This window comes from Urocitellus parryii, unplaced genomic scaffold (genome assembly GCF_045843805.1).
Source record: "Urocitellus parryii isolate mUroPar1 unplaced genomic scaffold, mUroPar1.hap1 Scaffold_71, whole genome shotgun sequence".
NCBI classification, from domain to species: domain Eukaryota; kingdom Metazoa; phylum Chordata; class Mammalia; order Rodentia; family Sciuridae; genus Urocitellus; species Urocitellus parryii.
This window is the reverse complement of record NW_027554142.1, coordinates 1,026,933-1,087,880: the sequence shown is the minus strand read 5'-3', so window position 1 is coordinate 1,087,880 and position 60,948 is coordinate 1,026,933. Positions and strand designations below refer to the sequence as shown.

Below are 60,948 nucleotides of genomic sequence, written 5' to 3'. Positions count from 1 at the left end.
GTAGAGGAACCGCAGCTAGCTCGACTGTTTAGCAGATATGAAATTCTGTGATTTTCTTGTGTTGTTATTGATGTACTTGTTCAAATTCCTGTTGAGAATGCACATTTGTTTTGAAACCAAACCTGTCTTTCTTGCCTACATTTCAGTCATAACTAAGACATGGTCCGTTTTACTATATGAAACAGCCACTCACCACAGACCCTGTTGATGTTATACCACAGAATGAATGGAATGATTTCTACTGCTGGGTTTGTCACTGGGAAGGCCAAGTCCTTTGCTGTGAGCTCTGTCCCTGGGTTTATCACGCTAAGTGTCTGAGACTGACATAGGAACCAGAGGGGGACTGGTTTTGTTCTGAATGTGAGGTTAGTTCCCAACGAATGAATACATTACCTGCTTCGTTTCCTCTCTCTTCTCTTCCTTTGACTTACAAACTTTCTAATAATCCAGATAAGGGGAAAAAAAGATATTTCTTGCCTCCCACCAGCTCTGTCCTGGCCACCTCCCTTTTGGTCCAGCATCTGCCCCTGGCTGTGGTCCTGCAGCTCTTGGAGAAATGATCACATGGAATATTGTCTAGGTTCTTCTTCAGTCTTTGAATCATTTCGACATCTGCTACTACCTTTCTTCTTCTAGAATGCATGTCTTACACGATAACTTTTGAACCGTTAACAGTTCACATGGTCTGAAATACTCTTGTACAGCTTCTCTTGGGTGTGCCCTGCTGCATCATGAGGTCAGCAACCACCGCCAACCTGGGATGCCCAGTTTGGGCCCTGTGTTCTGGGTGGTGGCTGTGCCATCTGAGTCTTTCTTTCATACAACAAATATTTCTAACAGAGATGGGATAGTGCTCTGAAAAGTAGGCATGGATCACTTTCCTTTTAACAGAAAAGGACAAAAGTGAAAATAAAGTTAGAAATAATGAGTTTGAAGAAAGGTGCAAATTGAAGATGGGGAGTAGGGAGTTCAGGAGCCGCAGGGCGTTCTATTTTAAATGTCCAGGCCTGGAAGGCCCCCCTGAGATTTGAGAAGTACCTGATGGAGGTGGGCCCTGCTGCCGTCTGAGGGAACCTTCTGGGCAAAGGTGCGGCCTGGGCAGAGCAGGGGGACAGTGAAGGCAGCGTAGACTTCGTGGGTAGCCAAGAGCTGCTTGAAGCTAACCAGTCCCTGGACTTACAGGGTTCTGAGGAGGCATCTGTTCTTGACCACTCTGGGACTAGGAGGCTCTTTCAAATGCTAAAAAGAAGAGAATCATCTGAAAGTCATTTGGTGTAGAATGTCTCTTGGATCCCAAGGCACGTTGGCCTAAGATTGCACATGAAGACGTGTCTGGGGAGCCCTGGAGGGGCTGCCTGGATGTTTTCTGTGGAAAACAAAACAAGTCACAGATAGTGTCCCTGCAGCTACTTCTGTGCAGGGAAAGGAGGAAAATAGAAAATATGTGAAAAGCAATCAGGCATCGAGTTGGTCTGGTGAAGACCGTGGGATGGCACTCTGCCTCCGAAATGGCTGGAAGGTGGCTGCTGGTTCCCTTGGTCACTCTTCCACGGAGACAGAGATGGGCTGGGTGTAGCCCACCCATGCCCGCCTGTGTTTGGAGCCATATCTTGTTCTGCTACACCTAGAGTGAGACCTGGACCCTCCACCAGTGTTCTTTGGTCCTAAGCGACTGTTCCCACTTGTTTCATCCCATTGCAGAACAGGTAGTGGTCCTCTAAGAGGAAGACACTTCTGGCATCTCTTTGTCTAGCAAAAGGATTTTATCCTCATTCTCCAGCTGATTTACCCTGGCCTCAGGGTGAGCTTCCGTTCCTCAGTTCCTATGCAACAAAGGCTTCATAAGGGCTTCATATAGCACTTCCAGGCAGTGCCAGTCGGGAAGTAGGAGCAGGGGGTGAGGGAGTGAGGGACAGTTGGGCATGTAACCCGAGTGTTCTCCTTGGGTGGAGCCCACCAACAAACTGCAATTCAGACAATCAGGATTTCTGCGTGCACGGTCCACAGCCTGATATTCTTCCAGGGTTGCCTGGTAAGGTTGGCGCTGGCAAGACTTGCTATTCAGGCTCTGGTAGCCCAGGGATGAGATGCGTGCATCATGCAGCCTTTCTAACTTCCTAGTGACCCTTGGGTGGTCCTTCTCCTCAACAACCAACCAGACACATCTAAGAGTTCCCAAAGAACTGAAGAGTAGAAACAGTCCAAATTATCCAAGAAAAATTATCCACGCTCCTTTCACAGATGGCTGAGGAACATTGCATGACTTAAGAGCAGATGCTATTTTTGTTGTTGCTGGGACATGGGCCTTCTGAATCCCCAAGATATGATATCACAGTCCCATTGTAGAATCCACTTTCCATCATTTCTCTCTGTCTCTTCTTTGATGGGACTTTCCCATGTGAAATGACATCTCTTGCCTGTGTGGACAGACAGGTAGATTCTGCCCTTTGGAAATGTGCCCATGAATCCCAAGTGAGTTCACATCAGTGCTGATGAACAATGGAGTCCTATTAATTATTAGTCCACTCCCACCCCCATGTTCTTCCTGCAGGGAGCCCTGTCTCTTGCCATCAGACAGTGCTGGGCCATGTTCCTGCACAATATCTCTGAGTCTCAAGGGGCTCGAGATAAGCAGCTGATGACAGATCATCTTGGGAGGAGATCCCCCCCCAAATGCATCGGTGACCTTCCCATTCACATCCCCTCCTTGAGAACCAAGGTTGGGATAAGGATGCTTTTCCAGATTCCCATCTCCCCCAACCCCCCCCAGATCCTGTCGCCTGTCTGAGCTGGAGACACTTCCTTGTAAGGTAGTCAGTGGGCTGGTTGCTTTCTAATGTCTTCCCACAGATCCAGTATATTTTGGTCTGGTAGATTGGAGTCCTTGCCAAGGGAAACAGCTATTCACATTTAGATGGGAATCTCTTTTTATGTGTATGTTAAAAAAAAGAAAAGAAAAGAAAAAAGTAGAAGGAGAAAAACCTGTAGCTCTGTGATTTTCTTTTTTCTAACCAGATGTGTGTGTATGATTTTTGACTCGTAGAAGATTACAGTAGCAGAGTGCATTGAGACCCAGAGCAAAGCCACGACAATGCTCACCATTGAACACCTCTCCTACCTGCTCAAGTTTGCCATTCAAAAAATGAAACAGCCAGGGGTAAGAGGATTGGTCCGCCGATGTAAGCGTAAATGAAGATAAGACTCCGTTTAGTTCTGTTAGCAGCTTTCCGCATTGCTCGTCAGCTTTGCTTTACAGATCCCTCTCCGGGCTCTTTGGACTTGTCTTGTGTGTTCCCATTTTAAATCTGTCAAGTAAACATCAGGTACGGTGCCATTCAGTGAGTTCTCTGTAGTGAGCTCTCCGTGTCCCCAAAGAGATTAGTCAGGAAATAACAAGAGGTTCAGTAGTCAGTGGGGCCTTAAAGTCCTGATGGGTTGAGAAGTAGAACTTCACAGCCTCTTGACCCTGAGGGCTGTGTGCTCCTTCCCTCAGCATGGATGGAATTCTGCTTCAGGGAGAGGAGGACATCCCTGTTTATTTATAACTGAGGTCTGGTGTGGAACCAGGGGGATTTCCATAATGGGTGAGAATCTGGTTAGTTCCGTCAATTGTGAAATGAGTTCTGCTGAACAGCCTTTCCTACTTTTGGAAACTGTATGACAGCAAGGCTGCCAGGCTTGGCTGTGCCCTCACATGGCACCCTGCTGGGAGTGCCTGCCATACCCTAGGTGTGTCTGTTATTATTATGATAGTTTTCAGGAAAATGGCAGAGGAATGTCTTCTGTCAAAAATAATATGATGATACAATGGACATATTATGACTCTGTCTCCCTCCAGATGAATCTAAAGAATCTTAAGGATGGGTCCCTCCTTTATGATTTGCTTTCTAAGTCAACTGCATATGCAGTAGCCGAGTATCTCACTGCTTTTAGTGACCACTATGGTTTTGTTTCTTTAAACAAATAAAAGTTTTGCATTGAGATATTCTGAAATTTGTTATGATGAAAAAATTTAAGATGTGCCAATTAGATATTGAATTAGTTACCTATTTACCTCTTGAATTAAATCTCAATTGATGGAAGCAAAACTGTGCTAGTAGCTTTAGTTTAGTTAAAAAAAAAAACATCTTGGGCCAGGGAAGGAGCTTGCCTAGTATGTGTGAGGCCCTGGGTTCAATCCTTGGAACCATAAGAAAAAATCTTTTAACTTCTTTTTTTTTTTTTTTTTTAACTGTGGAGTGATTGAACTTGATGACTATTTACAAAAAGACGGAGTGTTTAGATTTGTCAACTCTGTCAAGTTTTAAACCAAAGGACACATAGAAGAAAGCTTTTACTTTCTCACTCTGTTTGGTGTAAGGTCACTGATTTTGTTGAAATCTCCATTCTGGAACTCAGGGCCTGGCACACGCTAGGCAAGTGCCTTTCCCATGAGCCATACCCCTGCTCTGGAGCATTTTCTAAATTTACAGTGGTCAAACTTTCATTCTGGATTGAAGTGAACACAGGTGATTGCAAAAGGAAATCTGTCCCGATTCTTTGCTTGGGTATAATTTGGTATTTAATTAAATCTTTGGATTTAAAAAGAAAAAAAATTGCTAAATAAATCCTACCCATCCATCTTGAGCTGAGTCAAGTTAGAGCTTAAGCAAATGGGTGAAGGTAAAGACTTTTTGCACACTTCTTGTACTGAAGGCAATTTGACCTCTGAAAACAGGAACAAAACCTCACTGTCTAGATTTCCCATCGTATCAGAAACATCTGTTGGCACCCAAAAGACTTTTTCTGATGTGTCATCTTTAGGTGGTGATGAGTCCCTCTAGGTGTGGCCTAGCTCTAAAGTGACCCCTGGTGTGTTGGGACTCTCAGCCTCACTGGAAGGGGACAGAACCTGCTACTTGGGTGTATGTTGATAGTAAAGCAAATAACAAAACCCCAAACAGTTCATCTGGGCCCAGGATTATCAACATCCAGGCAGCCTGGGATGGTGGCCAGTGGAGCTGCCTATGGCCTCCTTCCTGGCAGTTTTGGAGAGGTTCTCTTCAGCTTCTCAATCCCATGTTGGTTGGAGCATGGTCTTCCTGGCCTGTGCATATGTACCTTTTCTCTTACAGACAGATGCATTCCAGAAGCCCGTTCCCTTGGAACAGTATCCCGACTACACAGAATATATTATCCACCCCATGGACCTTTGTACACTGGAAAAGGTTGGTCTCCGTCTCAGAGCCTCCTGTCTTGGCCCCGGATGTGGAGATGCCAAGGCAGCTCCTCACTTCCAAGTTAGATCAGTTTTATTTGGAGAGAAGAACTCTTGGTCCTCTCACTTTGTTTCCTCTGTGACGTCCTTCCAGAGGATGAGGGTGTCCTGGGAGATGTGCTCACTGCTCTTCTGGGAGTGATTCCAGCTTCTACTTGAAAGAGCCACACTTCTAGGAATTAGTAATTTGATCAATTTGAGCCTTATATCCTCTTCTCTTTCTTTTGGAGGTGCTAATGAGAGCAGCAGGAAGGAAGAAGAGAACATTTAAGTCGCTAGGAAACCTCCAGATTAGCAATAAGGACGTGGTTTCTTAGAATTGGCTTCTCAGACGATAAGGCTATTTTGTTAATGCCTGAAGGTGTTTTTCCAAGTTCATGCTAAAATTCCATGGTGAAAATTATATTTGTAACACTTTAGATTGTGCACACCACCATGGTGCTGATCTCAATATGGGTAATGAAAAGTATCTATGAAGAGGACACATTGCTGGGTGTGTTGGTGCACACCTGACATCCCAGTGACTCAGGAGGCTGAGGTAGGAGGATTGCAAATTCAAGGCCAGCCTCAGCAACTTAGTAAGACCCAGACTCAAAATGATATAAAAATGAAAAGAAGGACTGGGGATGTGGCTGAGTGGTAGAGTGCCCCTGGGTTCTTCCCTAGTAGTCCCACCAAAGAAGAAGAGGATACATTTTTCATACTGTTGGCATAGTGTTGTGTGAAGTGGGGATGGTGATGTGTACTTCCTTGAGTTTTCAGGAGGCTCATGTGAGACCTGTCTTTATAATAAATACAAAGAGAGAAATCAACCTCTTCTAGGAAGGAACCTTTTAACAAATGACAGCTGCGTTAAGATGACAAAATTCAAGTTCTTGTGATGAATTCAGTGGTGAATTTTTTAAAATTGGGTCATAGATCTCCCAGGATCATGAGAAATGAGTGGATGAGCCTTAATCAATTTGGTGAGTGGTGGTGAGAAGATGGGGTGAGGAGCAAGTGGTTCTGCTGGGTATGGAGCCACTGCTTTCTGTGCCCAGTGGCTTCTCTTCTTAGAACACTAAAAAGAAAATGTACGGCTGCACAGAGGCCTTCCTAGCTGATGCCAAGTGGATCTTGCACAACTTCATCATTTATAATGGGGTGTGAGTGGGCGAGTGGTGCTTAGAGAGGGCACCCCGTGCCTGGTGTGCACTCTGCTGCCCCTCGCAAAGAGCCGGGCTGCAGAGTGGAGCATCAGGCTTCAGGTGACCAAGGACACTGTGTGCACATGGCCGTGGCATGTGAACGAGGCCAGTGCGACCTGCATGGTAAGGCATGAGCTGATGTCCACTGCTCCATGATGTGCGGTTTGCGCTCTGACTGTCATCTCAAAACTCCGTAATTGAAAGGTGGAAATGTCAGAGAAATGCACAGGTTCATGAGCACGTTCAGTGACTTGAGCACTTTCAGTGACTTGGACGGTTGCAGGTCCACACCTCAGGTCAGGTGGAGGCTTTTCAGTCCATCTCCTGTTTCTGCTGGAGCTCCGCTCTCCCTCCGTGGCCTAGAGTTCCAGATGGGCAGGTTGGGGGTGCTCTCAGTTTCAGGGCACACACCTTGTGTTGGGATTTGGCATGACCGAGGATCATGCTTTTGTTGTTGCCAGGTGATCTTTCACCTGATCAGCATGCCGCGCTCGGTCCCTTCCCCTGGTTAATGATGGATGATCCTGAGGTCTCTGTCTTGGAGTTCCATCTTTGGGTTGTTGTGGAGGAAGCTGCTGGGACTCCTGTGTTGCCCATGGTCTGGGCAGGTGTGCCTGTGGCTCTTGGATGTCTGGTGCTGGACCATCGAGTGGGTCATCTTAGCTTCAGGAGAACTCTTGTCCAAGTGTGTGTGCACAGGGCTCATGTCAGTGTGCTCCACGGGTGGGCATGTGCTGTCCAGCTGCCCCACATCCTGGCCCTGCCTAGCTTTTTGACATGGCCATTCTTGGGTGACGTGAAATGTCTCCTATGTCGCCAGGGGTTTTGATTTGCCTTTTCCCCATGGCCAGGAACTGAGTCATCATTTCATGAACTTCACAGTGATTTGTGTGTTAGGGTGAAACCCGCTGACTGTTCACTCAGAAGCTGGGCTGTTGCACTCTGTGGCTCACTGCCGGTGTCCTTGATGTGCTGGATCTAGTGCTGACGGTTGTGTTCATGGATTTGGAGGATGGAGCCTTCTGGCCAGAACTGAGGAGAATTTCCACTGATTTTCCTCTGGGCACCTTCCTTAAGTTTCTTTTCTGTCTGCCTCTGGCTGGGCAGGTCTCCCTGTCCTGCCCACCTGGTGCCCTGGTCTGCAGGTCAGCTTGTGCTTGTGCTCGGTGGTGCCTGCTGCTGACCCTCCACCTGCCTCTACCTCCCTGGCCTTCCCTGTGACTCAGCCTCTTGGCCTCTAAGACTCCTTTCCTGAGGCCCCAGGCCATTGGAGGTCTCTGACCTGGGCTCTCTACTGGCCTGGCTGCATCACCACGATTCCCGAGTGGTGCTGTTTGTATGTGCTTGATCTCTGCACCCGGAGGTGACTCCTCCAAGGGTGGGTCTGACTGTTGTTCCCTGTGAAAGAGTGGCCCAGTGCAGACCCTCAGCCAGCATTCCAGGGGAGCTCCCTTAGCAGGAGCCCGCATACTGCATTGTCAACTCCTTAGCCACAGGGCCAGGAGATAGGGGAGGCACTGGGCGGTGAGCACAGAGAGGCCCATCGAGCATGTGAGAGAGTGAGTGGGGTAAGAGTGAAGGAGAAGACTAGCAGCCACAGGGATGGCCAGTGAGGCGAGGGGAGCAGGGACTTCTGGTTGTTTGGAGAGGCTGCTGTTGGTAGCTCCTGGGGATTGTTGGTTACAGGGTCATCAGACCTAAGGAGTTGAATATCTAGGTCACGTGTGTGTGTGTGTGTGTGTGTGTGTGTGAGAGAGAAATCTCTTTGTCAACAAATGTCAAACTTCTGAAAATATTCGAAGGGTCAAAGAAAACATGACTTTTTTAACCATTTCATCCCCTGCTTTAGAGCAAAGGTGAGGATTTGGGTTAGACCTGTCCAGGTCTCCGCTTTGTTATGAGTGTCCTGGTGGAAGAACCTGACCTTGCCTTAGTTGATAATTGAGCTTGAATGCTCTTCCCTGCTTGTTGCTGGGACTCCTGGAGGACTCTTTGGAAGCCCCTGGCCCAGCCATGTGGTGACGTCCCGGCTGCCTTCTTGGGTTGCTGCAGTCTGGGGTGACGGGTACAGTAAGGTTCCTCTCTGGGACTTTTGAGCCTGTAGAAGATAAAACCTTTTTCAGATATTAATCCATGATCTGGGGAAAGCCATACCAGTTGCTTGGTTTTGGAAATGACCTTGAGGCATCAAAGACTGGTTGGTCTTGAAGGGCAGATAATTGGAACTGACATTTGAAAGCAGAAACTTTGGTCAGCTGCTGGAGGAAAGCGAGCTAAATGTTGTCAGGGGACATCTAACTGCAAGGCGGGGTGTTACAGTGTTTCCAGTAGAATTAATCCTATTTTCTCATTCCCCTAGGAAATCACAAATTCACGCAAATAGCAAAAATAGTCATCAAAATCTGTGAACACGAGGTATGTGTTTCCTGCCAACCTGTAAACCCGTCCAGAGCAGGGTGCTGGGATCTGAAGGCAAGGTGGGGAACCATGGCCACAGTGGGCTTGGTTGAGGGGCCGACCACGTCCCTGTATCTTGAAGGAAGTGAAGGCGACAAGAGAGGGGCCATGGTGTGATGAGCACCTTTGCCTCCCGGTGGCCTCAGGGAGAAGATGCTCCTCTTTGGTTTTCTCCCTGAGGTTCTGGCCACCGCCAGGGTTCTGAGCTCTTTTCCTGGTTGTCACTAGAGCTTGCTGTGTCTGGCCCTGGCTGCACAGCCTGTGGCTTGGAGTCAGTGTCCTTTCTGTCCTCCTGAAGATGAGGCTTGTGTGAAAGGTTCCGTAGGGTGGCCAGGGTGTCCTGGAGAAGCTGTCCTATGGACCCCCACAGGCTATGCTGGACCTGTTGGGTCTGTGAGCTCTGAGACTCGGTGTGGTGGGACAAGATGGCAACCAGAGTGACAGGGAGTGGCATTCTTTACCAGATCCCTTTGTAAGAATAGAAACAGACCCATCTTTGTGCGTCTGTCCCTTCCTTCCTAAGCGGACCTGCCTGGGATGGCTGGGGAGCATCCATGAGGCACATGCTTCTGTGCATGTCCACAGAGTGAGAAAGTAAGATTTTCTAAACTGCCTTTTCACCTGAAGTTTGAGTACTTTCTATTTTCTGGGTGATTGAACAATGGGAAGAACTGAATTTTTCATGGCTGCATAGTATCCACGGACATTTTTTGTCATTTGAGTGGAACTTATTTGTGACAGCACTTTACCTAAGGTGATGATGCAAGCCATTGCCCCACCATCTTGGAGTGCCCCACCTGCTTCTGGTGGTCACTTTGCACAATGTTTAGATACACTGTGACCAGGTCGGAGGATGTGAACACGGCAGAGGGCTAGGTAGATGCTTCCTGGTTGTCTTCCAGAAGAGCTGTTACACCTCACACAGCAGCTCAGTGGTGGTCTTCCCTCACTATGGTCACCAGTTTGCCTTTGTTGGATGACAGGTGGCTGTATGCCTTGTGCCTCTGGAAGAGCCAAGCAGCTGAGTAGAGTGGGAGGAGATGCCCCCTCTCTTCATTCACTTATGTCTTTGGTCACCTATTAAGTCAACCGGTTTTCAGTAAGTGGCCCCTGGCATGGTGATAGGTGATAAAGAGAAAATCGGGACTGCTAACGTGGGAGACAGTAGCAGCAGCTCACCATGCAGTGGGGGAGCTTCAGGGCTTTGGAGCCTAGTTGCCTGGGTTTACTTCCTGACCCTGCCACCTTGGTGCTGGGCCCTTGGACAGGTTCCTCAACTTCTCTGGGCCTCATTTTCTCCTCCTGAAAAATGGTGATAAGAAAAATCTCCCCTCATTGGGCATTGTTGAGTCGATCCTCAGCGAGCACTCAGAAGGCCACCAGTCCCCAAGTCTTCGACAGCTGTTCACTTGTGTGGATACTGTGTCATCTGGCTCATTCCGTGTTTTTTATTAACCCTGGGGTTGGGAACCGATGGCACCCTTTTCCTTACAAAGAAGAGGGGAGGATCAGGGAATATGAAGCTAGGAAATGGTGGCAGTGAAGTTGGATCAAGGAGCTTCCTGGCTGTATATTCTGAGTCCGGAAGTTACTCAAAAAGTGTGCTGTCTTCTGCAGGAAAGGAGTTGGATTTTTGGTTTGTTGTCACTGGAAATAAAGTAGGGATGGTGTGATTAGAAATGGAAGTGGAACATGATGTGTTGGGGGACAGAGCAGCCAGAAGGGCTTGGAGAGTGGCACTGGTACCAGGGGAGCTGAGTCCAGGGTGCACGTGACCTTGAGGTGCTTCAGGCATTTAGGTTTCATTGTTAGTTTCTCAAATTGGCATGACTGGTATTGGGGGCCCGGGAACTCTTGGTCAAGGGAGCAGCACCCCCCCCAAGTGTGACAATCCAAAATGCCACAGACCTTGCCAAGTTCCTGGGGCGGGGGAGGGGTGAGGAACCTGCCTGCAGACCCAGTGCAGGGAAGTCTCTGGAAGCGTTTGAAGCAAGTTGAGATTTCTGTGGCTCTGGGTCCCGCGTGGGGAATGCGCTGTTGTGGGGCGAGAGTCTGGGCTGGATACCTGGGGCGTCCTTGGTCCAGAATGTGATGGTGGTGCCAAGGTTGGATCTATTTCCAAGGTGTTCCCACTGTGTCCCAAATCATTAAAATCATTAAGCAAACTATGAGCCTGCAGTCCCATCTCCTCAGGGGTGGGAGGATTCCTTGAGCCCAGGGTTCAGGGACAGCCTGGGCAACACAGCAAGAACTCTGTCTTAAAAACCAAATCCAGCAAAGAGCCAAATCACCCCAAAACATTCAAATAAAAGCATAAACACTTAAAAAAAACCATCAAGAATTTATGAAGGCCTCCCAGATGTGAGGCTCCTGGTTGACATATTCTAATGTATTTTTGTTTTACAGATGAATGAAATTGAAGTATGTCCAGAATGTTATCTAGCTGCATGCCAAAAACTAGATAACTGATTTTGCGAGCCTTGTGTAAGTTGGATTTACTTTCTTTATTTCATTTTCTGAACTCTGTCTTTGATGGCTCAGTCTTCTCCAGGGGGCTTAGGAGACGAAACTTTTTGATGAAGTTTTAATACGTGTTTTTACTGATAAAATGACCTAGATAGAATAAGCCTCCTAGGCTGTTCGTGTGTGAGAACTAGTTAACCTGGGAAAACTGCAGAACCCAGAGTTGAAGGGAATTTGGTACGAAGGTGGAATGCAAGCAGGGGGAGGTGTGGGATGTGGGATGTGGGGAGACAGGACATGCATGATGTGGGTGACAGGGTGCATGAATAATGCTGAGAGTTTTATGAGTATTGATGAGTGTGTCATCCACAAATCTTCTTGGGCCTGTTTTAAGAAGGTTAGAAATCATTCATGGATTAATGTTATAGACTCTCCAGTCCATGGTGCTATTTTTTTCTTTCTTTCCTTTTTTTTTAAATTAGCAAAGAGCAAAGTTCAACTTTTTATTGAAAATGTTAAGAGCTGTTAAATAGACCAAAGCTTATGCTTGAAACTTGGATTCTTGGTTTCCATTTTCTTCTCTGGGGCAGAGGGATGAGGTGAAGGACCACCTGCTGACACAGCACCTGCTGCTACAGCGCCCTCACCAGCCCTGATGATGCAAATGCAGCTCTCCAGTGTGGACATTGGCCAGGGCCTTTGCAGACAAACCAGGCCAAAAAGATTCAACATTTACACCACCTGCCTCAACAAGGGTATTGATCTTATCCTCTGTGACAGTCACCTTGTTCTCATGAAGGATGAGGGCAGAGTACATGCCAGCTTGGGGACAGAGGCCATGGCAGGCTGCAAGGTGAAGTGAGATCTTCACCCCAAGCGGCCTTAATTTGTTGGAAGGACCAAGTACCTTGGTGGCTTCTGAGGAGAGAACAAATCATGGTTCTTACAGGATCTAAAGACACCTTGATTTCTCACTGTGGATCTGAATTTCCAAAGTGGTGTTTATTTTTTCCCTCTGGGATGCTAGAGGTCAAAGCCAGGGCCTTGTGCATGTCAGCTGGTATTTTGCAGAGAGAAGTGGTGTGGGGTGGGTAGAGGGGGTGGGAATGGAGGGCTGGAGGGGCATGACCGGGCAAGTGAAGGGAGAATCAAAACATGCCTATGTCCCTTTGGGCCTTTGGAGATAAACACCTGAATACCTGGGGCTCAGTGGTAGAGTATTTGCCTAACATGTGTGAGGCCCTGGGTTCTATCCCCAGCACCACATAAAAAAACTAAGTGAACAAAATAAAGGTATTATGTCCATTTACAACTACAAATATTTTAAAAAATGAAAAGAATAAGCACAGCCTCTGCTGCCCTCTGTGCCGGCACAGGGCACATCAGCCCACACTTGGGGGGGGGGAGTGGGCATCAGGGCTCTGTGTGGTATAAGAAGGCGAGTGCCTTGCTCACAGCCATCCAGGTGACACCAGAGCCAGGACTCCAGCCAGGTTTTGTTGTCCTCGGATTCTGTCCCCTCCCCATTAGAGCCCTCCCCAGTTCTGTGCAGGCACCATGGCCCCCATCTCTAGGGAACCCCACTGGAGCCCCTGTGGCTGCCTTCTCCCTGCCGTCTCGCCCTCCCCAGCTGGGAAGTGTGTCTCACTGCCAAATGTGTGCCAACTCTGGGTTCTGTTTTTCTTCTAGAGCAATCCACATCCATTAGTCTGGGCAAAATTGAAGGGGTGTCCATTTTTGCCTGCAAAAGCCCTGAGGGATAAGGACAGGCAGGTCGATGCCCATTTCTTTTGACAACACAACAGGTGGGCATTAAAAACAGGCTTTGAACATGTAGCTTCACCCGAACCTTTGACATTGTCACTGGATAAGAAAAGAGGTGGAGGGTACGGCTATTATTTTTATTATTATTACCATTTTTTAAAAGTTGATTTTTCCTCTTGTTGTTCGCTGGTATGGCTGTGATTTGTTTACTGTTTTGATACAACCCTTGATCTCATAGTAGAAAATGATTTCCTGTGCTGTGTTAAGCCTGATAATATGTGAGCTCCAGTTTTTTTCCAGGTACGTTAGAAAATAATCTTATGTTAGTGGATTTGTTGATCTAACTGGCATCGGAATGGATTCCTGGGCTATTTTAAGTGCTGCTGTCCTTTTTTATTTATTTATTTATTTTATTTTTCCTGTCATAAATTAAATCTCTGTGAAAATTGCTTTTCAAAATAATGCTTTCAGGGATCAGATGTATTTTCCCAGATTGCTGGTAAATGAATCTCTTATCATCCTGCTGGGTAGTTCCCTCCTGTTCCCTTTTCTCTGGAAATTACCAGGGGCTGCTGTTTTGACAGGTGTGACCTTCCCCTCCCAGCATCTCTGCCCTCCCTATTTCCGCCACATACCGGAAAGTGCCTTTCAGCTAATAGCAGTTCCCTTCAGGGCAGAGCCCCTGCGCTCAGAACAACAGGTAGACATGGATGAGCAGGTTTATATTGCAGTCCTCTCCTGGCAAGATCCGTTAGGGTTAAATGAGGCACACGCCAGACTGCCCCTGCCCCTGCAGTTTGGAGACTACATAAGGGAGTCTGTTTAAATACATGCAGCACAAATTATACCCCACACGGAATACACAGAAAGAAGTTTGTATTTTGAAATTTTGCTTGAGGTCTTGCAGATCAAAGAACAGTGTGAATTCCAAAGTGACTCACTTCCTTATTAGGAATCCCAACAGGAGACCAGATGGAAATTCCTTGATAGGGTACTCGGTTTGATAGGAGGTATCATATTTGGATTTTAATGGCTCTTGTTGGAAATCTGCTGAAAATTCTTTTATTAAATTTTCATTCAAAGAAGTATACATTTGGAGCCTGCTCAGCCTGGGTGCTGGGTGCTGGGGACATGGGAGTGAATAGGCAGGCAGACATCATCGCTGGGAAGATGGGTCACACCCAGGAGTCTGTTGGGCTAGCCATCTCCATCAGGAGGTGGTGGTGGGCCTGGTGCAAAGGTTTGTGCAGAGTGGACAGCAACAGCAGAGGCTCAGTCAGGGAAGGGTGGTGAAGCTGGTGTGTGATTAGAACAGGGAGCAGGGAGAAGAGGATGGTGGGAGACCAGGTCCCAGGGGTGGGAAGGAGTTGTTGTTCTTATTTGAAGAGCTGGAAGAATCCGTGGCTGTTGGGAAAAGTGTAAACAGCAGCCGTACCCCAGAGAGAAACCCCAACATGGCGTCTAAGGACTTCTTCTTCCTACCTTCTTCTTCTCTGCAGTGGCGCGAAAAGTTCCCGCCCTTGTGAATTCTCCCACTGGCCCCAATTTTAAACCTCGCTAGCGGGAACCTTAGCCCCAATGAGAACTAATTCCTGGGCGCGGGAACTGATATCTGGAAGAACTTGCCAATAAACGGGTGTCCTGCCATTTGTCTAAGCCCTACCATCTCCCCTTTAGTTCTATATAAGCACACAGCTTTTTGCAATAAAATTGGAATTCTCCCGGTGAAGTGTCTTTGCGTGGGGAATTCTTTCAGTGGCAGCCTGTTGATCCCATGTCCTGATCAGAGTGTGGGAAAGTGAGCAGTCTTGGTGGTTTAGGATGCCTATTCTGTAGGCTGGCACAGCATGGGGATGTGCACTGGGATGTAGGTGACAGGGATAGCAGTGCTTTCCCCACATACCAAGTGCACCAGGAGCTGAGTCAATCATCCAGCTCCCTCTTGTGGGACCATCCTGCAGAGACCTCTTGGTCCTTCCCTTGCCAGCCATCCGCTGAGAGTGGCTTAGGTTGTGAGAAGTATGAGTGTGGGCTTTGCTCCACAGTGGGCAGAGGCTGTCCCCACAGCTTGCAGGTTCAGTCTTTGATTCTAGGTGGGAGCCACTGGGGAGCCCGGCAGTTTGTGTTAGTTGGTGAGACTGCCCTACCCCTCTGAGCGTCTCTAGTACCCTCTACCCCCGCAGAGTGACTGTGTTGCCCTGTTGGTTTTAACTTGGGTGAGGGGAGCCCAGGCAGGGGGTTTTGTAAAGACCATCCACAGTGCTGCAGTGACAGAAAATCCCTAAAATGTCCAGCTGTTCTCTGAGTGTCAGAAATGACCGGCTTCCTGTGTCCTGACACCCACCTTTATGCTCATGCCTGCTGGGGAGGTTCTCCCCAAGGAGTCCCTCTTTCCAGGAAGGGTTGCTGCCTCCCCAGAGGCTGGCACAGGGGGAGGAAGGCTCACAGACAGCTGCTTTGGTGGGACCAGGCAGCATGAGTCCAGGCTCATTGGCACAATGCCCAATGCACTGTCCCCTGCTCGGGGAGCTCAGAGGTGCACCAGAGGCCAATGCACTGTCCCTTTCTCAGAGAGTTCAGAGGTGCACCAGAAGGCCAACCTACTGTCCCTTGCTTGGGGAGCTCACGTTGGGGTGGAGGAGCCAAAACATACACCTGAACATGTCCAAGTGAAGTAGATCGGCGGAGGGAGAACTCAGCACGCAGCTCCTGTCAGCTTAGTGAGTGCTGGCGTGGGCCTGGGGGCCTCCTGCCCAACTCCAGGCATGTTCCACGAGTCCCATGTGTTCCTTTTGTCTTTGAGAAGAATTTGCTTTTTTTTTTTTTAAGTTTTATGATAGACCTGCACATGTACAGCCAAGTTAAAAATTTAGGAACTGGGTTGGGAGTGGTGATGCTGGCCTGTCATACCAGCTACATGGCTAAAGCTGGAGGCTGTCTTGAACCTAAGAGTTCAAGATCAGCCTGGGTAACAAATCAGGATCTGTTTGAAAAAAAAAAAAAAAGACTATACGACAACAACAAAAACAATGAAAAAAGAACTATTTTATTAAATACTTGCAGATTTTTTTTTCTTTTTTGGGGGAGTTACTGGGGATTGAATTTAGGGGCACTTCACACTGAGCCACATCCCTAGTCCTATTTTGTATTTTATTAGAGACAGAGTCTCACTGAGTTGTTTAGCACCTCTCTAAATTGCTGAGGCTGGCTTTGAACTTGTGATCCTCCTGCCTCAGCGTCCCCAGCACAGCTGGGGTTATAGGTGTGTGCCTGGCTCAGAATTTCTTTTTAAGCTAAGATTAATTGAGTACTGCCTGTGCACTAGGTACTATTTTAAGTGTTTTTATTTTTTATTTTTTGGCAGGGGGGGGTGTTATATCTTTTTTTTTTTGTAAGTTGCTTTTATCTGTTCTACTGATAAGAACTCGGGGGCCCAGCAAGGTCAGTGCTTTGCCCAGGTGACTCAGCTAGCATGTAGCCAGACTGGCTAGAATCATGAGAGTGTAACTCTAGCCCTTGGGCTCTGTAGGGTACTGCTCGGGACCTCTCATGACATGTACTCTCCCAGAGACTTTATATAGTAAAGCAGATCTAATTTCCTTTTAAATATTTTCTAGGCTCGTTTTGAGGGAAAGAAGCACTTTGCCAAGGCCTCTTTGAAGGCACCTAGGAACTTGGGAGGAGACAGTTATGTACTTGAAGCAAGCAAAAGTCTGGGCAGAAACGGGGTCACAAGATGTGGCTGCAGGCTCAGGAGTCCCTGGTGGTGCATGGCCCTTGGCTCAGGTCCACTGTGTCTGCTGCACTGGGGAGGTTTGGGGACTTCACCTCCTATCAGATCTGCACTGTCCAGCCTGAGTGTGACTGAAGAGAGGCCTTTGTCTCCTCCTAGCCCTCCCTGATCCTGAGGGAGGTAAGTCATCAGGCCTTCGCAGGAAGGTAGCTGGTCATTTCTGACACTCAGAGAACAGCTGGACATTTTAGGGTTTTTCACTTTTGGTTTCTGTCATGAGCCACTATTGTCAGAAGTCAAGAGTGGCAATAGGGCACCTGTGTGCTCCATCCCACCCCCACTGATGGCTTTACTTCCTCTTAAAGCACAGGACTTCAGGGTGGACTGTGGAAGAGTGGGAGAATTAATGCTAGAAGCCACAGTTTTGCTTCTTTTCAAAGCATGTGAAGGCAGGGACTCTTGGTCCAGGTCCTGCTCCTGCTGCTCTGCAGGGCAGGGAGTAGGGGTCCGGCAGATAGTAGGTGTCCGCTTCTCTCTGGGAGCAGGCTCAGGCATTCGTTCCCAGCACCCACTTGGCTTCTCCTTGGTGTATACCTGGATTAAGCTCCTCTGCTCTTGCAGCAGGGTCCTTAGAGCATCCTTCCAGGAACTGGGCTGGTAGCCCAGAGGCTCTAGCTTGGCCCCTGGGAAATGTGTTGTTTTAGCACATGCCTCTTCCAGTAGGTTTCTAAGGTTCTGCTTGCATCTCATACAGAAGCCATGTTTTAGGATTGTGGCTCTTAAGAAGCCCTCCCCATCCCACCTGCTGGGGTCCAGGCTGACTGTGCAGGTAGCTGTGCCCAGGGCCAGGGTTGGGAGAAGGGATAGATTCTTCTTCTAGAATTCACCCAGTTCGGTTGGAGCTCGGGTGTTTTGTCAGGCCTTTTCTTTCTTTCTCTGTTTCTTTCAACTCTTTGTGATCAGAGTATTTCCAGAAGTTCCCAAGGTGGAGAAACTAACACCACAAATTCAGTGAGCAGGTACCCCTCCCTCACATCCTTTCATTTCATCTCCAGGAAACAGGAATGAATTTTCCTTTAGATTGGGCTTTGAAAACAGATCCACATGGCCAGTCAAATTCTCAAGTTTCTCAATCTACTTTCTGCAGCTATCAACTGAAATTAGAACCCAGGCATGGCTCTGATCAATTACTTTCCTCTCAAAAAAACAAATAAAATTAACAAACAACTCTAAAAAATTTATGTGAGTCATCCATATGTACAGCCCTGTTCCAGGATCTGGAAATACCCCTGTGGTATGCTTTAGTACCACCAAAGTTAGCAATGGATGGCACTGGCAAAGGCCATGAGAAGGGCCAGTCATTCAAAATGGGAGTGGCATGCAAGAAGGGAAACAGGGGTGAAGAAGTTGCAGTTAGGCTAAAGTCCTGTAAGAGCTTGCACTGGAGGTTTCTGAGATTCTGTTTTATATGTGTTTTTTTTTTCTTTTTTTCCCCAACAAATAAGCAACTCAGAGTCAGGAAAGTGTGGAATGATGCTCATTGCCACCAAAGTACATTTGAGCTGCCAGGCAGCAGGGACTTTGCTAGTGGTCTTTCATGGCTCATTCTGGAGAGGTACGTTGGGGAAGAAAGCAGTGTTTTGGGGAAGGGAGGAGAAATATGTTTCTGAAGTTAAGAATTTAGAGAAGGTCCAACCTCCCTGACACTCTAGCCAAAGAAGGTCATCTTCATAGCAATAGCAGTCCCAAAAGAAGAAAATGACCCAAACTTCAGCAAACAAGTGAGGATGTGGACTAGACTTTAGGCAATTCTAAAGAAAAGGATGCAGCTGCCTGGAATGGATTTGTACCGAGGAGCTCCAGAGCCAGTTAGTGAGCTGCAGCCTTTGGCATTTGACTCATGCCAGTCATGCTCCTGTGATCATGATTAATTGAGAGGCTGAGGCAGGAGGATGACTTAAGCTGGAGAGTTTAAGACCAGCATGAGCAATGTAGTGAGACCCTTTCTCAAAAAAAAAAAATAAAACAAAATGCCTCCATAAGTAGAAGTAACCTTAACAGAAGGAAAAATGCTGCATCCTGATCAAAGAACAGATTTACCATGGACTTTTTCAAAAGCAAAAGAAACACTAAAACTATATGAAAATGGACAGATGTTTCAAATTCCAAGGAAAATGAATTTCAAACTCAGAATGTTTTCATCATTTAAGTAAAATAGTACATTAGATACAGGTTTAGTTGTGAATTTTCTTTGCTTTCTTTCTTCCTTTGTGTGTGTGTGTGTGTGTGTGTGTGTGTGTGTGAGAGAGAGAGAGAGAGAGAGAGAGAGAGAGAGAGAGAGAGAGAGAGAGAGAGAGAGAGATTGATGATTGATTGATTCTGGGGATTGAATCAGGTTGTTTTACTTCTAAGCCACATCCCCCAGCCTTTTTTTATTTTATTTTTGAGACAGGGTCTCACTGAATTGCCCAGACTGACCTTGAACTGGCATTCCACCCGCCTCAGCCTCCTGAGTTGCTGGATTATAAGTATGCACCACTGTGCCCAGTTAGATGTGCATTTTCAAAAACTCCAACGCTCTTTTCATCTCTTTGCAAGGAAGCCTTAGGAGGATGTTCTCTACTAACATCAGAGAGTAAATGAGGAAAGAAGTGGATGCAGTTTCTCTCATTTACATTAGGCCCAGCTGTTAAATGCTTTCTATGCATAGTTCAGCTATTAGTATGTTGAATAGTCTTGGGATAAGGCAGAAACAATAACACTATAGTAGGTTGTATTTATAACTAGATACATGGACCCAGATACTTATAAAGCAAAGAGGTTTATTGAGTTCACAGTTTTAGAACTTGAAAATTCAAGATGGGACAGCCCCATCAGTTTAACCTCTGGTGAGGGACTAATGGCAGATGGCATCACAGAAGAAGTGCATGTAAGAGGGAGAGAAAAAAAGAAAGAAAGCTGCAGGCCACCATTATGGGGAGGCACTGCGCTCATATTTTGTAACAACTCTTTCCTGAGAACTCACTCCAGGAGAACAGCATTCCCTTCAAGGCAGCACCACCATGACTTAAGGGCCTCACACCAGGACTCACCTCCTTTTTTTTTTTTTTTTTTTTTTTTTAAAGAGAGAGTGAGAGAGGAGAGAGAGAGAGAGAGAGAGAGAGAGAGAGAGAGAGAGAGAGAGAATTTTTAATATTTATTTTTTAGTTCTCGGCAGACACAACATCTTTGTTGGTATGTGGTGCTGAGGATCGAACCCGGGCCGCACGCATGCCAGGTGAGCACGCTACCGCTGAGCCACATCTCCAGCCCAGGACTCACCTCCTTTTTGTTGAGGGTATTGGAGGTTGAACTCAGGATCACTCTAGCACTAAGCTAAATCTCCAGCCCTTTATATTTTGAGAGAGTGTCTCACTAAGTTGCGAGGCTGGCCTCAAATTTGTGACCCTCCTGCCTCTGCCTCCAGAGTAGCTGGGATTAGAGGCATGTGACATTGCTCCCAGTTTAGGCCCCACCACTTAATATCACCACAGAGTACCAGGATTTCAGCACATAAGTTTGGGATAGACTGTATCCATAGCAAACACCTACCCACCATGGGAACTGCAAAATTTTGGCCTCTCTTATAGCCAGGACTTGTAGCCTGACCCAATTGATGAGATGTGTCTGTGTCACATTAAGGAAGTGAACAGGGCTGAGGAGGGTGATCTATCCTTGGCTCTGGAGTGGCAGCATTGACACACTGCAAGGCTGAGATCCTGGCACAGATGTGCCAGGGGTACAAACTGGAATCCAGAGTCTGTATGAAATAGTAGCAGTTTTGCCATGCACAGTGGTGTCCACTCAGTGCACCCCAGTCGTATGTCTTTTCTTGTTGCGCTTTGTGTTTTTCCTGGACTTGGCAATTCTCTCCACTTTTTATTTACTTTGTCTTCATTTTGCTAATTATGAATTTTTCCTCATACTGTTTTATTTTGTGGGGGGAGGGGGTCGCTTAACCACATACCTACCATTTTTTTTTGTATTTTATTTAGAGACTGGACTCCCTGAGTTACTTGGCATCTCACCGAAGCTGAGGCTGGCTTTGAACTCACCATCTTCCTACCAAAGCCTCCTGAGCCTCCAGGATTACAGGCTGGCACCACTTTTCCCAGGTCTTCCACATACTCTTCAACAGGATCATGATTTTTTTTATAATGCAGCAGATATTTCATCATCTTCAAACTCCTTCCCTGCTTAATGAGTGAAAGTCCACTTTTGTTTTTATTCTTCCAGTGTTGGGGATTGATCTCGGGGACACTGTACCACTGAGCTCCATCTTAGCACTTATTACTTCTGTAATTTTGAGACAGGATTTCCCCTGTATTGCTAAGGCTATCTTCAAACTTGTGATCCTCCTTCCTTAGCTTCCCCAGTAGCTGAGATTTCAGGTGTGTACCCTTGTGCCCAACTGTTACCACTTGATTCTTGATTGCAAATAAAGCTGCTATCTTGGGGCTGGGAAGTAGCTCAGCCTCCCATGCGTGAGACCACAAAACACAAGGCCTTGTGTTTAAGAATAGTAGTACATCTAGCCTAGACATATCCTTTAGGGGGGGCCCTGCACTATTTATTTCTCCTGACTTGTACTTGAGGTCAAGAAGTTGGTAAGGACAGTAGAAGTACAGCCTGCTGGGACATCTGCTCCTCTGCTTGTTGAAGTAGAGGATTCAGGTGTATTGGGCTTGTGGGGCAGAGTTCTTTCTTCCCCTGGTTAATCTCTCCCCTGTCTGTTTTTGCCTGGGGTTTTGCTGTCCTCTCCTGCTTCCATCCTGAACCCCCTTACTTCCACTTCTCTCACTGCAGCCAAAGCCATCTTTTTTGTAGAGGAACAAACAGGCCAAGTCTGACCCCTGCCTAAAATCCTCCCATGGGCTCCCGTTGCAGTTATAGCAAAGCCTGGAATCCTGGCTGTGGCACCAGGGCCCTGCAGGGTCACACGCTTGCTGTCATCTCCCCATTCCCAGACACCTGGCTTGGGGCCTTTGCACTCCCATCCTGCTGCCTGGAACCCTATGGTTACTCCCATGTCTTGGGTCTTTGTTAGCTTGTCTCTCATCAGGGCCTCACCTATTCAGTGTAACCTCCCCTGATGACCGTCTCCTGCCCACCCTTTCTCTTTTCCACATTCTAGGCATTTTCTTCTTTGAAATCATCTTGTTTATTCATTTCCTTCCTTTTAAAATTCGTCTGTTTCTGTTAGACTACAACTTCTCTAGGAGAAGGGGTGGTGCCTGTGCAGCGCCTACTGGGAAACTAGAAGGTGCTCACAGAAATGCCTGCTGAAGAACTGGGCCAAGGAGGAGGCCTCCCCCATACCTCTACTCCTGGGGTCTCCAGAAGGTTGTGGTGGTTGAAGGGTCTTTGTGCTTTTTCTGGTAGACAGAGCCAGATGGCAGTTTCTAGGACCTTCCTGGTGAATGTCTAGGAGTTCTGCTGGGAACTGGGCCCCAGGGCACAGCACCTTCTGACCCTGAAGTGCCCACTCACTTGTCCACAGAGGTTGGACAATGGGAAAAGTGTCAATTTCAGTTAATAAGGGCATCTATATATTGAACCCAGGTCAAGGAGCCGAGCCCAGACACTGCTGGCTCAGCATGGTGCAACAGGCTGGCCTCTGTGATCATCGGTCATGTACCTCACAAGTACCTCTGCAGGGTTTTCTCTTTCTCTTTGGTTGAGGAGGCTGTTGGTCTTGTATCCGCCCAGGTTGGGTTTGGGGTAGACACTTGGACTGTGTGCATTTCTGCCTTCTCGAGGTTTCTGTGACTGAGGCCCCTTTTCTCAGGTTAGTTGGGTTGTGAATTCTGGCTCTGGTATCCAGAAGGGAGATGATATCTTGTCATTGGGTTCAGTCTCATAGGCATGGTTCCTGTGCTTGAGCAGCTCATGGATACTCCATAGGCGACGTGTAGGGAACGTGGCACACATCGCCTGGGGTTCCCTCAGGGAGATGTTTGTCACACAAATGGGCAGGACACATCTTCACTTCTTTCTCAGTGCCTGTCCACTATGCCTGGAGGGACTCATGTTTCCCCTGGAAATCCATTGCCCAGAACATGTAACAGAAGGTCCCAAAGCCTGTCTTTACATCAGCAGAAGCTGGGCAGTGCTGCCTGGTCAGTTAGTCACATTTGAGATGGCCAGGGAAAAGCAGTAGAGTCTACCAGACTGGGAAGGTTCTGGCCCAGAGCCCTGGCAGAGGTGTAGGATAAAGAAAGGGAATCCCTCAGGTATCCTCGGCTCAGCCAGGCCACCAGCCAGTGGGGCTATCAGCCTAGAGGGGCAGTCAATGGTTGCAGCTTCAGCTGGCGGAAGGATCTTTAGTTGTGGGTATGTCCCTACTTGCCCTCCCTCAGAAGGCAAAGAAGTATTCCTGCTCCTGGCAGTGAGGCCCGTGGGCCACAGTGTGTTCCTTAAGATGTTTGTGGAAATTACTTTGCTGCCTCTGCAGGGCCCAGGTCAGACCCCCACATGTTCCTTAGGCTTGGGTTAGGAAAGAACAGCCAACAGGGATACTCCATGACACTGGAAGGGATGACAGGGTTTCCTGAGATGGATACCCACAAGAATCTCTGCTGTCCTTCAGCTGCCTTTTTGGACCTAGTGGCCAAGAGGTGAGAGGAACTGAGTCTGTGCTGTGCTACTTCCCTGATGCTCTCTGAATGTCAGGCTTGGACAGAACAGTCAGCTTGGGAAGACAGAGGCCTGGGAGGGAGGGATTGCTAAAGTTTCATCCTGGAATGATGCCACCCTTGCTCCTGGGGTGCCCCTGGCCTTCTTTGACCCTCTGTCTAGGCCATATCACCTGCTCCCATGGGTCTCCATTTGTCACATGCTGGCCCCAGATTAAATCTCTGCAACCCCACAGATGGCTCCCATGGGTTCTGCACAGGGTCACTGGGCCTCTGACAGGGGCACACCTTTCTTTACTGGTGTCAATCAGCAGTTCAGATTTTATCTGTCTGAGATGGACCACCTGTTGCCTCATCACCAGGGCTCTGTATCACCCTCTACTTCCCTGGGCATCCAATGACCACCAGCCCTGCAGACTCCCAGGCCCAAACCCTCGGCTATCCATGACTCCTCTCCACCTGAACCCTTTCCTCTTGGGAGCAGGTTGGATTCTGCTTGATATTCAGTGCTGGGTCAAGAAAACTCACTGATGCTCACCCACTGCCTCCTTGACTTGATTCTCATAAGTCCCTCCATAGCACTGCCAGTGGCTTTGTCTTGGATGAAAGTCACATCCCATCATTGATTTTCCAAAAAACCCTCCTAGGCCACCCATCTCACTAAAAGCAGAAACCCAGGTGCTGCCCTGTTCTCCAGGATGTGCAGGATTCCGACCCTCATGACCTTGAACCCCATCTCCACCACGTCTCCCCTCCACTCTCTGGCCCTCACTTCAGGTCCTCTCCATGGGGGTCTTTCCTAGCCTACTACATGCGGTACCCCTTCCCATCAGCTACTCTCCATAACAGCGTCATGTGGCACTGTCCTCCCCTACATTTGGGCCATGTGTGGACACTCTGCTTCCCTGCCTATTTGCTTGTGGACCAGTGTCTCCCTGTGGAGTGTGAGCTCTGTCAGGGCCATCACCACCCTATTCCCAGCTCCTCCTGCAATGCCTAGTACTTAATCAAGCTCCATACTTACTAGTGGAATTAAGGAATGTATCCAAGACTGAGTGATACATAAAAAGTTAAAAATCCAGTAATGCATGAATGCAAGTTATGAGATGAAACTATTAAAGATAGCCATGAGTTCTTGAATTCATAAATCAGGCAATTGTTCCTGGACAGGCATACAGAATGTGGCTTACTTTGAAAAATGCCAGGGGGGCTGGCAGCAAGCTCAGCGATGTGGCCAGCAAGAAAGTTTTCTGGAGACTAGGGAGGGGTTGTGGCACACTTTTAGACTCTGCAGGAGCTTGGTACCTGAAACATTCTTCTATGATTTGTCCCTACAGGCCTCTCTCCAGCCACACATTGCCACTACCTTTCCCAGTTATCACTTTGAAACTGTTTCCAGCCACTTTGGGCAAAGTTTGGAATTCTGAGCTAACCAGATGCTCTAGATGGGGTCTTCCATCAGTGACAGTGGTCAGGTGGACTGCCTGTTTGCCTCTAGATGGCAGTACAGAGGACACAGGTTGACTCACAGAGACAGGGCACCTTCCAAGCAAAGGACTTTGTAGACACTAGAAACTTCCAAAAGGAAATGTGGCTGCACTCATGGAAAGATACAGCAAGTGGCAGAAAACCCAACTGAAACTTCTCTGGAGAGAAGAGAGGGTGAGACGGGAAAGGAAGAAGGGACAAGCTGCAGACATGGCCAGGTCCAGGGACTCAGTGACATCCTCGTGCCCATGCTTGTGTTCTCCATTTCCATTTGGAGTTCTGCTTTCCTATGTTGGTCTCTTCTCAGTTTCTGCCCCTAAGTGCAGTGGACAGTTCCTAGAAGCTTCATGTCAATAGTATATCTTTCCTGCTACTCCAGAAGGAAGTCTGGACATTGAAACCTAGTCAATGGACTTGATATTCATATGCCCTTCCTGGGATTATTGGAGCCAGGGAGGTGACATCCAGGGATGGGTTGGGCCTGAGTTCCATTCCTGTGTCCCATCTGACCCACAGTTGAGGGGAAACTCTGACTTCTGATTGGCTGGGCCTGTGTCTCATGCCATCTTAGTGGCTAGGAGTGAAGTCAGCCCATCTGAACCATGTGGACCAATGTATGAGGCACTTGTGAAAAGTCTCCAGATAGAAAACCAAAATGCTTTCAACACCCAGAAGCCCCTCAGGCCCTCAGGCTGGGGTAACTCTGCTGCCAAGATAGATGAGTGGTTCTCCCTTGTCATTCTCCATGTGGTTGAAATCATGAGCACCTGGTTTTGGTTCCAGGATCCTTTTGTTCACCCTTCTGTCTATGAGATTCATTTACATTGTGGCATTGTGTCTGCCTTTGCAGAATATTCATCTTGCCTGTGATATAACATTATACTTGGAAAGAATAACTGCAGTTTATTTCCCCACCCTACTGCTGATGTGAGTTTGTCAAGGCTGTCCCAAGCAGTGATTTCACAGTCACTCTCACGTGTCTCTGGGCCCATCTGTTGAGGAGTGGATGTGTTGGTGCAGGGCACAGGTGTGTTTACCTTTCACAGATTCTGCCAGAGAGTTTTCCAAGGTGGTCATATCAGTTTGCATTCTTGGAAAGTTCTGAAGTCCCTGAATTTGCTGACATCTGTGAGAGAGAGAGAGAGAGTAATGGGTCTGGGCTTTGTCCAGAGCAGAGGGTTGAGGCTTTTTGGCTGATGAACTCTGAGTCCTGGGAACAGAGAGAGGGAAGGAGATCTGGCTTTCTCCTGTCCTGTCTCCTGTTCACTCTCTATCCTGCACAAGCCTTCATGGGTCTTCCACTTTTTCACTTTCTGTGGAATTATTTCCCTGCCACCTAGCTGGGGAAGTATGGTTGAAGACTTCACTTCCAGGGTACTGAGGGCAGGAGAGCAGGAGTGCATTTTCTCAGAACCCAGGCCTTTTGTTCAGAGCTCCTGGTAGGTCTTCCCTTGTGTGCTCATCTTGGCCTCACCAGATTAGGTGACCCAGTGTGTCCCACTGACTTCCCCACTTGGCCAAAGAACATATGGCATCATAGACAGATTCTCCAGGATTCCTGATAGTCCCCCAGGTTTTGAATAATAAAGGAATGCTTTTGCTTGGCCATTCTAAGAAAGAGGAACCTCAAATAGGATGTGGTTTCACAATCCAAGGAATCCTCTGCCAGCAGCAGTGCCCTAGAAGGACAAGGCAATGTGTGAATCACACTGCTCCAAGCCACTTCCACATCCCACCAGGGATGTCTGGCCCCAGCTGGCACTGCCACCAGAGAATATCACTCTTAAATTAAACATGTCTGTAGCTGGGCACCACTACACATGCTTCTCATCCCCACTACTCAGGAGGCTGAGGCAGGAGGATCGCAAGATTGCATTCAACCTGGGCTACATAGTGAAACACTCTCTCAAAACAAATGAAAACTGAATGTCCTTTCAAATACTTTCAAAAGTCATTTAAATACAGGAGCTGTGATGTTACAGTAGGTAGGGAAGTTGCATGGGATTGTTTTCCCTTTTTTTGTAGTGCTGGTGATAGAACCCAGGGTCTTGTGCATGCTAATTATCTCTAATACTGAGTGACCTCCTCCAAAAACATTGATGTATTTTATTGCATTAATAATAAAAAATTTTATTTACCAAAAAGAGATCATATACCAAGAGAAAAGATGACTCAGAGTAGGAAGAAAACATTTCCACTTCATTTAATCCACAAAGGAATAGAATGTAGAATATATAGATTCTATAAAGTAACAAGAATAAGATAAATAACCCCGCAGGGCACATGCCAAGGTTACAAGTAGGATTTCTGCAAAAGCTAAACGTTTTGTGAATTATCAGCGAAAAGCAATTTAAGCAAAGTAAGCCAATTTCATACCCATCAGATTGGCAAAAATGAGTAAGTTTGACAATAGCAAATGCTGAGGGTAATTTGGAGATCAAGCATGAGCTCACGATGGGCAGCACCACGTTGAGAAAAACATGGGGTACTTGAGCAAGTGAATGATGGATTTATACCTATCATAGGTTTCACTATATGGAACTCTTGGTCACTTGAAATGTAGATAGTGCACAATTGAGGAATGAACTTCAAAACTTTCTGTTTGTTTGGGAGGCAGCTCAGTAGTAAAGCAATTGTTTCACATGCACAAGGCCCTGGGTGCCATCCTCAGAATTGCACCTCATCCCATGCCCAAAATAACCCACAGTTTATTTAATTTACATTAATTGAAATTTAGAAATTGATACCTGGTCTTTATCAGAAAAGCTTTATTTGTTTGGGACAACTTGGGTTGGTGAATATTTTTAACCTATAAATAGTGTGAAAATTGAGTAGACAAAATAATTCTTGTGGTATTTGTTTGGGTTGGGCTGGGGATAGAACCCAGGGCCTTGAACATGTTAGGTAAGTGCTCTGTGGTGGCCATGATAGCATCTCGCTGATACACAATTTCCAGAGGAAAATTATTTGGTCTATGGCTCTGGGCCCGCTGTGAGGGAGGCAGATGTGTCCACCAGGGTGAGAGGCAGCCAAGTGCAGATAGTTATCTGGGGCAGTAGGAGCAGCAGCTACCTGGGCAGTGGGGGCCCTGTGGGAGGAGAACACCATGTGCCCAGCTGGGAGCCCTCAGCCCTGAGCCTCACATTGCCTGAGGCCCCCATACACTACTCTCAAGGACTCTCTGCCTTTGCTTCCTTTACATGTCACGTGGCCACAGAGAAATAACAAAGCAGAATGCCCCTGGGGATTGACTGTCTCATGGAATTCTGGACCCAGGAGGAGAAGAATCAGAGTGTGGTGGTTGACTTCCTTCTGCCCACAGGGATCTACTTGAGCTTTCCTGTGTCCCGCAATGCCAACCTCAGCACAATCAAGCAGGTACTGCCTGGTCTCCTGTCAGCCCTGGGAGCTCAGAAAGACAGAGGAATTGTTCCTCACACTTGAGAACCTCAGATATAAATTTTGAAAAATATACAATATCAAGAACTTGTATAAAATGGGTGGTTAAACTCCACTTACTATCCAAATTCAGCTTACCCCAAGGCAATGTGTTCCCATCCCTAGTTACCAGAGGACCAGCTACTAGCCTCAGTTGCCCTTAAGCCTCCAGTGCTGAAATGGAACTTTGAAAGTTTGACTCACATTATGCTGTCTGTCACTTTAGTGACCACAGTCTGCTCCCAGACACATACGGGCCTTGCAGGAATTTGTCTTTAAAACTGTTGCCAACATAGTGCCCATTATCCTTGGAAAGGGTCCTCAGGTTCATTGAATAAATTTGAGGATGAATTACTGAGTCAAAGCAATGAACATCTGCTTTGGTAGAAGCTGTCCTGTGACTTTCAATGGGGTTGTGCCACTTACAAACTCGGGTTTAATGGGTCATGCCTTGGACTGCCCGAGGGCAAGAATTTATTTCACAATTTTAAAAGCTATTATTGAGAACAAGAAAAAAATGATAGAATCAATGGATCACACTTGAGGGATTTTTTTTAATATCCTGGAAATTTTCTCTCTGCCTTCCTTCCATTCTTCCTTAAATTTTTCTACTTCAAAAGTAGCTGTGTGTGTCCCCAAATGTTCTGGTGGCTGAGTCAGGAGGATTGTAAGTTCAAAGCCAGCCTCAACAACGTAGTGAGATTCGAAGCAATTAAATGAGAACCTGTCACTAAAGAAAATATGAAAAAGGGCTGAGGGTATGGCTCTGTAGTTCAGTGTCCCTGAGTTCAATAATAATATTGGTCCATAAAATTTTGGAAAATAAGAATGAGAAGGAAGAGACCTGCCTGTGATCCTGCCATAGAAGACAGCCACAGGCACTACCTTAGCCATTTCCTGTTTTCTAACCACATTCTAACTAAATTCTGATTATGAACTTTCATGACTTGTTTTTCTGAGTGACTACAGTAACATCTTGTTCATATTCTAGTTCCTGTAAACATCATTATATGGTTCACTTGATGTGCTTACAGAACTTCAAACAGTGTGCCTAAAGTTGGAACACTACAGTAGCAGACTTGTCCCTGGAGTCCCATCTCTCACTTCATTGTGGTTTTGGTTTCTTCATATTTTTATTGATATGAAACTTTGTGGGCTATGTGTTATGTGTCACAGTGGTTCAGCTCTGCCATGGCTCAAGGCCACCATCGCCTTGGTGGGGTGAAAGCAGCCCTAGATAATGTGTCTAAGGCAGGCGTGGCTGCTCAGTCCCCAATCTCCACACATCAAGTGCTTCAGAGAGCACAGGGACAGGAAGCTTGCTGAGTAGCTGGTTGGTCCCAAGGGCCAAAGGGTTCCTAAGAGGTGATGTTAGGGTCTCTCTCTGCCCTCTATGTGGCTCATGCAGAGTGGGATGCCCAGACTAGAGGCCTCTGACTGCCTTCCAGCAGCTGTCATGGCCAGCAAGGCTGACCATAACCATTCCTCCCAGATGCTATGGCACGAAGCCCAGAATGAGCCCCTCTTCCACATGCTCAGTGACCCCAAGGCCTACGTGTTCACCTGTGTCAACCAGACCGCAGAGCAGCAGGAGCTAGAGGATGAGCAGCAGCGGCTGTGTGATGTCCGGCCCTTCCTGCCCATGCTGTGCTTGGTGACCCACGAGGGTGACCGCATGGAGAAGGTCATCAACTCACAGATCAGCCTCCTCATCGGCAAAGGTAGGGTTCACAGATCAGCCCCCACCTTGGCAAGGTAGGGCACACCTGGGTGGCTGGTGCCACATGCACCTGCACTGAGCCTGCTCCTGCCCTACAGGCCTCCACGAGTTCGATTGCCTGCAAGACCCAGAAGTGAATGACTTCCGCACTAAGATGGGCCAGTTCAGCGAGGAGGCAGCTGCCCGCCGGCAGCAGCTGGGCTGGGAGGCCTGGCTGCAATACAGTTTTCCCCTTCAGCTGGAGCCCTCCACCAGGAGCTGGGGGGACAGCAACACCTCTCAAATCTCCAACCCAGACCTGCTGGTCAATGTCAAATTTGAGGGCAGCAGGGTGAGCCCATAGCCTATGTCCTAGGGAGGCTGCCCCAGCTGTGGCACATGGGCTGCTGTGCCCATGGGGACCTTCCACTGATAAGACACTCCAGTGTCCCAGGCCCCCAAATTTCCCTTCACTCACTGGCATCACATGGCATTTTCCAGGTATGCAGGCATCCCACCAGGTAAGCTCACCAAGGCTGAATTGGTCCCTTAATTCACTGGACAAGTATTTCCTGGGTGTCTGCTGTTACTTTCACCAGTGAATGACCCAGGCCCTGCCCTTGTAGGGCTCACACTTGGGGATACCCAATAAAGGCAGGCATGTGGCCTTGCCCCTTTTCCCCAGAAGCCTATGGGCCTGAGAGCAGCATGCCAACCCTCCCTCCTCCCCACAGGAGAGCTTCACCATCCAGGTGTCCACCAAGGATGTGCCCCTAGCGCTGATGGCCTGTGCCCTCCAGAAGAAGGCCAAGATGTACCAGAACCTCACAATGGAGCAGCCTGAGGACTATGTGCTGCAGGTGAATGGGAGGCATGAGTACCTCTATGGCAGCTACCTGCTCTGTCAATTCAAGGTGAGGCCTGCAAGGAGCCCTCTGCACTCTGGGATCCCTACCACTCTAGAAGGGGCCAGCACAGGAGTGAGAGAGCCAGACTGTGGGTCTCTCTTGGTTCCAGGGAATGGATATACCACCCATTGACAGTTCAATCTTACACTCTCATCTCAGTACATATGCAGCTGCCTGCACAGTGGACAGACCCCCCACCTGACCATGGTGCACTCCTCTTCCATCCTTGCCATGAGGGATGAGCAGAGAAAACTGACCCCTCAGGTCCAGAAACCACACACCAAACCGCCCCCCATTCCCATGAAGAAGGTGAGATGATGTCCTCCCTTTTCTTACCGTTTTTCTCTTCCTACCTCCTTTTGGCCAATCCTAGAGCCTCTTGGGCAGCACCAGGGCTAGGTGTTGATCCAGGGGACTTTGGATGGTGCAGTCCTTTTGGAGAGTCAGGGCCTTGAGCTGACACCCAGGGTAGGGTCCTGTCTGAGCTACTGCAATCCCAGATTGCCTACTTCTCTGCAGATCTCAGGGGGGCTGGAGCCCCTGGGCCCCTGTGTGGCAGATTGGTAAAGGTTGGTGTTGGTGACAGGTTTCTGAACCTTGCCATAAATTTGGGACCTTCTCCCCCTCTCCCCAGCCTTTCAGTAGCCAGGGGAATGAGCTGGGATTTAAGCCCCTCTCCTCTCCTCTCTAGCCTTCCTCTGTGTCCCTGTGGTCACTGGGGCAGCCTTTCTGCATTGAGCTCATCCAGGGCAGCAGAATCAATGCTGATGAGCAGATGGGCTCAGGTACCAGGTGAGTGGACAGGTGTTTTTGTGTGTGTTTTTTTTTTCACAAACAGGGTGTGCTGTAGCCTGGAGGGGCATCAGAGAAAGAAGAGTGGGAGGGTGTCACACAAAAGTCACCTGGGCACATTACTCATTATCTCTGCCTGGATTGGCTGTGAACCACATCCAAACAATAAGAGGGGAGGGGAGCAGGCCAGCAGGCCAGGGAGGCCAATTAATGGAAACCTGGGCCAAGCAACTTGTGGGTATTTGACTTTGGTGGAGCTTGTGGAATCAGACACAGCCCATTGAAGTAGGAGGCCCAGTCAGAGATGTGTAAGGCACCATAGAAGCTGGCTGCAGCTGGGCTGAGGTGCTTCCAGGGGTTACCAACCCAGGGGTGCCCAGAGTCTGGGGGACGCTGCACATGGTTCCCCTGGAAGCTGAGCCCCCATGGGCTTGGGGGACAGTGCCCTGTTGTCTCTTCAAAAAGCACTTTCATGGCTCCTCTGCACTTAGAACCACCTGCAGAGGTGGATTTATTGTCCCACTTCTGGGAGGTGATGCCTGTCTGGGTCCACAGAGCATAGCATGTCTTGTCTGGGTCTCTTTTTTTTTGGCATTACTTTACAATCTGGGAAGGGTTTGTGTCTGCAGGAGTCACGGAGGATTGGGTGGGAGCTGCTCTGGGGATGGGCTGGCAGGTTGGAACTGAAACAGGTACACTGGAGACTGGAGCCACATGGGGCTCAGAAGATGCTAAGCATGAAGGTAGCCAGAGCTGTTAGAAGCAGAAGGGACCCTGGAACTTCTGAACCCTGATGAGGTTCTGAGTTGACCCACAGAGTCAAGTGTACTGAGACTGGCTTGCCCCAGCGCATCCTGGGGTACCAATGCCGCAAGACACCTGTACCACTGAGCTGCCAGCCTACACACTGCTGGACCACTCTCAATGCAAGAAGAAGATTTGGACCCCTGTGTAAATGGGGACCTTCAAGGAGAGGATTGGAACTTTAGATGGGGTTGGGCCTTTACTCCCTCATCCATGCCCTGTACCCCTTCCCCAGCTGGTGGTGCAGGCTGGGCTCTTCCATGGCAATGAGATGCTGTGCAAGACGATGTCCAGCTTGGAGGTGAGCATGTGCTCAGAGCCCATGTGGAAGCAGCATCTGGAGTTTGACATCCACATCTGTGACCTGCCGCGCATGGCCCGGCTCTGCTTTGCACTCTATGTGGTGATGGAGAAGGCCAAGAAGGTGCACTCTAGCAAGAAAAAACCCAAGAAGGAGGTGGGTTGGGCTGACTGGGAAAGGCCCAGGCCTCAGACACCCAGTGAAACCCCTTACTGGGGCCTCTTGCCATCCTGCTCCCACAGGCAGGCACCCTGAGAACAGGTTCCTGGGAGAGCCTGGGGACCCCAGTCTCTCTGCCTTCCCTAGTCTGGCTCCTTAGTCTGGCTTCCTGTGCTGCCTGAGTAACAGCTCATGAGTTGCCTGACATGAAATATCTAGCCCAGACCTGCGGTCCTTAGGGGTCCTGGAGGCAGCTCCCTTGGTGGAAGGACAGTGTTCTCAGGGGGACAGAAATGATGAGTGAGTGGCTGCCTGGGGAGAGTGTGGCTGGGCCCCAAGTCACTAGACCCAGGATGTGACTTGCCCCTTGTCCTGGGCCAGCTATGGGACTGGTGAGCTTACTCAAGTGCCTCTGGATGCTGGGTGTGAAGATGCAGGCAGCCAGGAAGGGATCTTTCTGGCTTAATTACTGAAACTCTGATAGGAAAGAGATAGCGGGTCCTTCCCCTCCTCCTGGGTCTAACTTGGAGACCTTCCATGCAGTCTGGATCTTCTCTCCTGCTTGGCCTGGAGACTGGTTCCATTCTGCATATGAACAAGAAGAGGCTCACTCTGATCTGTAGTATCCTTCTCCAGGACTGCCCAATCGCCTGGGTCAACCTCATGCTGTTTGACTACAAGGACCAGCTCAAGACTGGGGAGCTCTGCCTCTATATGTGGCCCTCTGTCCCAGGTGGACCCAGGCCCAGCAGGGAGAGGCTCTTGGAGGGTAAGGCATCCAGAACTGGTTCCCCTACAACTACATCTCTCCCTGCCTTCAGATGAGAAAGGAGACCTGCTGAACCCCATGGGTACCGTGCATAGCAATCCCAACACAGAGAGTGCTGTCACCCTGGTCATCTACCTGCCCGAGGTGGCCCCTCACCCTATGTACTACCCTGCCCTGGAGAAGGTCAGTGAGGTCCTTCTTGGAAGCTGAGCGCTAACCAGGAGCTTTCCTGGAGCTCCTCAGACGGGGTCCCTGGCCACCCCAGGCTTTGCCCATTTCTGGGGGCTAGGTTATCATGCTGACTTGAGGCGTTCCGGTAGCTATGTGGCCCACCAGGGGATGTTGGTGATGTCTGATGACATTTTGCTGTCACAGCCGATGGGAGAGGTACTACTGGCCTGATGCAGGCTGAGCCTGGAGATGCTACTGAATGCCCTGCAGTATGCAGGAGGGCTCCCACCAGCAAGAGTGGTTGGCACTAGTGCTGAGGTGTAGACGCCCTGCCTAGAGCCCTGCCAGTGCTGGCCCAGGCCTGGGGAGCTCACAGCAGGTACACTTGTTGCAGATTCTAGAGCTGGGACGTCACGGGGAGCATGGGCCTACTACCAAGGAGGAGGTGAGCTGGGGTGCTGGTGGGGCATGGAGCCAGGTGCTGGGCTGGAGGCCTCAGTCTGCCTGCGCCCCTTAGAAGCTGCAGCTGCAGGGAATCCTGGAGCAGCGGGGGTTGGGAGAGCTGTATGAGCATGAGAAGGACCTGGTGTGGAAGATGCGGCATGAAGTGCAGGAGCACTTCCCAGAGGCTCTGGCCCACCTGCTGCTCGTGACCAAGTGGAACAAGCACGAGGATGTGGCCCAGGTGGGTGGAGAGGGGCACCAGGGGCACAGCTGGAGTAGAGAGATAGCAGTGGGCCCCCCACCACCTGACTGCAAAGCGTCCTCCAGATGCTCTACCTGCTGTGCTCCTGGCCCGAGCTTCCTGTCCTGAATGCCCTGGAGCTGCTGGACTTCAGCTTCCCTGACTGCCACGTGGGCTCCTTTGCCATCAGGTCCTTGCAGAAACTGACGTGAGTCCCAGCTGGGCACTGAGGCCCACATGCTGCCAGTTCCTCACTAAGACATCTTGCCCTGGCAACCTGGAAGTGGGTGCTGGGTGGAGATGAGCTTAGGCTGGCCTCACCCTCTTTCCAGTCACCTGCCAGCTGGAGACCTCTTTCCTGAGTTTCAGAACCCCAGACTCAACCAGCCTTCCTCCCCTACAGGGACGACAAGCTTCTCCAGTGCTTGCTGCAGCTGGTGCAGGTCCTCAAGTACAAGTCCTACCTGGACTGCGAACTGACCCAATTCTTGTTGGACCGGGCTCTGGCCAATGGAAAGATTGGCCACTTCCTATTCTGGCATCTTCGGTAGCTGGATGCACCCCTGCTGATTCCTTGGAAACCTAGAAAAGCCATGGGGGATGAGGGTCTCCTGCTGACCTCATGTTTACTGGGCTGAGGAGGGGCTATGTGCCACTCCTGGCCATTCTCAGCCCCATCTTCTCCCTCCAGCTCTGAGATGCATGTGCCGTCCGTGGCCTTGCGTTTTGGCCTCATCATGGAGGCCTACTTCAGGGGCAGCACCCACCACATGAAGGTGCTGATGAAGCAGGTGAGGCTCAGAGTGCCTGTGCCTGAGGCGGGCTCCCCTTCCAGGCCCCTTCACAGTCATACTCCTGGTTCTGGCTCAGGCTCATGTGCACTGCTGCTACTCCATTCTGCCCACCAGGCAGAAGCACTGAGCAAGCTGAAGGCCCTGAGCGACTTTGTGAAGGTGAGCTCCCAGAAGACCACCAAGCCCCAAACTAAGGAGCTGATGCACTTGTACATGCGCCAGGATACTTATCTAGAAGCCCTTTCACACTTGCAGTCCCCATTGGACCCCAGCACGATGCTGGCAGAAGTCTGGTGAGCCCCAGGCCTAGCCCCACCTGGAGCCAGGCCCTAAGCCCCCTCCCCACCCTAAGCCCCCAACCGCCCAGGGCAACACGGCCCTCTACCTGCAGTGTGGAAAGGTGCACCTTCATGGACTCCAAGATGAAACCCCTGTGGATCATGTACAGCAGTGAGGAGGCAGGCAGTGGTGACAGCATTGGCATCATCTTTAAGAACAGGGATGGTGAGCCAGGCTGGGCAGGGGACATGCTGAGGCCTTGGCCTTCTCACCTAGGCCAATACTATTCTGTGGTAGGGCCCCAGGGGGTTCCCTGAGAAGACAGAGCTCAGATACTCTGAGCCTTGCATGGGTGTATAACCCACTAGAAACTCCTGCCCTTCCAGACCTCCGCCAGGACATGCTGACTCTGCAGATGATCCAGCTCATGGACGCCCTGTGGAAGCAGGAGGGCCTGGACCTAAGGTGGGGCCTCTATCCACCACCTGTTTGTTTGGGTCTGTAACAGGCCTCAGAGCCTGCTCCTGGAGGAGTTCCTGGTCTAAACTGACACCTCCCTGTTGGATGTGAGAGCGGCTGTTCTTACAAGAGGGGTAGGGGAGCTGGAGGGGTTTGGGTAAGGCCATTCCTGGTGCTCAGCTCCTATTTCCTGGCTTCCTACCCCTTGGGGAGCAGTGCCACCTTCTTCCAAGCCCACTGACTCATTCTCTTCAGAGCAAACATGAGCCCAGCCAAGGTGTGCTCTGCAACTTGGGTGCCAGTTCTGTGTCTCTAAGGCACCTTCCCCAGAGCCCCACACCCCATCTGGCATCCTTAGGAATTTTAGCAGTATTCCCTGTGGTTTTGTTGGGTGCCTCAATTTCCAGGGGGTTCCAGTAGCCCCAGAGAATGTCCTTAACCATAGTGTCTGCCTGTGCCTCTTCTCATGTGCTAGGATGACCCCCTATGGCTGCCTTCCCACTGGTGACTGCATGGGCCTCATTGAGGCGGTGCAGCACTCGGACACCATTGCCAACATCCAGCTGAACCAGAGCAACCTGGCTGCCATGGCTGCCTTCAACAAGGATGCCCTGCTCAACTGGCTCAAGTCCAAGAACCCTGGGTAGGCTTTCTTATTCCTGGGAGAGGCTCTATAGAGTGAAAGGTGAGGGAAGGCCTGTGACAGTTTCCATGGCTGCTTGGCTCAGCTGAGCACTGGCCCACATCTGATTTGGGGTAGGACAGAGAAGGTCACTGTTCCTGGGTGTCCATTTTTCATGGCTGTGTTATGCTACTCAACTCTTTGGGCGTTAAAACCACCACTGTGTTTAGTCACAAATATACAGCTTGAGTGGGTTCTGCTGTGGTTTGAAATAGCTGGTGCTATGGCTAGCATCTGTGATATTGCCTGAGCCCAGAGCTTCTACCAAGGGGCCAGTCACACACCTAGGGACTTGGCTGTCAGTTGTGCCTCTTTATGCAGCCTCTCTTCATCTAATACATAGACCTTGGCTTCTCTGAATGGTATTGTGTGGAAGAAGGGGGCAATTTCAAGCTGGGCATGGTGACCTATGCTCCAGAATAATGCCCTCCTTGTTGATTAACACAAGGCCAGATTCAAGAGGAGGGAAAATATAAGGAGCCCTGGTTTTCAATCTTCCCCACCCAGAGAAGCCCTGGATCGAGCCATTGAGGATTTCACCCTCTCTTGTGCTGGCTACTGTGTGGCTACATATGTGCTGGGCATCGGTGACCGGCACAGTGACAACATCATGATCCGTGAGAATGGGCAGGTAAGGGGCACTGTGTTCAGCTGCCCAGTGAGCTTGTCTTACATCCCTGGCCCAGTGGCCTCTCTGACCTACCCATACCTCCCAGAAGAGTGTCCCAAGTCCTGCTGACTTCCTCTAACTGGAACCTCTCTTTGTGAAGCCTATTCTCCCTGCCCTTCCCTCCCCTCAGCTATTTCACACTGACTTTGGCCACATTCTGGGGAATTTCAAGACCAAGTTTGGAATCAACCGTGAGCGAGTCCCATTCATCCTCACCCATGACTTTGTCCACGTGATTCAGCAGGGCAATACTAGTAATAATGAGAAATTTGAAAGGTGAGGGTGCCCAGGGCCCCAGTGAGGGGACAGTGTCCAGCCAGGGGCAGGGATGGGGACATAACCCTCAGGCTAACTCCTGCCTCCACCCTGGGGGTGCTGCCTTCTCTGCAGGTGCACCCCAATCCAAGAGTACCCTGTTGGGCAGTGCAAACAGGAGGTCCATGAGAGGTGTAGTAGGCAGGTCCAGGCCAGGGGCAGACACTCAGGGGCAGGTGCTGGCTGGATGCAGAACCCCTGCTTGTTTGGGGCTGGGGATGGCAGGGAGGACCCAGGGATTTATCTATTTCCTCCACCTCTGCAGGTTTCGAGGCTACTGTGAACAGGCCTACAGCATTCTGCGGCGCCATGGGCTCCTCATCCTCCAACTCTTTGCTCTGATGCAGGCAGCAGGCCTGCCTGAGCTAAGCTCCTCCAATGACATCCACTATTTGAAGGTATGCCAGCACAGGACCACACCAGACTGGAGGCCAGGGTCTACCACAAACTTCACAAGGCCTGCCTGAATGTCTACAGCTGTGGAGGAGCCTGCCTTCCCTATGTATAGTATAAAAAATGAGCTTGGCAGAGCTCATCCTGGTCAGAGTGCATCTTGCCCGAACAGCTCAGGGACCTAGGAGATTCACCTCTCAGATGGCGGCCCTCATGCCATCCCAGGCCCAGCAGTGCAGTATGGTGGGAAGTGGCCAGAATGTTGCACTTCCTGGGCCTATTCCCGCCCAGTTGCAGGTGAACTGTGATCTTGTTTGGTCATACCATGTGTCCTCAGTATCTTTCATGCATGAGATAAAGTCTCTTGTAGGTTGCAAGACACTTTGCATTCCTGTCTTTTCAGTTAGTGAGAGGCAGAGTGGGAGGGGGTGTATTCCCTAAAGCTTCTCCTGCCCTTCTCTCAGCTAAGGTGAGGCTGCCTGACCCTCTGCTTGCAGTTCTTTTAGGAAGGAATTTCAACAACCCGAGGGTGCAGGAGTATAGGGAGGCAGAAGGGATTGCAGATGCAGCAGGGTCAGGATCCCTGAATGTTGATGCAGTTGTGATGATTCTGTCCCAGGACACCCTGGCGCTGGGGAAGACGGAGGAGGAGGGGCTGAAGCACTTCAGGGTGAAGTTCAATGAAGCCCTGAGGGAGAGCTGGAAGACCAAAGTGAACTGGCTGGCACACAACCTGACCAAAGACAACCGGCAATAGTGGCCACCTCTGAGCTGCCACAGGCTGACAAACCTGTCTGAGGACAGCTACCCTTGGTTGTCCTAGATGGGGCCTACACCTGAACTACACCTCATGGGAAAGAACAACACAATTACATTTTGTTTACACTAGTTATTTAGACAGACAGGAAATGTTTCAAGATGATGGGGAAATGTGATGGACATTATTATCCAAAGTAGATGTACAAAGACACAAATTTGTGAAAATATACTTTGTATAAAACAAGAGATAGGAAAAATTGTGTTTTATTTGTGTAATAAGAATTATAATATGTTCCACTGTCATACATGTATAAAAAAAACTATAATAAAGAACCAAACAGCCAGGGCTGGGGTTGTAAGCTCAGTAGTAGAGTGCTTGCCTCGCACGTGTGAAGCGCTGGTTTTTATCTTCAGCACCACATAAAAATAAATTAAAATAAAGGTATTTTTCCATCTACAAGTAAAAAATAACAAAAAGAACAAAACACCATAAATGCAAATGCATCCTAGTGCAGAGGACGGGTGCTGCACTGAGTCCAAGCACGGTGCGTTGGGCACCATGAGGTTGTACCTTGCTCTTGTCTTAGGATGGGCATTCCAGGTCTTCCAGCTGGTGGATCTTGCCCAGCAAAGACTCACTTCCTCTTGGGGAAGCCTTATTCCCAGGCTCTCCACCTAGCAGTTACTTGGCCTCCTGTCCACTTAGGACACCTCAATCCCCAGATCACCTTCTGCCACCTGTGTGGCCCACCCTGCGTGTTCTCCATTGACCAAGTCCTGGGAAGCTCCCAAAGAAGCCAGGGCACCCCATAGCCACAGAGATGCTTGCTCTTCACTGCTAAAGTGACTCTCAGGTAGAGGATGCCCTCACCTCTTTCACCTTCATGTAAGAAAATAATACCACTCTATTTACTGAACCTCTACAGCTGCAGAGGAGCCTGCCTCCCCTATGTGTAGTATAAAAAATGAGCTTGGCAGAGCTCCTCCTGGTCAGGGTGAAAGGTCAGAGAGGGTCTGTGTGGTGATGTGTGAATAGGCTCCCTGCTCTGGAAGGTTTAAGGGAGGGATGGGGCTTGATGTCCCCCAGGGCTCACCTTTGAAGAACCATCTGGGAATAATCTTGGGCCACGTGAGGTGGGGTCTTTCTATCTGAGGGCACTTACTCTGAGATAGTCCAAGTTTAGCCTCAGTAATCCCAAAGGGCTACACAAGAGAAACTGTCCCTACCGCAGGATCCTGTGCCTCTTTCAGCTTTCTGAAGCCCACTGTAGTGAAGCATCCAGGACTTGGGCTTTTAGAAACCCACAGTGGGATGGGGCCAGAGCTCAGTCATAGAGCATGTGCTGAGTGTGCATGAGGCCCTGGGTTTGATCTCTAGCAGTGTAAACAAAAAAAATGTGAAGAAGCTCCTGATAATCCTGATGCACATTTAGTTCATTCAGGACCTTCTGGGCTCACTGCTGATCTCTCAGGTGTCTCCCAAGACTCAGCAGAGCCAGCAGACTCTGGCCCTTAGCATGAGAGGTGCACAGCTTAAAAGGAATGCCAGATGCCAGCTCTCTGCATTTTCAATAGCTGTTGTGCCACCAGAGCACCTGTCTCATCTGCAGTAGCCAGAGATGACACTTTTGTTCCCAAATAAATGCTGAATTTAATCAGGCCACCTGCCTCCTTTACAGTATGAAAAACCACACACATGTCTATGTATTATGCTTCAAGGCGTGGGCTACAGACCTTGCACAACCTCAGTGATTTCTGGGTGTATGGTCTGTTGCCCAGTGATAACAGCTTCTATTTGTTTTCAATCATTTCATGTTGCATGTTAAATATCACTGATGTGGATTGAGTCTGCTGTCTTTTTTCACAAGACAGAAAGGCAAGTGGAAAGAAATTAAAGCCTTTCTATGGTCTTATGTTCTTGGCTCAAAAGGAAAACAAAGTTTAAACAAGGCAATAAACAGGCATCGCTCCAGCTGAATTTAGAACCAGAACTTTACTGTAGTGTACACACTTTCCCACCTAGCATCAATACATGCATCTGAGCAGGAACACCAAGGCACTACAGACCATAAGAGGACATCCCTCTCTGTTAGCTTCTACCACTGTCTAGACGGCATCTACACAGACTGCATGTGGATGGGCAGCCACACAACAGCACAGCCATCCTTAAGACTGGCAGTGAGGACACAGGGGCAGTGTGCAGGATGACCCCCAGGTTTACAGTCTAGCATCTGACATGTACATGAAGAACAAAGTTCTTTGTTGCTCTAGCCCCAAATTCTTTCTCTCCTTGAACTTCCCATGGATCAGAGCAGCAAGACTCGTGGCTACTGGAGTGAGGATCTGACCCCAATGCAGGGGCATTCTGCAGGAGCAACCCACAAGGGTTGGGGTGGGGTAGATGCAGACTGTTTTGGAACATTGTAGCACACTGCCTTCCTCCATTATGAGTGCAGATCCCTCAGGAAAGCACTGCTATCTCCAAAACCAAGTGGTCAAGTGATCTGCACCACAGCTTTCAGTTTCAATGAACCACAGAGAACTTCACCAGCAGGAAAATGTACATTTATGAAGCCTCAGTACAGAAACACAAAGCCTGGGTGACATAAAAGGAAGCTTCTGGTCCTGAGAGGAGTGCATGAGAAGCCAGGGACCCCATAGATCCCATCCCAAACATGATGCTAGAAGTGTGCAGAACCCCAAAGACGAAGACCCATTTCCAGACTTCAAACACAAACCACTACTCTGGTCCCAAACAGCACACCAAATCCTGCATAGCCTCATGCCTAGACCAGAGTGAGTAGGCCTCCCCTCCTAGTTTCCCGAGGGAGAGGTAACAGAAGCAGAGTCACTACACTTGGCATCCTAGTCCTGAGTACATTAGCACAAAGGACACAGAGAAATACAATGTATTTACAAAGCATTAAAAAGTCAGTTGATCATCTACATATTAACCCCATTCTACCACTTGTAAAAGCACTAGTTTGGAAAAATAAATAAAGACCTTCAAAAAGAAAAAGAAAAAAATGATTACCAATTTTTACTCTTTGTCAGCTAGTCTAGTCACTGCAACATTTCTGGAGGTGCAAGATGTGGGCAACTCACTGGATGGTAGGAGCCTGAATTGCTGCATCCCCTGAGCTGGCAGGACATGGCAGGGAGGAAGAGTTAGTGACCAGAAAAAAAGGAAACAAAAACAAAACAAAACAAAAAAAAAACTTGTAAGCACTTAGAAACCACTGTAAATCAGATGTTGTTCCATGTCCAAGAAACAGCACTTTTCTAATAAATCCTTTATAGTTAACTTTATCAAATAATCCATCCATGACAGCAGTGTGGCAAAGCAACCTCAGGTCCTAGTCACTTGGGAAGTAGATGGTGTACAAATTTCTCCTGCTTTACCCCCAAACCTAGAAACTGGAAAGATGACACAATTCAAAATCTTTTATTTCCTTTTATGGTAAAGATGGTCAGTTGCTAATAACACCCTGGATCCAATTCCCTAGACCATGGATCCCTTGAGCAACTACAAAGCCACAGAAGATGCTGATGAAGGCTTCAGAGCAGGGTGGTCCTCTCCCTGCTATGGTCTGACAGTGACCACTGCCAGCTAGGACAGTGTTAGCCCTGTGTGCAGTGGGTCCCTTCATCAGTCCAAGGACCCAACTTCACTACCAACAGATTCAGTGACCTGACACCACTACAAGGATCCCTTTGTTAACCAGCTGCTGTTCTTTATAGAAGAGCGTCCTTGTGTCTCATGTGTGAAAACTTCAGCAACAACCTTGTCCCTTCCTGTGGTATTCCCTGACACTTGCTCTCTATCACCTCCCTCCATGGTTCCTCAGGCTCTCACTCAGAATGCAGCAGATGGTGGAATGGAGCAGCAGCCCAACCTGCCAGTACAGACTGCACAGGTCTATCCACATCAGGCCAGGCTGAAGAAGGCGAGTGTGCTAAAGTGTGTCTACAAACATCAGGGCCAAGAGACTGGGCCCTCTGTCACCACCACAGCTGGCTCTTTTGGGTAGCAGCCCTGTACACACCTCCTCCTTAAGTTCATTGCTGAGGGTAGCAGCCATTTACCTCAGAGCAGATGAGAATGAACTACCAGGTCAGTTGAACTACCAGATGGTCAATGAACTACCAGGTATGCCAGTTCCAGTAGCACAGGAGTTACAAAACCTTTTGGTAGCTGGCCATGGTGCCACACCTGCAGGGTTAAGAACATACCAGGTGGCTCAAGTTAGGAAGCTGGGTGGGGCCAGAGCCAGGGCCCCAGTGGCTAAAGGTAGGCAACTGGGTTGCTGAGCCAGCAGGACAAATGCATGTGGTTTTCCAATTGAGGAAAAAATAGCATGGTTGGCGTTTTAGGGGCATATGCTAGTCCTTTGTATGTTAGTGCCACATGTCATCTTCTTGTTCAGAAGGAGGACACTGTGCAACAATGCTGTCTCTCCACAAGTTTGAAGATATTGGGAGCCATGTGGCCTCCAGCTGGCTCTGGCCTCTCACCTGTGAAAACCGTGCCCAGGTCAGAGGGGTTCACTTCAATGAACTTCTGCTACAGGTGGGCTGTGTCCACCTCCAGGCTCTCCTGCTCTGGGTTTGGTTCCTCTCACTCCTCAATATGCAACCGTCTCAGATAGCAGGGAGCCTGTGGAGCCCAATGAAGCTGGTCATAGCTAATGGACACCCAACTCAGGCTCAAGCTCAGAAACCCATTTTCAGGACAAGCAAGAGAGGTAAGGGAGAGTCAAATTCAAGAATTGGGGGCTGCTGAGGGTGTGGCTCAGTGGTAGAGCATGTCCTTAGCACACACACAGCCCTGGGTTTGATTCCAGTGTGAAATAAACAAAGCAAACAAACAAATGGTAGCACTGCACAAATTCTGGGCAACAACAGCAGGAACACTGTCCTCCTATGGAGTGAGCCAAAAGACATAGCTCAGACCCTCAGATCAGTCAGGGAAAGGTGGAAAGACCCTGAATTGGTTTCCAAAGAGCATGATGACACCAGGCAAGGAAGAAGCCCTCTCAGAAACAGGATCTCCCAAAACCTCAGAGGGAAAGAAGGTGGGTACATCAGCCGCAGTAAGGAGTGTCCAGGAAGGTAAGGAGGCCTCCCCATGCAGAGCAGCTGTTACCCTGGGGTCTTCAGACTCATCCCCCAGGAACTACACTTCTCATGTGATTGTGCTGATGATTCCAAGCTCAGGGAACAGGAAAACCCCTAAGAGCTCTGAAATTTAGAAGCAGTTCAGGCAAAGCAGTGGACTCCACTCTGGTTGATCCTGGGCTTTTCCAGCTACAAAATCATGATGTAGCTTTGGACTGGGGGGACTGCAATGCAGGGCACCTTATTAAAACACCTGCCACCAAGAATGAGGCTATCAGGGCTCTGAAAAACACCTGGGAAACCACAGGTGCAAATGATGGTGGAGGGGGACCACACAGGTTCTCACTACCTTGGGACAGAAGACTGTGGCCCCTCCAGGAACCCCAGCCATCAGCACAGCTCCCACCTCCACCATGTGGAGTGTGGTGCTGGCCAACTTGGAAAAATATCATAATTATCATGCGAAGTTACAGAAGTTACACACAATGTATGCATGCTGTAGGCTTTCATTTAGGTAAAGCACTAGAAAATACAAAATAATGTGTGGCAACTGAGAAGAGACCAGTGGTTGCTTTGGGGCGGGTGGCTGGGGAGTGGGGGCTTAGCAAGGCATTAGGAAAGGGCTAGAGAAATGTTTGGGATAATAAGAGAGGGGTTCACTATGATTGTGGCAAAATAAGTCATGGGTATATACATATATCAAATTTACCAAACTGCACACTCCTAAATATGTGAAGTCTATTACAGGACAATTGTATTTCAACAAACACATCTTTAGAAAATACAGGGGAAAGAAAAGTTTCCTTCCCTCTGGAACCTGTGTCTGTCCAGCAGAGTGAATACCTCACATCCATGGACTCCCCAGCCCACATAGGGCCAAAAGCCTCACCTGTAGAGGTCCCCTCAGGGGCCACTGCCAACCATGGGGAGGAGCTCTAGATCTGCCCCAGAGTCTGCCTCAGGACTTCAGAAGAAGGCTGAGGAGGGCCTCCCTCTCAGCTCTGGGCCCGTCCCACCTGCCCAGCCTGAGTGCCCTGACTCCTGCTACCAAGCATGAAGGGTGCCACTTCCCAGCAAAGAGCCTCAGCCTGAAGATCTGCCTGCAGGAGGAACAAGGGAAAGCCAGGTGGGCCTCGCAGGCTCCAACCAGCAGCAACCCAGCACCTTCCTGTCCCTCCTGCAGGAGGTGAGGAACATGGGCCAGGAAGGCTCTGAGCGCCCTGCAGCCTCTTTTGTACTGTGGCTACTATGGCTCCCCTGACACTTGCTGCTGCCACGCCCAGCCTGCCATCCTCAGGCCGAGGGACAGCACAGTACCTGAGAGGACGGCCCATCTTGGTTGACTGCCTTCCAGGCCCTATTTCCTCTGCAGCGCCCTTGGATCTGGCTGTCTGGGTGAAGGGGGGAGCTCCCCCCTGCACCCAGGGGAGAGGGCACTCTCCCCTCCAGGGGAGGCCCTTGGGACTTGGGTGTCGGGGAGGCTGCGAAAACTCCACCACCCCTCGCACCCAGGGGAGAGGGCACACCCCCTCCGGAGGGAGGCCCCTCGGACCTGGGTGTTGGGGTGGGGGGAGCTCCACCATCCCCGCAATCAAGGGAGAGGGCACTACCACCTCCCGGGGGAAGGCCCCTCAGACCTGGGGAGCTCCACCCCCCACCCTACACCCAAGGGAGAGGGCACTCCCACTTCCAGGTGGGAGGCCCCTGAGACCTGGATTTTGGGGTGAGGGGAGCATCCTCCTCATCCTCCCCGCACCCAGCGGAGAGGGCACTACCCCTCCACAGGGGAGGCCCCTCTAACCTGGGTGTCAGGAGGGGAAGCTCTCCCCTCCACACCCAGGGGAGAGGGCACTACCCCCTCCACGGGAGAGACCCCTCTTAACTGGGTTTGTGGAGGGAGCTCACCCCTGCACCCAGGGGAGAGGGCACTCTCCACTCCAGGGGGGAGGCCCCTCTAACCTGGGTGTGTGTGTGGGGGGAACTCCCTGGCACTGCACCCAGGGGAGAGGGTACTCCCCCTTCCAGGGGGGCGACCCTTCTAACCTGGGTGTGGTGGGGGAGCTCGCCCCCTCCGCACCCAGGGGAGAGGGCACTCAACCGTCCAGGAGGGAGGCCCCTCTAACCTGGCTGTCAGGGGTAGCTCCCCAGCTCACCCAGAGCAGAGGGGCACTCCGTTCTCCAGGGGGGAGGCCCCTCTAAGCTGGGGGTCCGGGGGAGCTCCCCAGTGCACCCAGGGCAGAGGGGCACTCCCCCCTTTAACCCTAACCCTAACCCTCCTGGGGGAGGCCCCTGGAAACTGGATGTCAGAGTGGGGAGGTGAGCCCCCCACCCGGCACCCAGGACAGAGGGCACTCACCCCTCCTCAGGAGAGGCGCCACCAACCTGGGTGTCAGGGTGGGGAAGCTCCCGCCCCTCACCCCGCACCTAGGGGAGAGGGCACTCCCCCTCTAGGGCGGATGTCCCACTAACCTGGGTGTGTGGTGAGGAGCTCCCCCCTCCGCACCGAGGGGAGAGGGCACTACCCCCTGGGGGGGAGGCCTCTCCATCCTGGGTGTTGGGGTGTGGGGAGGAGCTCCCGCCCCTCACCCCTCACCTAGGGGAGAGGGCACTCCCCAGTCTGTGGAGGAGGCCCCTCTGTCCTGGGTGTCGCGGGGGTGGGAGCTCCTCAGCACGCAGGTAGAGGGCATTCCCCCCTCTGGGAAGGATGCCCCACTAACCTGGGTGTGTGGGGGAGCTCCCCCTCCGCACCCAGGGGAGAAGGCTCTCCCGACTCCAGGGGAAGGCCCCTCTAACCTGGGTATTGGAGGGGAGTTCCCCCCGCTCCATACCCAGGGGAGAGGGCACTCCTCCCCATCCAGGGGCATGGCCCATCTAACCTGGGTGTGTGTGTGGGGGGGCAGATCCCCCCCTCTGCACCCAGTATAGAGGGCACTCCCCCCTCCAGGGGCTAGGCCCCTCTAACCTGGGTGTCCAGGGGAGCTCCCCAGCGCACCCAGCATAGAGAGCACTGCTCCCTCCAGGGATGCGGCCTCTCTAACCTGGGTGTCAGGAAGAGCTCTCCAGCATACCCAGGGTGAGGGGCACACCCACCTCCAGTGGAGAGGCCCCTCTAACCTGGGTGTCGGGGAGTTCCCCAGCGCACCCAGGGCACAGGGGCACTCCCCCTCCAGGGGGGAGGTGCCTCTAACCTGAGTGTCCGGGGGAGCTCCCTTGTGCACCCACGGCAGAGGGGCACTCCCCACTCTAACCCTAACCTTAACCCTCCTGGGGGAGGCCCCTGGAAGCTGGGTGTCGGAGCTCCCGTTCCCACTCCGCACCTAGGGGAGAGGGCACTCCACCCTCAGGGGGGAGCCCCCTCCGACCTGGGTGTGAGGGGGGTGGGAGCTCCACCTCAGCACCCAGGAGAGAGGGCATTCCCTCCTGGGGGGAGGCCCCTCTAACCTCGGTTTGGGGGGGAAACTCCCCTCCACACCTAGGAAAGAGGGCTCTCCAGACTCAAGGGGGGAGGCCCGTCTAACCTGGGTGTGTGGGGGAGCACCCCCTCCGCACCCAGTGGAGAGGGCACTCCCCCCTCCAGATGCGAGGCCCCTCTAACCTGGGTGTGGGGGGTGAGCTCCCCTCCTCCACACCCAGGGGAGAGGGCACTCACCCCTGTGGGGGAGACCCCTCCAAGCTGGGTGTCCAGGTGGGGAGTAGCTCCCACCACCCACCCTGCACCTAGGGGAGAGGACACTCCCCCTTCCAGGAGGGAGGCCCCTCTGACCTGGGTGTCCTGGGAGTGGGAGCTCCACCTCCACACCCAATTAGAGGGCATTCCTGCCTCCGGAGGGAATGCCTCACTAGCCTGGGTGTGGGGGGGCGAGCTCCCCCTCTGCACCCACTGGAGAGGGCTGTCCCAACTCCAAGGGGAAGGCCCCTCTAACCTGGGTGTTGGGGGGGTAGCTCACCCCCCTCTGCACCCAGGGGACAGGGCTCTCCCCCCTCCAGGGGTGAGGCCCCTCTAACCTTGGTGTCCGGGGGATCTCACCCCTCCACACCCAGGGGAGTGGACACTCCCCCCTCCAAGGGCAAGGGCCCTCTAACCTGAATGTGTGTGGTGGGGAGATCCCCTCTCTGTACCCAGGATAGATGTCACTCCCTCCTCCAGGGGTGAGGCACCTCCAACCTCGGTGTCGGGGAAGCACTCCAATACATCCAGTGCAGAGGGGCACTGCCTCCTCCAAGGGGGAGGCCCCTCTAACCTGAGTGTTGGGGGGAGCTCCCCAGTGCACCCAGGGCAGAGGGGCAGTCCCCCCTCCAGGGCAGCGGCCTCTCTAACATGGGTGTCAGGGTGAGCTCCCCAGCGTACCCAGGGCATTTCCAAACTCATGAGAGTAACATTACCTTGATATTAAAGAGGCAATAGCAAAATGGAAATTATAGAGTTCTCCATCCTGATCAAGTGAGACTTATTCCAGATACACAACATGGCTTAATATTTGGAAATCATTCAATGTAATATAATTCAATGTTTTATATATTTATATATATATTAGTTTCAAATAGAAGAGAAAATCTTTTTTTTTGTTTTCTAAATTTTTTTATTATTAGTTGTTCAAAACATTACAAAGCTCTTGTCATATCATATTTCATACATTTGATTCAAGCATCAACAAATTTCTACAAACCATGATTTCTACAAACATAACTGAATCAGGTGGACATATACAATTAAAATATATCAAGTTTTAAGATTTTTTTTGTAGGTGGACACAGTGCCTTTATTTTATTTATTTACTTATGTGATGCTAAGCATCAAACCCAGTGCCTCACACGTGCAGTTGAGCACTGTACCACTGAGCCACAACCTCAGCCCTTAAATAGATCAATTTTAGGCAAGGAAATAGAAGATGCCATCAAAAGCCTATCAACAAAGAAAAGCCCAAAATCAGATAGATTCTCAGCTGAGTTCCACCAGACAATGCAAGAAGAACTAATACCAATATTCCTCAAAATATTCTATGAAATAGAAAAGGAGGGAACCCTTCTGAACTCATTCTATGAGGCTGTTATCACTCTGACACCAATTGCAGACAAAGACACATCAAGGAAAAAACTTAAGACCAATACCCCTGATGATCATAGACACAAAAATTCTCAATAAATTCCTGACAAATTGTATACAAAAAACACACTAAAATACAGTGCACCATGACCACGTGTGGTTCATCCCAGGGATGAAAGTTTGGTTCAACATATGGAAATAAATAAATCTAATACATCACATCAATAGACTTAAAGACAAGAATCATAAAATTTTCTCTATAGATGCTGAAAAATATAGAATCATTTCATGTTCAAAACAATAGAAAAACTAGGAGTACTAGGATCATACTTCAACATTGTAAAAGCTGTCTACACTAAGCCCAATGCCAGCATCACTATTAATGGAGAAAAATTGGAAGCATTCCTCTAAAAACTGGAACTAGTCAGGGTTGCCCTCTTTCACAACTCTTATTCAACATAATCATTGAAATTGTAGCCAGAGAAATCAGGTAAGCAAAAGAAATTAAATGGACACACAAGGAAAAGAAGAATTCAAACTATCACTATTTGCTGATGACAGTTATAATACCCAAAAAATTCCACCAGAAAACTTCTAGAACTAATAAATGAATTCAGCAAAGTATCAGGATACAAAATCAACACCCCAAAATCAAATGCATTCCTATATATCATCGATGAATCCACTGAAAAAGAAATTATGTAAACGATTCCATTCACAATAGCCTCAAAAATTAAATATCTGAGAGATGACCGAAGATGGCGGCTGGGAATGAGTGAGCCGCTCTGTGCTCCGCGCCACCGCCGCCGCAGCGTATGTTGCTGCTTCTTAAAAGAAGAAGTAAAGATCATCAAAGGACATCTGTCGACAAGGATTCAGCACCGTGTCAAGAAAAGGGCCTAGATGGAGTGAATCCGCCACGACTTCAGCACGAGCAGTAAGGCTGCAGCCCCCGAGCTGCTGGACTCCCTGGGCCCCTTCTCACTCCCCTCTCCGCCTCTCCGATTCGCTTCTCCCCCGCCATCTCTCCTCCCACTCTCACTCCCTAAATCTAGATCTCAATCTCTTTCCCCCACCCCACCCGCTCTCTCGCGTGCCCAGTACCCAGCCCGCAAGGGCCCCGAGGCGCTGCCTCCCCTCCCCCAGCCCGCACCCCCTCCACAGGGGTCCCGAAGGCCACAGCTTTGCCGCCGCTGCAGCCACAGCCGCTGCCGCCACCGCTTTCCGTGGAGCACCTTAGAACAGACTCTTAACCGAGTAAAATGGAACAGCTGATAAGATGAGTGACAATTTAAAATCTAAATGATCCAACATGGCGGCGGACGCGGAGAGATCAAGTCTCTAACCCCTTCAGCTGCACGGGCATAGGGAGAAGGAAACTGTCAAAATACTGTTCGCTCAGGACCACTAGGCACGGTTGAGCTGAAGTGGACCCCGGGCGAACGGTCTAGCCTTCTCAGAACACACCGAGCCCGAATTGGCTGCATTCTAGCTCAGGTTCGCCTGCTTCATGGACTCAACACTAATGATCCCACTGAAATAACTAGTCGGCCCGCCTGAACTCAAAGAGGTAAAAGCCAACTGAACACCACAGCCAGACCCAGGGAATCAGGAGTGACGCAGGACTAGCGGCACAGGACTCCCAGCTATTGCTATCACCAGTGCTGACAACAGGTCCCTTGCACCAGCTATCAGGGGAGTTGCTGCTACCTGAGGGCAAACAAATTCGCTGGGGGCCCTCAGCCCCAAGCCCTACAAACTTAGGGTCTGAGGGAGGCAAACAGAAAGGGTGTGCCCAGGCACCCATGAAAACAGGGCTCCCAGGAGCAGCAGACCTGGCATGTAGTCAGTATTGTGGTGAGTGTCACAGGTGAGCAGGGCCTGGCTTGAGGAACCACAAGAGAAGGCCCTAGGTACTCAGGATTAGAGACCCACACAGTCTGGGAAGAAGAGCTGAGGCACAGTGATTGGTTCCCACCTATCAAGAAGAAAAGCCTGGCCCAGTGGGCATAGCTCTACCAACTGGATGAGAAGTTAATCGAGCTATATGACTGCATTTATTATTATTATTTTTTTAATGATTATTATTAGTATTTTTTTTATTTTATTTTCACTTTTTGTTGTTGATGTAGTTGTTGTTCTTTAACGTTCCTATTAATGGTTTCAATTTTTTTAAATTCTTTTTATTTTATTAGTATTACTATTATTTTTTAAACTTTAATTTCCATTTTTTTTACTATCATTATAAAATTTTTTCTTTTTTTCTTTTTTTTTGTTGGTTTTAAATTTTTATTTTTTTCGTTTCTTCTTTCTTTCTTTTCACTTTTTTTTCTTTTGTCTTCTCACTTCTTTCAATTTTCCTATTCCACCTTCCTTGAATTCTACCTGCCTACACTCATTCTCTTTAGTGACTTCTTCCCTCCCCTTCTAATATCTCTCCTCCCCAGTATCACACTAATTGGAGGAGGATCACAGCCACTACCTGCCCTGAAAGGGTGACTTTTCAACTATACAAGAGCAATATAATTAAATAGAGGGGGAAAATATCAAAGACACAACAATTTCACCAAGCAGAAAGAAACACCAGCAGTATGAAACGACAAGGAAAGAAAGGACCACAGGCAATGCAGGTCAACTCAACTTTAGAAGAGGTAATAGCTGCAACAGATGGAATGTCAGATAGAGAGCTCAGGACATACATGCTTCAGATGATCTGGAGTCTCAAGGAAGACATGAGACAGCAAAATCAGACAATGAAAGATCATATTGACAAACAAATCCAAGAAATAAAAGATCAATTCCACAGGGAGATAGAGGTAATAAAAAACAAACAAATAGAAATACTAGAGATGCAGGAATCAATAAACCAACTTAAAAACTCAATTGAGAATACTACCAGCAGAGTTGATCACTTAGAAGATAGAACATCAGACAATGAAGACAGAATATTTCAACTTTAAAAGAACATAGATAGCTCAGCAAGTCTACTAAGAAACCATGAGCAGAACATTCAAGAACTATGGGATAATATCAAAAGACCAAACTTAAGAGTCATTGGGATACAGGAAGGCACAGAGCTCCAAACCAAAGGATTAAGCAATCTATTCAGTGAAATAATACAAGAAAACTTCCCAGACTTGAAGAATGAGACAGAATCCCAAATCCTAGAAGCCTACAGGACGCCGAATGTGCAAAATCATAAGAGATCCACACCTAGACACATTATAATGAAGATGTCCAACATACAGAATAAGGAGAGAATTTTAAAAGCTACAAGGGAAAGGAAGCAGATTACATTTAGGGGTAAACCAATCAGGATAACAGCTGATCTCTCAACACAGACTCTAAAAGCTAGAAGATCCTGGAATAACATATTTCAAACGCTTAAAGAAAATGGATTCCAACCAAGAATCGTGTATCCGGCGAAATTAAGCTTCAGATTAGAAGATGAAATGAAAACCTTCCACGGTAAACAAAAGTTAAAAGAATTCGCAGCTAGAAAACCATCTCTTCAAAAAATCCTTGGCAAAACATTACAGGAAGAGGAAATGGAAAATAACATTGATAACCAACAATGGGAGGTAGGACAGTAAAGGGGGGAAAGTAGTCAAAGAGGATAACAAATCAGGTATAGTAACATCAATAAACAAATATGGATAGAAGAACAAACCATATCTCAATAATAACCCTAAATGTTAATGGCTTAAACTCACCAATTAAGAGACACAGGCTAGTAGAATGGATCACAAAACAAGACCCAACAATATGCTGTCTACAGGAGACGCATTTGATAGGAAAAGATGTACATAGACTGAAGGTGAAAGGTTGGGAAAAATCATATCACTCATATGGACCACGGAAACAAGCAGGAGTGTCCATACTCATATCTAATAAAATAGATTTCAAGCCAAAGCTAATCAAAAGGGATAAAGAAGGACACTTCATACTGCTCAAGGGAACCATACACCAACAAGACATAACAATCATAAATATATATGCCCCAAATAATGGTGCAGCCGTGTTTATCAAGCAAACTCTTCTCAAGTTCAAGAGTCTAATAGACCACCATACAATAATCATGGGAGACTTCAACACACCTCTCTCACCACTGGACAGATCTTCCAAACAAAAGTTAAATAAGGAAACTATAGAACTCAATAACACAATTAACAACCTAGACTTAATTGACATATATAGACTATACCACCCAACATCAAGTTGCTACACTTTTTTCTCAGCAGCACATGGAACATTCTCAAAAATAGACCATATACTATGTCACAGGGCAACTCTTAGACAATACAAAGAGGTAGAGATAATACCATGCATCTTGTCTGATCATAATGGAATGAAACTGAAAATCAATGATAAAAGAAGAAAGGAAAAATCAAGCATCACCTGGAGAATGAACAATAGGTTGCTGAGTGATCAATGGGTTTTAGAAGACATCAAGGAGGAAATTAAAAAATTCCTAGAGTTAAATGAAAACACAGACACAACATATCGGAATCTATGGGACACATTGAAAGCAGTTCTAAGAGGAAAATTCATTGCTTGGAGTTCATTCCTCAAAAAAAGAAAAAACCAACAAATAAATGATCTCATACTTCATCTCAAAATCCTAGAAAAAGAAGAGCAAAACAACAGCAAAAGAAGTAGAAGGCAAGAAATAATTAAAATCAGAGCTGAAATTAATGAAATTGAAACAAAAGAAACAATTGAAAAAATTGACAAAACTAAAAGCTGGTTCTTTGAAAAAATAAATAAAATTGACAGACCCTTAGCCATGCTAACGAAGAGAAGAAGAGAGAGAACCCAAATTACTAGCATACGGGATGAAAAAGGCAATATCACAACAGACACTTCAGAAATACAGAAGATAATAAGAAAGTACTTTGAATCCTTATACTCCAATAAAATAGAAGATAGTGAAGGCATAGATAAATTCCTTGAGTCTTATGATCTGCCCAGACTGAGCCAGGAGGATATAGACAACCTAAACAGACCAATAACAATAGAGGAAATAGAAGAAACCATCAAAAGACTACCAACTAAGAAAAGCCCAGGACTGGATGGGTATACAGCAGAGTTTTACAAAACCTTTAAAGAGGAACTAACACCAATACTTTTCAAGCTATTTCAGGAAATAGAAAAAGAGGGAGAACTTCCAAATTCATTCTACGAGGCCAACATCACCCTGATTCCGAAACCAGACAAAGACACTTCAAAGAAAGAAAACTACAGACCAATATCTCTAATGAACCTTGATGCAAAAATCCTCAATAAAATTCTGGCGAATCGGATTCAAATACATATCAAAAAAATTATACACCATGATCAAGTAGGATTCATCCCTGGTATGCAAGGTTGGTTCAATATACGGAAATCAATAAATGTTATCCACCACATCAATAGACTTAAAAACAAGAACCATATGATCATCTCGATAGATGCAGAAAAAGCTTTCGACAAAGTACAGCATCCCTTTATGTTGAAAACTCTAGAAAAATTAGGGATAACTGGATCATACCTCAACATTGTAAAAGCAATCTATGATAAGCCACAGGCCAGCATCATTCTGAATGGAGAAAAATTGAAAGCATTCCCTCTAAGATCTGGTACAAGACAGGGATGCCCTCTCTCGCCACTTCTGTTCAACATAGTCCTCGAAACACTGGCCAGAGCAATTAGGCAGACGAAATAAATTAAAGGCATAAAAATAGGAAAAGAAGAACTTAAATTATCACTATTTGCAGATGATATGATTCTATACCTAGCAGACCCAAAAGGGTCCACAAAGAAGCTATTAGAGCTAATAAATGAATTCAGCAAAGTGGCAGGATATAAGATCAACACGCATAAATCAAAGGCATTCCTGTATATGAGCGACAAATCCTCTGAAACGGAAATGAGGACAACTACTCCATTCACAATATCCCCCAAAAAAATAAAATACTTGGGAATCAACCTAACAAAAGTGGTGAAAGTTTTATACAATGAAAATTACAGAACCCTAAAGAAAGACATAGAAGAAGACCTTAGAAGATGGAAAAATATACCCTGCTCATGGATAGGCAGAACTAACATCATCAAAATGGCGATATTACCAAAAGTCCTATATAAGTTCAATGCAATGCCAATCAAAATCCCAACAGCATATCTTATAGAAATCGATAAAAGAATCATGAAATTCATATGGAATAATAAAAGACCCAGAATAGCAAAAACAATACTAAGCAGGAAGTGTGAATCAGGTGGTATAGTGATACCAGACTTCAAACTATACTACAGAGCAATAGTAACAAAAACAGCATGGTACTGGTACCAAAACAGGCGGGTGGACCAATGGTACAGAATAGAGGACACAGTAACCAATCCACAAAACTACAACTATCTTATATTTGATAAAGGGGCTAAAAGCATGCAATGGAGGAAGGATAGCATCTTCAACAAATGGTGCTGGGAAAACTGGAAATCCATTTGCACCAAAATGAATCTGAATCCCTATCTCTCGCCGTGCACAAAAGTTAACTCAAAATGGATCAAGGAGCTTGATATTAAATCAGAGACATGGCATCTGATAGAAGAAAAAGTTGGTTATGATCTACACGCTGTGGGATCGGGCTCCAAATTCCTCAATAGGACACCCATAGCGCTAGAGTTAACAAATAGAATCAACAAATGGGACTTACTCAAACTAAAAAGTTTTTTCTCAGCAAAAGAAACAATAAGAGAGATAAACAGGGAGCCTACATCCTGGGAACAAATCTTTACTCCACACACTTCAGATAGAGCCCTAATAACCAGAATATACAAAGAACTCAAAAAATTAGACAATAAGATAACAAATAACCCAATCAATAAATGGGCCAAGGACCTGAACAGACACTTCTCAGAGGAGGACATACAATCAATCAACACGTACATGAAAAAATGCTCACCATCGCTAGCAGTCAGAGAAATGCAAATCAAAACTACCCTAAGATACCATCTCACTCCAGTAAGACTGGCAGCCATTAGGAAGTCAAACAACAATAAGTGCTGGAGAGGATGTGGGGAAAAGGGCACTCTTGTTCATTGCTGGTGGGACTGCAAATTGGTGCAGCCAATTTGGAAAGCAGTATGGAGATTTCTCGGAAAGCTGGGAATGGAACCACCATTCGACCCAGCTATTCCCCTTCTCGGTCTATTCCCTAAAGCCCTAACAAGAGCATGCTACAGGGACACTGCTACATCGATGTTCATAGCAGCTCAATTCACGATAGCAAGACTGTGGAACCAGCCTAGATGCCCTTCAATAGATGAATGGATAAAAAAAATGTGGCATTTATATACTATGGAGTATTATTCTGCATTAAAAAATGACAAAATCATAGAATTTGGAGGGAAATGGATGGCATTAGAGCAGATTATGCTAAGTGAAGCTAGTCAATCTTTAAAAAACAAATAGCAAATGACTCCTTTGATATAAGGGGAGTAAACAAGGACAGGGTAGGGACGAAGAGCTTGAGAAGAAGATTTACATTAAACAGGGATGAGAGGTGGGAGGGAAAGGGAGTGAGAAGGGAAATTGCATGGAAATGGAAGGCAATCCTCAGGGATATACAAAATGTCATACAAGAGGAAAGGAGGGGTAAGACAAGATAATACAAATGGAAGAAATGATTTACAGTAGAAGGGATAGAGAGAGAAAAGGGGAGGGGAGGGGAGGGGAGGGGAGGGGGGATAGTAGAGAATAGGACAGACATCAGAATACATCAGACACTAGAAAGGCAATATGTCAATCAATGGAAGGGAAACTGATGTGATACAGCAATTTGTATACGGGGTAAAAGGGGGAGTTCATAATCCACGTGAATCAAACCGTGTAATATGATGTATTAAGAACTATGTAATGTTATGAACGACCAATAAAAAAAAAATTAAATATCTGGAAAAAATCGAATAAAAAGGTAAAAAAAAAAGCTCTACAATAAAAAGTACAGAACCTAAATAAAGATATTGAAGAAAACCTCTGAAGATGGAAAGATGCTCCTCAATAGGCAGAATTAATAGTTTAAAAGGCCATACTACCAAAAACATCATACAGAAATAATGCAATTTCTATTAAAATCCTTATGACAGTCTTCATTATAATAGAAAAGGCAATTATGATATATTTTTTGGTAAAATAAGAGACCCAGAATAGTAAAAGCAATCTTTAGTGAGAAAACTGAAACAGGAGGCATCATAATACCAGACCTTAAACTATACTACAGAGCTATAGTAACAAAAATGGCATGGTGTTGGCACCAAAATAGACATGTAGATCAATGGTATAAAATAGAGGACACAGAGACAAACCCACAAAGTTTAAATATGATTATCTCATACTAGACAAAACATTCACTGGAAAAAAAAGATAGCCTATTCTTTCAACAGATGATGCTGGCAAAACTGGAAATCCACATGTAGCCAAATGAAATTAAACCTACATCTCTCACCCTGAACAAAAATCAAATCAAAGAGGATCAAAGTTTTAGGCACTAGAACAGAGACCCTGAACCTAATAGAAAAAAAAAATAAGCACAAATCTTCACCACTTCAGCCTAGGATCTGACTTCCTTAACAAGACTCATAAAGTGCAAGAAGTAAAATCAAGAATAAATAAATGGGATGGGTTCCAATTAAAAAGCTTCTTCTCAGCAAAGGAACCAGTAAAGTGAGGAGAGCACTTGCAGACTGGGAGAAAATCTTTACCACATGCACCTCTGATGAAACCCTCATCTCTAAGATATATTAAGAACTCAATAAACTTAGAACCATAAAAACAAATAAACCAAAGAATAAATGGGCTAAGGAACTGAACAGATAATTTGTAGACAAAGAAATACAATTGATCAACAAATACATGAAAAAGTGTTCCAACACCTCTAGCAATTAGAGAAATACAAATGAAAACTACTCTAAGATTTCCTCTCACTCCTGTCAGAATTGCAATCATCAAGAATACAGGCAACAATTAATGTTTGTGAGAATGTGGTGAAAAAACCACACTCATACATTGCTGGTGAAACTGAAAATTGGTGCAACCACTATGTAAAGCAGTATGGAGAGTCCTCGGAAAACTGGGAATGGAACCAGCATTTGACCCAGCCATCCCACTCCTTAGTTTATATCCAAAGAACTTAAAATCAGCATACTATAGTTCCTGAATAGATGAATGGATAAATAAAAGGTAATATATATATATATATATATATATATGTGTGTGTGTGTGTGTGTGTGTGTGTGTTTCAATGAAATATTACTTAGCTTTAAAGAAGAATGAGATTATGGCATTTAGTAGTAATGACTGGAGTTGGAGAATATCATGCTAATTGAAATAAGACAAACTCACGTAACAAAAGGCTGAATGTTTTCTCTAATATGTGGATGTTATTTCACAATAAGTTGGTGGCACTAGGGAAGAATTGTATTACCTTAGATTAGATAGAGGGAAGTGGTTGGAGGGGAGGGGAGGGCATGTGAGGCTAGGAAAGATAGTAGAATGAAACAGACATTATTACTGTAGGTATATACGTGATTACATGACCAATATAACTCTGAAACATGTACACTCAGAAAAATGAGAAATTATATCACATCTCTGTATGACATAGCAAAGTACATAACTGCATTCTAATGTCATATATAATTAAAATAAATAAAAAACTTATTAAAATTGAAATAGATAAATATAAGTCAAATAGTAAAAAAAACTCAACTGAAAAATGATAATACATCGAAAATCACATGAATGGACTCATAAGAGTTTACAGTAACAAAAGACAGAATAGCTTGAATGATAAAATGTATATAAATAGCAAATTATAATTCACAGAATGGAAAAAAATTAGTATAAACTGATATGTAAACTGCTCTAGGAGAGTTCTTCCTTACAGAATTCACATTAATGAATGAAATAGGCAATTCATTAAAAAATCACCATTATAATACTGTAATAATTGTTGCAGGAAATGACCACAATGGGTGCTGAAAATAATGGACAAAAGATTAAGGAAAATCAATATATTTGCATGGACTAAAATGAACATCAACCAAGACAATTATTAATTAAAAAATAAAATTATTAACTTTAAAGTGGAGAATTAGAGCAATCACCAATAAACCAGGCATGGTGGTGCACACTTATAACTTGAGAGTTTGAAGCAGGAGGATCACAAGTATGAGACCAGCTTCAGTAAATTAGTGAGAATCTCAGCAAGTAAGCAAGACCCAGCCTCAAATAATAAACAGGACTGAGGATGTAGCTCAGTGGTAAAGTGCTCCTGATTTCAATATCAGTAACCAAAAAAAAAAAAAAGAAAAGAAAAAGAAATCACCAGTATATGACTTATCAACATTATATACCTCTGATATAATTCATTGAGAAGGGCACCATAGTCACTATTATGTTATTCTCAGCAGAAACAAATATACAGCATATATCCACAGCCTATATTCCTAACCAATACCCTAAAATTGCTCTATCTGCAACTAACTATAGCTTTAGAAAACAGGAAGGAGAGGGTCATTATAATGCAAAATACTTGTATGAAGATGTGAATTTGGTGTTAACATACCTTATATACATAGATATGATAAATGGTGGTATAAAGGTGAATTAAGAATTGTATGCAAAAAAAATAAGAGAAAATAGGAAGGGTTTCAAAGTTGATAAAAGAATGGACCAGCAGTGTGACAAAAGAACAAAAGGAGCAAAATGATATGAATGTAAAAAAGTAAATAGTTCAGGTAAAAGAGTATTAAAGTATGCACTTTAATAAGCACTCTAATTGATTCTCATACAGGTATATTGGAGGGCTCACTCCTGACCAACCATGACAGAGCAATCTCCAGTGATGTCTGTATTCTAGGAAACAGGAGAAAGATCAATAACAGGGAAATTACAAAAAGTTCACCGGAGAAGAAAAGGTAAGTAAAACCTTTGTGAAGGGCATCAGTCCTCCCTAAGCATTTTTAAATTTAAAATAAATTATTCTTATTTTTAACTCTTGTTAACTCTGATAAAACCGCTTGGTTGGCATGCATCAAGCCTCTGGGTTTGATCACAGGAATGGGGTAGTCACTTAAATTATTTTTATTGCTAATCTCTTAATAGCAAAACTTCTCCAGGTAAGTGCCTCTGTGTTTCATACATAGAATAATTATTAGGAGATGAATTAAAGTTAATGGACCAAGTTCTCAAACAATATTTCACCATTTCCTTACTGAGAAAAAAAAATCCCTGAAAGCTTTTGAGATATTGATTGAAATATGGGGAAAATATAAACTTTGCACACATTTTCTAGACACTTAAAATCATTAAATAGATTTAAGTTTTTTTTTTCTGAAAGAAGTGATAATAATTTGTTACATTTGTTTTGCATAAACATACCTTTATATAATTTTATATGATATTTATGCATTATTCCACTTTGAATTTTTCTGTCAAAAGAGCTAAAATATAAAGCATAGTCCAATGTAATTTATTTAGAAAAAATAAACTTTCTTTCTTTTTGAGAGGGAGATATAAGAGAAGTTTTGGAAAATGAAATAAAACTGTAGATTTGCAGACTAACAAACTGATTTTTAACTATGATTTCTCAGGATTATAACATAGAATATTTATTTTTATGGTTTCTTGATACTGACTATACTGGTT

General features: G+C 47.4%; 1 pseudogene; it reads left to right on the top strand.

Annotated features, from left to right (window-relative positions):
• The first annotated feature begins 5,119 nt into the window (after positions 1-5,119).
• LOC144252951 (phosphatidylinositol 4,5-bisphosphate 3-kinase catalytic subunit delta isoform-like) lies at positions 5,120-39,200 on the top strand (annotated as a pseudogene).
• The last annotated feature ends 21,748 nt before the right edge of the window (positions 39,201-60,948 follow it).